The sequence below is a fragment of the Ricinus communis genome, chromosome 10, assembly GCF_019578655.1.
Source record: "Ricinus communis isolate WT05 ecotype wild-type chromosome 10, ASM1957865v1, whole genome shotgun sequence".
NCBI classification, from domain to species: domain Eukaryota; kingdom Viridiplantae; phylum Streptophyta; class Magnoliopsida; order Malpighiales; family Euphorbiaceae; genus Ricinus; species Ricinus communis.
Genome location: NC_063265.1, coordinates 18176845 through 18248338, shown reverse-complemented (window position 1 = coordinate 18248338; position 71494 = coordinate 18176845). Strand labels below are relative to the sequence as shown.

At 30.6% G+C, this 71494-nt stretch overlaps 7 protein-coding genes across 9 annotated transcripts; 5 read left to right on the top strand and 2 right to left on the bottom strand.

Moving 5' to 3' along the window:
• Nucleotides 1-10218: 10218 nt before the first annotated feature.
• On the top strand, nucleotides 10219-11999 carry LOC8263222 (activator of 90 kDa heat shock protein ATPase homolog 1). The gene is made up of 3 exons (XM_002530316.4): nucleotides 10219-11459; nucleotides 11633-11712; nucleotides 11806-11999. Exons 1-3 carry the CDS (start codon nucleotides 10575-10577, stop codon nucleotides 11897-11899), a joined length of 1059 nt encoding a protein of 352 aa, XP_002530362.1. The 5' UTR covers nucleotides 10219-10574; the 3' UTR covers nucleotides 11900-11999.
• Nucleotides 12000-22160: 10161 nt separating this feature from the next.
• LOC8263223 lies at nucleotides 22161-31562 on the top strand. Its single transcript, XM_048370246.1, has 8 exons — nucleotides 22161-22904; nucleotides 23545-23913; nucleotides 23993-24252; nucleotides 26784-26925; nucleotides 27087-27458; nucleotides 27585-27716; nucleotides 28609-28737; nucleotides 28934-31562. Exons 1-8 carry the CDS (start codon nucleotides 22779-22781, stop codon nucleotides 31235-31237), a joined length of 3834 nt encoding a protein of 1277 aa, XP_048226203.1. The 5' UTR covers nucleotides 22161-22778; the 3' UTR covers nucleotides 31238-31562.
• Nucleotides 31563-32499: 937 nt separating this feature from the next.
• Nucleotides 32500-34882, bottom strand: LOC8263224. 3 transcript variants are annotated; one of them, XM_048370248.1, is made up of 4 exons: nucleotides 34721-34882; nucleotides 33068-33831; nucleotides 32723-32859; nucleotides 32500-32615 (listed from the first exon to the last, which is right to left on the bottom strand). In XM_048370248.1, exons 2-4 carry the CDS (start codon nucleotides 33690-33692, stop codon nucleotides 32601-32603), a joined length of 777 nt encoding a protein of 258 aa, XP_048226205.1. In that variant the 5' UTR covers nucleotides 33693-33831; nucleotides 34721-34882; the 3' UTR covers nucleotides 32500-32600. The 3 variants fall into 3 exon arrangements, with proteins under 3 accessions (XP_048226205.1, XP_048226206.1, XP_048226204.1); XM_048370249.1 differs by having other exon boundaries at nucleotides 32500-32612; XM_048370247.1 differs by having other exon boundaries at nucleotides 32500-32859.
• Nucleotides 34883-35839: 957 nt separating this feature from the next.
• Nucleotides 35840-38621, bottom strand: LOC8287216 (metal tolerance protein 4). Its single transcript, XM_048379898.1, has 7 exons — nucleotides 38069-38621; nucleotides 37483-37652; nucleotides 37177-37375; nucleotides 36879-37057; nucleotides 36587-36737; nucleotides 36360-36493; nucleotides 35840-36255 (listed from the first exon to the last, which is right to left on the bottom strand). Exons 1-7 carry the CDS (start codon nucleotides 38304-38306, stop codon nucleotides 36076-36078), a joined length of 1251 nt encoding a protein of 416 aa, XP_048235855.1. The 5' UTR covers nucleotides 38307-38621; the 3' UTR covers nucleotides 35840-36075.
• Nucleotides 38622-44605: 5984 nt separating this feature from the next.
• Nucleotides 44606-45605, top strand: LOC8287217 (calcium load-activated calcium channel). The gene has a single exon (XM_002530320.3). The coding sequence runs from the start codon at nucleotides 44731-44733 to the stop codon at nucleotides 45307-45309; it is 579 nt and encodes a 192-aa protein (XP_002530366.1). The 5' UTR covers nucleotides 44606-44730; the 3' UTR covers nucleotides 45310-45605.
• A 4189-nt stretch (nucleotides 45606-49794) lies between these two features.
• Nucleotides 49795-61829, top strand: LOC8287218 (putative DNA (cytosine-5)-methyltransferase CMT1). The gene is made up of 22 exons (XM_002530321.4): nucleotides 49795-50157; nucleotides 51085-51646; nucleotides 51737-51774; nucleotides 51900-52002; nucleotides 52449-52556; nucleotides 52639-52758; nucleotides 52865-52964; nucleotides 53104-53333; nucleotides 53474-53539; nucleotides 53621-53890; nucleotides 55301-55359; nucleotides 55448-55514; nucleotides 55639-55968; nucleotides 56049-56117; nucleotides 56215-56301; nucleotides 56406-56493; nucleotides 57734-57852; nucleotides 57957-58061; nucleotides 58139-58182; nucleotides 58272-58341; nucleotides 59471-59574; nucleotides 61349-61829. Exons 2-22 carry the CDS (start codon nucleotides 51434-51436, stop codon nucleotides 61494-61496), a joined length of 2538 nt encoding a protein of 845 aa, XP_002530367.2. The 5' UTR covers nucleotides 49795-50157; nucleotides 51085-51433; the 3' UTR covers nucleotides 61497-61829.
• Nucleotides 61830-65217: 3388 nt separating this feature from the next.
• On the top strand, nucleotides 65218-66294 carry LOC8287219. Its single transcript, XM_002530322.3, has one exon. It carries the CDS (start codon nucleotides 65295-65297, stop codon nucleotides 66030-66032), a length of 738 nt encoding a protein of 245 aa, XP_002530368.1. The 5' UTR covers nucleotides 65218-65294; the 3' UTR covers nucleotides 66033-66294.
• The last annotated feature ends 5200 nt before the right edge of the window (nucleotides 66295-71494 follow it).

Here is a 71494-nt window from a genome sequence, read left to right as displayed (position 1 = left end):
TTCTTCATGTAAAATCTGTTTTATTTAGATCGATAAAATCATACATTTTATGAAACCATGTGCGATGGCTAGAAGCCGTAGTCAATCCTATTTCCAATAAAAGCAGTTGACAATTGAATCTAATTTTTTCCATTATTTTTGTATCCGTAATAGTGCGAAAAAAGGTCCAAATCCAAATTGTTCAAGAATAGTGATCTTCGGCCAAATTTGCCTTAGCCAAATTTAGCCTCTTCGATGAGGGTAATGGGAGGGATATAACTCAACAGTAAAGTGTCACCTTGACGTGGTGGAAGTCATTAATTCGAGCCTGATTATCCCTAAATCCAATATGAGTTTTTCTATTTTAACTTGTTCCCTCGTCGTCGTGATCGATTGAGAATGGATAAGAGGCTCGTGGGATTGACGTAAGGGGTTAGAGATGGCTATATTTCTTAGAGCGAACTCTAAAAGAATATGAAGCACATGGATACAAGTTATGCCCTAAATGAAAGACAATTCCAAATCAGCTTTGTTTACGAACAAGGAAGCTAAGTAAGAATCTTATATGAAGTTTGATCCGCCGGGGAAACCGCGCCAATGCAATGCAAGCCGGATGGGAAGTGGTGTTTCAAAGTGGCGCATTGTCCAGTAAAGCTAGTAGAAGATATATATAGTATAAATAGCTATAATTATGAGATAGCTATAGTTATGCCCGCATATGTTTAATAAGCCTTCTTATATATTTTTTTTAATGTTATGCACTTCAACCTTCTTATATATTTTTTTTAATGTTATGCACTTCAATCGTATTATATAAACTCGATTAAAGAAAAGATATAAAAAAATCTCTCTTTTATGCGAATTTTTTTAAACTAAACAATGAAATCTGTGAAAAAGCCAAGTGCTAAAAAATCAAAAAAATCAACTCTATATTGTTTCAGATTATTTTTTCTTTCTCTAATCTAAAGATTTAATCCCGAATTCATTTATTTTATTGGTATCCAAGCGTATTAGAATATGAAACAAACATAAGAAGGCTTATTAAACATATGCGGGGATAACTATAGCTATCTAATAATTATAGCTATCTATACTATATATTTGTCTCTCCTTTTACTACAATTGAATTTTGGACAGCGTATATCATATGCTCTATCAAAATTTATATTTTATTTTCATTGAATAGAAATGTACATGTAATACTCGAAATTTTTCTTTTAATAATAATAGTAATAATTAATAATGAGTTTTTATTTAAATTAATTTTATGATTTAATTCAGATGATTTAAATAGAATTTTAATGCTATACAAAATAAGGGAATATTTTCTATATCTAATTAGTATGGTTTTTAAGAAATTAATTAAGTAAATTCTTTGAAAAATAAATTATATTTTTGGTCATTTAATTTTTCTCAATATGGAAATATGAATTAAGTATTATATTTGATAATTATGGAAGAGTTAGTAAAGAATATTTTTATAAAATAATTTTTGGAGAAATGGCAAATTCTAATTAGCAAATGGTGCTAATTTTAATTGAAAAGTAGTTAGCAAATTGATTAATTAAGTCAATTAAGGGATATGATTAAATTGATAATTAATTTTGAAATAAGGGTTGAAAGTATAACTTTATTAGTAATATGAGGTTTTAATGAAAATTTGTATGGTTGGTATTTTGTAATTAAATATGTCAGTAAGGGTATTTTAGTAATTTCACAATTAAAAGCAAGGGTAAATAAGTAATTCTATATTTTCAATTATTTTAATTTGGCCCAAATTAAATAGTTAGGGGCTTAATTGAAAAGCTAAAAAAAATTTTAAGGGTTAATTGAAAATTTTACAGGGTGAAATTGTTAGTAATTAAAAAATTGAAGGACTAAATGTTAAAGAAAAAAGTTGAGGGACCAAAAGTCGATATAGAGAAGAAAAGCGAAGAAGACGAGAGAAAGAGAGGAGAGAGAACGCCTAGGAAAAGAGAGCCAGGAGAGGCACGGCTGCCTTAAGGCTATCCACCAAATGGCAGGAGGCACCAAAAGCTACCGAGCTGAAGGCGAAGAGAGGTGACGGAGAGCTCAATTTGTATTGGTATATGTATGAGTCGGAAAATAATGGTGGTGGTAGCCTGACTCCCGTTAAGTAAATTGTTGAAAATTTGAAGTGTTTTCTGGCAGGTCCTGCACCCATTATACGGGGGGTTTGACATCCGTGTTTAAGGGATGTTCTGCCAAATTTTCGGTAGAATTTACCCGAGTCAAAATTTTTAGACAGTCAGTCCTAGGAGTCTAGGCCCAGGGTTAATTGTCAAATGTTTCATCACATTGATTAAATTATTTTCCATGATTAGATAATCGTGTCTTGGCTCGCCCAAAAGTATCGAGGAGGCAGTTAGGTGATCGTCAGAATAGTAAGTTAAAATCATATATCTGTTTACATGTGCCATATGCCAAGATTTTACAAAATAGTTCTGATTACATGATTTAATAATTTAATTATTATATAATCACTATTTATATATGTTTCATCTTCTGTATTATAATTTTATTGATTACGTTTGTACCTCTCTGGAATGAGAGGACTAGACTAGAACATCTTTCACCACGATGGGTTACATTAGATACCCGACAATAGGAATCAGGGAAATAAAAAGGTAAACTTAGGCCTTGCCCTGGTCAAGCATTGCTCTCTGGGCTGAGTAGAGTGAGTTTGCCAGAGTAAAGATCCTTGAACTTAGTGACCACTGACTTAAGGACCGGGCCAGCTCTTTTATTGGAGTAAGAGAGTCGAAAAGCTAAGGACTGTTAGTGATAGGACCGGACTTAAGGACTCGGTTGAGCCATTTCTAAGCTAGTTTAGTTCATTGGAATAAGAGAGTCGAGATCAGAAGACAATGGAGCTGGTTCTACTCAGTACCTCCCTAGTATAAAATAAATTTTATTTTATTTTACAAAAGCATAGCATGACACATATTTTATTTTAATTAAATAAATATTTTATTGAAGTATTTATATTCATTTTGGGATATAAGATTTTAACTCACTCTCGAGAATCACAGTCTCAATTTCACTATTTTTTTAAGTGTGGTTAGTTTTCTGCAGTTCTTTTCTCTAGCAGCCCGACTCCTTTATCCTCAGGTTAGATGTAACTGAATTCATTGGTATGTTAATTTGATTCTCCGCAGTAGAAATTTTAGACTTATCAGTTTGTAATTTTATGTAAATTCAAGTCTTGCCTAATTATGATGGCAGACCAAATTAAATATTTGGTTAAGGTTAATTATGATTCAGTGCTTTGGATTGAGTCCAGATTTCAATTTGATTAGGTTAGAATAGTCGCTTCTACGAGATTCTAGATTCGGTGGCCCATTCCAATAATGCCTTGGGAACGCCTCGAATCGATATAGTGACAGTTCCTATAGAAATCATAGATGGATAAGATAGATATCCGCGTAAAATTTTATTTACTAGGATTTACATATACTCATAATTGTTGTTAAAATTGAAATTGAAAAGAATTTTTTATTGAAAAAAACCAATACGGATTGGTTACATATGAAGAATATGAAAAATATAAATATTATAAAATATAGAAAAATTATCGTGCTATGTATAATTTTATAATTTTATAATTTTTCTACATTATAAAAGAATCAACTAAATTGTAATGAATTAGAATTTTTTTTCTGGTTTGAAAAACCTCTTGTAACTGTTCTTCTTTACTCGAAATCTTGAAATTGTCCATTACGATATATAAAAAATAAATAGTTTGAGAATGCTTGTCACGACCACCCTGGTCTGACTCTACAGGAATGGATAGGCGAAGGCCACCAAACCCGTAGTAAGCCCGACACTCACCGACTTAAACAAATCTCATCTCAAATTAATATTATTAAAGCCACAATTTATCTTAAATTACATTCTACATAAATACTTGACTTACTTGAAAAACTAGGGCTAGACTAAAACTCGAAAATTTACAATTGATACATCTACCGGGAGTACCATACCAAACAAATCCTGCTTGAATAAGAATACTTACCCCGAATCGAATAATATAAGAAACCGTGAGTTAAAATCAAATAACTGGGGACTATTGCATTCTTCTCGGAAAACATAGATTATTCAAATCAGTATATCAAACCATGCACATAAATACCAATCATACCATAATCATACCCTATTACTTTCTTCACGTAAAATATTAATCATTCGAATCAATATATCAACCATGCACGTAAATACAAACCATATTATAATCATACCATAATAAATAAATAAATAAATAAATAAAAATATATTTCTACTTTAGGACGGACGAGTGGCTCAAGAGAACCCTAACCCCAAATTCTAAATACCCATTTTGGCTCTCTTAATCCAATAAGACTGGCGCCAGAGAGCAATGCTCGACTGTGGACCTTACCTCACCCGAACAATTGAATTCCAAATAAGCCTAAGTGCCCAGAGAGCAATGCAGCCATGCTCGACTGTGGCAAACCCATAAATATCTTATTACATGTCCATGATCATTACCGGCACCATTCACAATCCATCAAAGCATGTTCTACAAGCCACGTTTCCCAATTCGCAATCATCACATATAATAAATATCATTATCCGATGAACTCAACCAACACATATCGGAAATAAAGATTAAAGATTTAAGGTAAAACAACGCGTAATCTTGTGAGGGAAAAATAATAACGTTTATCTTATTATAACATACTAATAATAATATTTATATTATTTCAAAATATTAATAATCGAAATAATAATCATTAAGATTAAATAGATATTTATCGACCCATGCAAAATGACCGTCTGTGCTGCGAGCTAGCAGCTCGCCTCTTTCCCTTAGCCACAGAACAAACGGACAATCTAGTCACGGAAAACAATTTATCAAAACGCTGAAACAATCGATCTTTAATCCTAGTCTAGCCTCCTATAAGAATCTCGACTCAGAACTACGAAATTCAGTGAACCTCCCTACAACACGAACATTACCCCAGTAACGGGTCCAGACGCCAAAAACACTCTAAATATCCAACAATTTAAACAACTGGAGTCCCGGGTCCCCAAACTTCACTATTTTCGACCGGCCTGACTATGGCAAGACAACCGACAATTATTTTTGACTCACAAATATCATCAAATACTCAATATAACCCAATAGATGAAATTTAAAATCAAAGGATTTCTAAAATCAACCGCCAGAAAATTACCAGATGTTGCTCGCCGGCCACGAGTCCGATCGACGATCACACCATCGGACCACACGACGCACCGATCCCCGCTCGATTTTTCGATCCGACACCCGATCATCCGGAGAATTTGCGGACGATCTCAACCGGCCGACGGTAAACGAAGCCCGATCGCCACAAAACCAAGTTGCCATTTCAAAGCTCGAGATGAGGAGAGTCGGGATACGTCTCCGTCCGTCCTCCGCGGCCGGAATGGGAAAAACCGGGCTGCCACCATACCGCCATAACTCTCCTCCCGTACCACCAAAACCGGCCCGCATATACATGCACAAAAGGAAGCTCTCTGCGAGGAGCTTATCGCCGAGATCGTCGGAAGGCCGGAGGCGGAAAGGTGACAGCTGGCCGCCACACGATTCGCATACCGCGTCGTTCATTCATTCCGCCAAGGCGTCATTATTGCGCTGACGCCCGATCGCCAATCGGCCCACCCCCGCCTTCAAAGCTCCTCCCGGATGCTGTAGCTCGCCGCGATGCGATGCACGCCCTCTTCGACTCTCTCCTCTCTTCTTCTTTGGGTTTTCTTTCCTTTCAATATCGAGTATTAGGCCCCCGAACTTTTCCTTATTACAATTTGGTCCCTCAACTTTCTTAATTACTTACAACCCCGAACTTTCTTTTTGCCTTTCAATTAAGCCCTTAACTAATTAATTTGGGCCAAATCCGAATTATTGAAAATACACAATTACAAAAATACCCCTGACCGACATATTTATTTACAAAAAATACCAAGCTCACAAATTTCCATTAAAACCCCATAAAAATAACATTATACTTTCAATCCTTATTCCAAAATAAATTTCCAATTTAGTCCTAACACACAATTAAATTAAATAATCAATTTCCAACTTAAAATTTAATACTACTAATCAATTATAATACCAATTTTCCCAAAATTCTTTTATAAACATCCTTTACAATTCTACCATAATTTTCCAATATATAATTTTACTTATATAAATTTGCATTTGGAAAAAAATTTGAATAACCAAAATATAATCATTTCTCAAATAGTTTACTTAATTACTCCTTAAAAATCAAACTAATTGGATATGGAAAATAACTCATTTATTTATCTAACATGAACATTCAAAATTTGTATTTAAATCATTCCAATTAAACCGAATAAAAATAAAGCTAAAATTAACTTAAATAAAAACTCATTATTAAATATATAAAAAAAATTCCGGGTGTTACAATGCTGTAAAAAATGAAATGTCACAATATTTTTTTTTTATATATGTCGAAGTGGTAGAAAAGAAAAAATGTCGTTTATATATCTATTCAGCTTGTCAACTTTTTTTGAAACGGTACAGAGAAAGATTTTTATATTAAATTAGAATATAATAAATATAAATCTGAGCTACAAATCAATTCCTCTTTTATTTATATTATTTAAGAGGTCAATATTACATAAATTAACATTTCAATATAATTGATAGTACTATTTTTAAGGATTAAAAGTTATTACATAATTAAAAAATTATCTTATTATTAAATATAATATTTAAAATATTATTTTGTAGAATTAAAATTATTATCTAATTATAAAATTAATTTATTAATATAATTAATATGCTACTTTTTATGATAGAATCAGTATCATTATCTGATAGAAAACTATTTATTAGTTAATGTAATATTAGAATATAATTAATATGCTAGTTTTTTAGTATTAGAGTCAGTGTTTAGTTAGGAATGTAAATTATAAATTAATAATAAAAAAACTATAAAATTATACATAAATTTGAATTTCATATATCAAAGTTAAGTATATATTCAAAATAAATATTTTATATACAAAAATAAAGCATGCATGTCAAAAAATTTAGAGCTCGGATATTAATATATATATATATATATATATATATATATATATATATATAGATCATAGATTATAATTATTTTGATTATAAATAATAATATAAATTAAATTTATAAATAGATTTAATAATCTTTTATTTTATGATTATTGATATATTTAGAAATAATAATAAATCAAATATTATAATTTTTTATATTTATTCTAAAAGTAGGATTTATTAATATACTAATATAAAATTCATTCTAAAAGTATCTATTAATTGATATCTAGCATTATATAAATTCACACTATAAATTTAATTAAAAATATTATTTTTAGAATTAAAAATTATTATATAATTATTAATTAATAAAAATATTAAAAATATTATATAAAATATTATATGTAGAATCCAAATTATTGTCTAATTGGAAAAATAATTTTAACTAATATAATATTAAAAAATTTATAGTCATCGTGCCTGTTCAAAGGTCTGTTCAGCTCCAATTGAATTTGGCAGGCCTGGTTAGACCTGAACCTAATTTCTAAGTTCATAAAATATTAGGGCTAACGTTGAACTGCATCGTGTTAAGATTTAGGATTTATTTTTTTAAGGAAATATGAGAGAAATCGGTTGTAAAATATTATAAATACACTTTTTTCTTTTACAACTTAAAATTTGAAAGTTTTTATTTATATATATATATATATATATATAAAGAAAATTGTATTATAATTATTTTAAATTTATTTTTCTTAATAAAATCAATGACAATATCAATATTCATTCTATCTACTTTCTTATTGATAAACATAAATTATTAAATTGGCATTTTCAAATATCATTTTTATATAATTTTAACTATATTTTAACATATTTATATATTGTGGTATGTTTTTAAAACAGACTTTTTCGTTGTTAGCTATCACAATAGCTGCTAGAAGAAAACATATCCATCTTTCAATTGATGTATATAAAATATAAAACATATAAAATAAAAATGGTAGATTTATCTTACTCGGTTGATTTGGTAATGAAGTAAGCCGATTTTGATATCTTTTATGTATAGTTTTAATATTTTTTTATATTTTTTCAAAAAATATATGTAAATAAAAAATTTGTAAAAATAAAATTAAAAAAATCATAAAAATAAATTAAAAGTTGTGCAGGATGAAATTGTCTCTGAAATCTGGTAAATTATATCCTGGGCATCATAGTCATGTGTCTAAAATGCATGAGTTTCATTGATATTACACGTGTATAATTTCTTTTTTCTATTTGATTATTTTATTGCTTTATCTATAGTTTTGTAAGCATATGCAACATCATTGAGTACCAAATCATAAATATAAGATATGTATGATTTGTAAGTAATTTTTTTGTTATTTTATTTTATTTGTAACACTTGCAATTAAAATTATTTTATTTTTATTTTATTTTGTAGTATTCAAAAAATAATTGAAAATAATATTTAATTTTCCAAAGAAAAATATTACATTAATGGTTAAATTTTTCTATTTGTTTAATTCTAATCTCTCTAAAAATTTACATAATGATTGAGTTTTTGTATTTATTTAATTCTTATAATAATAATAATAATAATAATAATAATAATAATTTTAGCATCATAAATATTAATATAAAAATAAAGAATTTTTTTTTTTGCATAAGATTTTTTAACAAGATTCTTGTATACAAATTTTAACATTTTATGAGTAGATTTTTCGAATGCCTTTCTAAAGATAATTTTATTTTTTTATAAAAAATCGTATTTATTTTTATATGATAATATTGTATTTGCACTATCATACATATTCATATTTGATAAGTTATTAAGTTCATCAAACATAAATTGTAGGTTCATTAGTCATATAGTATAGGTTTATTAAAAATTTATTGTTAAATATAGTTATAAGCAATAAGATCATTAAATGTTATTTATAGATTCATCAAATATAAAGTATAAACTAATAATTTGTAAACTGTAAATTCCTATGTTAACATATGAATTTGTTTTTTAAATTATAAATTTCTAAACTATAATTTATGAATTTCAAGTGTACGTGTGATGAACTTATAATTTATAAGTTATGAACTTTTAGTTTTTCTTTTTCATATTTGACCAGTCATCGGTTCATTAAATATAAATTGTAGATTCATTGGTAGTATATAAGTTTATTGGTAGTACATAAGTTTATTGAAAATTTACTGCTAAATATAGTTATAAGCAACAAAAATCATTAAGTATTTACTTTTAAGTTAATCAAATATAATATATAAACTCATTATTTATGAACTATAAATTCATAAGTTAATATATGAATTTATTTTTAAATTTTAAATTTTTAAACTATAATTTATAAATATCAAATGTACTTGTTATAAGCCTATAATTTATAAATTATGAATTTTTTCTTTTTAATTTATAGACCTGTATTTTTTTATGAATTTATGGACTATTATATTTGAACATTAAATATACATGTAATAAATTTATAGTTTATGAACTTGTTAATCTATAAACATATAGTTTTATAATTGATGTTTATAGTTTTTACTGATAAATTTATATTAAATTTGTATTCTTAATTTATGATTATATTTTATAATTTATAATTATTAATATAAAATTGTTAAGTTCAATGTTTCATTATGATTATTAAATTTTAAAAATTAAAATATTATTGTATAATAATAAAAATAATTTAAATTTAAATTTTGTAAAATAAACATCACATAACTTAAAATAAAAATAGATAGTAAAATATAATTGTATTTCATAAAAAAATTGAATCATTAATAAAATTTGACACATATAAAATTTTATTTTAATATTATTAATATTTTATTATAAAATCACTAGCATATTACTAAAAAAGGCTTAGTGTTGCAATAAAAAATATAAAAAATACACTGAAATATAAATTAAAATTAAAATATAATAAAATTTATTAATAAAAAAATAAGAAAATAAAGAGATGAACATGGTAAAAATAAAAGTAATATTTATAAAATGTAACCCAATTCACACATGTATTGGAGTTTGGACATAATGTATTATGGTCTAACAATTCCTAAAATAGGTTGTACGTAACATGGGCCGGAACAGCCCAGCTAAATTATCTACCCTAAAGTCTGAAATGAATTTCCTGTGTCTTAGTTAGGACCTTTCGCATCAAAGAATTTGACTCGGCTAAGCATAAGCTCGACTGACTCTCTTGGTTACGGGACAAAACCCTAATAAACACAGCTGAATTCTAGATCCTTCCAAGAATCACCACCACCCCCAATTGTTGGATTTGGACCTCTGCAAATTGTTGAAATTATAATTTAAAAAGCCAAAAAAAAAAAAAAAATCATAATTCTAGACCCTTCTTCTAACTTTAAGCAGAACCCTCCAGACTCGAGCTTCTTCTCTTTTTCTTGACTACATTTCCCTTCCCTTTCTCTCCCACTCCAACTACATTCTCCACATAATCTCAAAGCTCCAATATCTCCCGTTCAGGAGTTCACTGTTTTTTAGTTTCCAATATTAACAATGGCAAAATATGGAGAAGGAGACAAGCGTTGGATCGTAGAAGAAAGACCAGATGGAGCAAATGTACACAATTGGCACTGGGCAGAAACCAACTGTTTAGAATGGTCGAGAAACCTGCTTTCCAAACTTCTTTCGAATCTTGTAGTTCTTGATGGTGAAGGTAATCTCTTTATCAAAATCAAGAAAGTTGAAAAAGTGGAAGGCGAAGCCTATGTTAATGTTCGCAAAGGGAAAATCATTCCTGGGTATGAATTAAGTGTTTCGCTTTCTTGGGAAGGTGAGGCCAAAGATTCTGATGGGAAATCTTTACTTAAAGCTGAAGGATCTGTGGAGATTCCTTATATTTCGGATGAGAATGCTGACGAAGATCCTGAAATTAGGGTTCTTGTTAAAGATGAGGGCCCAATTGGGAAAAGATTGAAGGATGCAATGGTGGCCAAAGGGAAAAAGATTATTGAGGAAAAAGTTAGGGTTTATGTTCAAAGTATGGCCAAGGGTGGGCCTGCTAGAGATGAATTGGAAAATAAGAAAGTTGTGCCTAAAGGGCAATCTGCCGTCGCAGCAGTGAAGGAGGAGGCAATCAGTGGTGCTTCAGTGGTGGAGAAGAAGGAGAAGGAGGTGAAGAATGAAAGCAAGAAAGGGTTTAAGACGATAAGTTTGTCGGAGAAGTTTAGTTGTAGAGCTATTGATATGTTTGAGATATTAATGGATGAGAATAGATGGAAAGGCTTTACGCAGAGTAACGCGAGGATTAGTAAAGAGGTTGGTGGTGAGTTTAGCATTTTTGATGGGTCTGTCACTGGGACTAATGTTGAGCTGCAGGAGGGTAAGCTGATTGTGCAGAAATGGAGATTTGGGAGCTGGCCTGATGGGGTTGTTTCTACGGTAAGTTGTTTTTTATTTCCATCCTTTTGATGATGCATTGGATAGTTTTAAAAAAATGTGAGAGTTAATGAACTAATTATGACTATTGCTTGGATAAGCTTATGCAATGTGTATGGTTCTATTTACAATTTTTAAGAGTGCTTAACTGAATGGATTTGAAATGATTGTTGCAGGTAAGGCTTACTCTTGATGAGCCTGAACCTGGGCTTACGGTGGTTAAGCTGTTGCACACTGACATCCCTGAGGAAGACAGGTTTGTTTCTACTTCAAAATAATCTACATTTCGTAACTAATGTTGTTTGTGGCACTGTATATTGACTACTTTTGTGTTCGTATGCTGCTGTAGATATGGGAATGCAACCGTGGTGGAGAACACTGAGAGGGGATGGCGGGATCTTATTCTCCATAAGATACGAGCAGTTTTTGGTTTTGGGATATGAGTTATTTCCATACTTTCTACGAATTGTAGAATTTTATCAGATTGTCTTTATCTCACTAATGAAATTTGAATTAATGAATTCTGGGATTATGTTGCTGTTTCGTTTAAGTCCATGTGTTGCAGTCTCTTTTAAGCTGATTGTCATGGCACTCATGTCTTTTATCTAAATGACCAAAATCTTTGTCGAATATGAAAGTTTGATAAAATGACAGAAAATTTGTGTCCTATCAAGATATGAAAACCCCTTTATGTTCAATTTGCCTGCACTTCATTTGTCCTATTTCATTTTAATGTCATTTTAATATTTGGGTTCCTATAGTTGCAGATATGGCCTTTATAACTATGATGTCTATTATATTAGGATAATACATATGATTAATTCTGTTATGTATCAACTCTCTGATCATGTAGCGAGTTTATTGTTATACTGCAAGGGCTTATTGTCAATGTACAGATTTTAATGATTTATGATTGCTGGAAGAATTCTTTAAACTATGCTTAGTTAGAGATTTGACTTAAAATGGCTTGTTGAATGTCTTGCTGCTTTTATCAGAAGTTGAGGTTTGCTAGGGCTATGGAAAGTACTGATGCACTTTTGCAAGGTTTTCTTTTTGAGGGTTCAACTACATGTTTAGATTCTTGCATAAGTTTTGGGTAGATGAGTCTCCGATGATGGATGTTGGCAACCTGGTTTTGCTCGTCTCGTGGATCACCAAGTGTACACCCCTTTTGTGCTGGAGCAAAATTGTTGCCATAACAACGCTGTTGGCATTTTATTATGAAATGCACACATTGCATTCAAAAGATAAAGGTAATTGCGTCCAAGATAAGATGCAAGACCGACTTTCAGATGGTAATTTGTGTGTTTGAGAAGAGAATGGAACCTAACTTTTAAGGAACTTATAGGCATTTCTGGTTCCAATGGCACCAATTAACAATTAGCTAGAAGAGAAACTTGTTGAATGAAGAGTATCCGTTCAGAAGATTTCCTAAGGAATTAACAATTGATAGGCTTTTAGGAGAACCTTTTTACTAAGTTTTAATATTCTAGCATGAGATCGGGAAGGGATTAAATGTGTTTGACAATCATTGTAATTTTATATGAAAAAGCAATTTTAGGAGCTTGCTAATTAATACATATCTATTTGCAGTGATTGAGCAGAAAATAGTCCATATCAGATTTTTACTGAATTGGGATAATTGCAATTTTGGGAGGCTTGCCATTTTAAATAATAAAGTTGCACCTGCTTTATGCAGCTGATATCAATCAAATTTCTGAATACTGGCTGAAGAAAAATGAATAACCACTGCATACCCCCTTGAAACAGTAGTGTAGATAAAGCAAGGGGTTCTTGCCTGGCAGTGATTTAGCCAGGTAGGATATTGCAATTCTAAGTTCATCTAATTGAAATACTTGTTCGAGTTACTCCAGTTGGAATTTCTGCAATCCTACTACTGGAATCAAACTAGAGTGAGAGCTTGGGTGAGGGAGAGGAAAGTCTGTCAGTAGGTTTCAGATGTCTTTCAGCACAGTAACCTCAACCGAAGGCGTCTGATGTTGTCCTCACTATCTGCAAAATATTGGCATCAACTTTTTGTGTGGAAGCACTTGAATCTTTTCGTATGCCTGGTAATACAAGCAAGGGCTATATTGAAATCTCATGGGAAAGGATATTTGTTTTATCCATCCTGTGGATGGAGTAACTTGTGTATTGAGAGTCTGAAAGCAATAATGGTTCTAAAAAAGTAGCTCCGGTTGCTGATTTGGTATTTCCTGAGAAGGCAGCAGATGAAAGATGCATGAGAAGTTGAGAACACAGTGGATCTTTGAATTAAAATACAAAATTGTTATTTTCCTGAACGTTTGGGTTTGAATGCTGGCAACTCTTTTTAATTCTTATCCTGAATCTTATGCTTATGGCAGCTTCCATCTAAGGTTGCAGCAGCAGCATCTATCTCTGATGCACGTAGCTAATGGCTGGTGGACAAGATTGTTTTACTAGATGGCTCTCTTCTTATGTTCTGGTTGGTACTATCATCTCTTTCAGCTGCAGTTTTTGTACACCCGGCCTCCATGATTTCTATATATTCTTATATTAGGGCCACATAGAGAAGAATTTATATAGTGGATCAACAATTGTAGTTGGAATGAGCTCAATTAAAGAAAAGACACAATAAATTATACCATGAATGAATATTTTAGTTGGATTTGTATATTCTTTCTCTTCACATTTTAGCATCATCATGAACATGACTGGTTTTCTTTATCTTAGCAGTTTTATTTTTTTTTTTAAAAAGAAAAAAAAAAAAAAAGGATTTCCTGCTTAACATCTATGTAAGAAATTTTATATGTTTGGTTGTTATATAGTATTATCCTTAGAATATTCCTGCTTAACAAGAAAAGAAAATTTAGTTTGTAGTTTGGGGTTGACTTCCTCCCGAAACAGAGGTTGTATTTAAGTTACTGAATATAAATAAAATAAAGATAGAACTTAAGTTACTAAAAACTGGAAAAGAAAAAGATTAATAGCCTGCACATTTTACTCATCTTCTATTATTCCCATTTTAATTAATTCAATTTTTGATAGAGGAATTTCTGTCATTTGTTATTAACATGATAGGTCATGTTTAAATAATCTTAATTATTGAATTTGCGATGTAAAAATTAGTTAAATAATTTGAAATTTAAACTCATAAGTCATAATTAAATTGAAAATGAAAAGATCTTAATCCGTGCCATTCTTATGCTTGTACTGGACTCAACCAGGGGGCCTATGCTAAAGATTATGTGGTACAAAGACATCTGCATTTGTCAATCTTCTTGCTGATGACTAACTGATGATGGTTCTGATGCCGATTCAGCTTTAGACTTTAGTTGCCGATTCTGGGAAATTTCTCCAGAAGATAGCAGATGAAAAGCTGCACGTTCCTTCTTTTTCCTGAACCCTTCAAGGATTTGTCACACTTTCCCTCCATGAGATTGCAGTAAGTTTATATAATTCACACAAGAAATACTGATATTTTGCATATGTAACATAGAAAATAACATGATCATGGGTCCATAAGATCTTGATATGGCTGCACTGAAAGCAACCATCTGTGAACTATTTTTTTGTTTTTCTCAAAAGAGGACTGTGCCAGGATGTTCATGTATCCTGAGAAAATGAGATGGAACATACATGAGACATGATGTGGCCATATTATATGTTGAAGATCCAAGTCTGGAATCTGTTATGGGACACATAATAAACTGGTGGGAGCCTGAGGAATTAGGAAGATGTGGTTATGACATTCAGCATATGCTGAGGCAAAAGAGACAAGGTTTTTGTCTAGCAGCCAGAGATTAAACTACTGCTCAGAATCCAGTTTGGTAGAGCCGTGTGCATATTTTAAATAGACAAAAATATATACATATTTTTTTATTTCTCAGCTTTTTTCAATTTTTTTTTTGTCAAAAATTATTAAAATTCTCTTGGTTTTACGCATAATGACAAAAAATCGTTTCCAAAGCATCTTTTATGCATTTAGTTTTTAAATCACTTCATTCTACGTCTAATTTCATCTAATATTATATATATATATTGAAGCTGAAATAAAGAGAATAGTGTAACCTTAGCTTGTCATTTAGCATTACTAAAATACGAAATATTATAAAATTCTACTTTAAACTTAATTATTTATTTTATATATTTATATTTATATTTTATTTACTAATTTGAGTTGATTAATGAATTTTGTATTTTTTCCTATAGTTTAATTATTTTTATTCTTGCTTCATTCAAATTTAAAATTTACATTCATTTATAGCTTTTATTTTTTCTTTTTTAATAATTTTTTATTTATTAATTATAGAAAAAGTTTAAACATTATATATCCTAAAGAAGAATTTTTTTATTTTAATAAGAAAATATTAAAGATATTTAAGTTTTTTTAAACCGCATCAATTTTTTTTTTCTCTATGTTTTTATACTTCAATATTATTTTTTATTTTTATTTTATTTTATATTACTAAAACTTAATTAGTAATAAATAATTAATTGTATTTGTTCATACTTATTTTATATTGTCAATAAAATTAGAACTTAAGTATGATTTTTTTTTTTTACATTTCATAGATTCTCAAATTATTTATTTTAGTTTTCAATATTCAAGTTAATAATATATGAATTGGGTAAATAAAACCGGATTGGTTAAAACAGACTGAAATCGGGTCGAAATCATATGAAACGGTTTAAGATCAATTTTTCTTCAGTTAGAATTGAACTGTTCCAATTTTAACTCGTAAAATAAAATAATTTATTTCAATTAATTTTTTATTTTCTAAAAATTAGTTGGAACAACTATGAATTGGAACATACCAGCTCATTGCCATTGCCACAACGTCTACTTTATATATGTTAGAATAATTATTATATTTATATTTTTGACATATAAATAAATATCAATATAAAATACTTAACATATATGCTCTATTAATTATATAATTTATGTTAAAAATATAATAATTTAAACAAAAATGATTAATATAATTATTATATAAAATACAATAAATTTAAGCATAAAATATGAATGTAATATTAATTTATAAATAAAATATATAAAAATTCACTATAAAATATTTAATTAAATTCCACGAACGAAGGTTTTAAACTAGTTTTATTATACAGCTAAGACATCAATATTTCAAAATCTTTTATTTAAAAGAAGAAATAAAGAATAGGAGTTATATTGAACAATTAAAGAAGAAATATTTCTTAATTATATGAAAAGGGCATTTGGAATTGGATAATGATGGCCTTAAAGACTTTTATACAAAGACTGTTATTTAAATAATAGATATCTCTTAGATAATAAATCTCAATCATTTATTATAAATTTAATGGTTCAGATTACTTAAAAAATCTGATTTATGAGGCTATTTAACATTCCAATCGTGACAGTTTTTATTATTATTTTGAATTGAAAAATTTGGACCGACTTTCGACAAAATGACAACACAAACCTCCCTACAAACAAGAGAAACATGGCAACATCATCACCATATGGGACAAAATTTTATATACATAAAAAATTATCTTTTTTCTTTATGGGCCTTCACATTTCTTACCGGCCCACCCACTGTGGATGAACACATTGGAATGCAGAGAGAGAATTGAGATATAAGAGAAGAGATGAGACACTGCCTCTACGTACATATGCAAAAACTATTTAGACAGTTGGGATCAGATTATTAGTTTAATCACCAATTAATCAAATCTATTTCGGTTTTGAGTGCCACTAATGTATTGTAATATAGAATTTGCATTGTAATTAAAAATTTATTTAGTGCTATGCAGAGGTTGCTCCGTCAATACAATTAATAAATTATTAGAAATAAATTTATTTATATATGTATTTTTTATATTTAATATTTATTTTTATTTTTCATATTTAGATGTATTTATTAATCTTCATTAATGGAATATTTATATTGTTTCTTAAAGAAAACAAACAAGAATTAAAAAGATATTAATGTGATTGAATGTAAAAAATAATAACAATATAATTTTCTTTAATAAAAGTTTTATGAAATATTGAGGCGAGTATAGGTACAATATTTTTTTTTATTTTTACTTTTAATTATCCTAATCTCGAAATATCTATCGAATATCTTATTTAACAATAAATTATTAAATAAGAAAAAATAAGTACTTTTTCTTAAACCGTAATAATGAAAGAAAATAATATTTCAAAAGGAAATTTTTTGTTATGACCACTCATTTCTTGGTTGGTTCTATACATAGACAAACACATAAAAATACATGAAATTTGGTGTTTTCTTTTATTAAATTAAAGGTAATCATTTTATTTTTTAATCAATGGAACTTGAAACTCCACTCTTTTATGTAGCCTCACTTTTACCACCAATTTAAGTTATTTATCCACACAATCTCAATCTTGTAATAAGTTGTAAGTTACGTAACAAAAAATAATGTATTTTATTAGTTTCATTGTAAAATTAAAAACTCTTTTAAAATTATTATAAATTCTAGGGTCGAGCTCTGGGATTCGACAACGGACTTAAAAAAAACCTCACTTAATGTAAAACTGATAACTTAAACTTAACACCTACTTTTTAAGAGCAGAAATTCTTACCAATTAATGTTAGGTTTAAAGTGCAATATTTTACTTTCTTACTTGCTCTTCAAGGTTTAAATACTAACAAAGAAAAAAAGAAGTGCAGATCGCCTTGGTTAATATTTAGCAGCCTCATTAGTTTTTATGGATTGGTATAAGAAATTCAGTTATGGTATCTTAAAAAAAAATAATAACAAAATGCAGAGTTAAAAGTGTTAAGAAAAATTTATAATTGTATGACTACAAAATGTCGTATGAGGACAAAATATAAAATAAAATAATAAAATATTAAAATTTTGTTATTAAATTTTAAAAAAATTATACTGTTTAATAAATGATATAAAATAAAATAAAAACCCAATATGGTCGAGATAAAATGTAAAAGTGAAAGTAGATGTCTATTTATCGTGAAAAAAACACAATATTATATGGAAGCACTCAAGTTCCATAGTAAGTATTGGCACTTTTTGTAAGAATTAATTATTTACATAAAAAATTATATTATGGATGAAGACATGTATCTGTTAATTTGGTATTATTAAGAAAAAAAAAATGACTAAAACGGCAGAACAGGAGAAAACGACACACGCCTGAACATAGGCGGGAGGATTTGCAGGACGAGGTGTTTTGGGTCGCTGGTTATGGGAGTAGATGGTACAACTGTAACCGAACTTCTTGCAATGAAGGAGGGCCTTTTTGTCTTTTTTTTTTTTGTTATAGAAGAAGAAAGAACGAAAACATTCTGTCGTCACTGTTTTGCTTATTCAAGGGCCAAAATGTCCTCATCCTTTCAAGAAATTATTATTATTATTATTATTTTTTTAATAAAAGAAACAGGTTTAAAATCCTTGGCGTGCCTTTTACTTTCACTTTGTCCGATCCAAGGAAATAAGTTAGAATAAATAAATATAGGCAAAAATGTAAAATTATCTTTAAATTTATTAGAAAACTCCAATTAATTTTTTTTATCTAATTAAACTTATTAATTTTTATAAAAGATCAAATTAATCCCTAATGCTACCAGTATATAAAATGTCGTTAAGTATAAAGAGGCTCATTATTTTAAAAGCAGAAATAGTAACCGCTCTGAAATTTTAAAGTCGCGTCTATACCACATGAGAAAGAGAAAGTAATTTGTTTTTCTTTATTTAACTTATAATTGTTTTTCTTTATTTAACTTATATTATAGCTCGTACAGTCGTAAAACTTCCTTTCAGAATTGATTTCTCTTTATTAAGTGTGCATCTTTGTGGTTTTATTGTAAAAACATATTGGAGGTGGTGATAAGTAATCTACTTAACAACTTGTATTCACTCTCTACTTACAGATGAGTGTAATGAAGAAAATGAAAATGTTACTGCCATTTCAAGTGAGAAAAGAAATTATTATTTATTTTATAAATTAGGATTTATAAATACTAATTATGTAAAAATAAAATATAAGAAATAGTTTTCTCTCCCTAATGTGATATAGACGTGACTTTAAAATTTCAGAGCGGTTATTATTTCCGCTCTTAAAATAATGAGTCCCTTACAGTTGACGATATTTTAAACGTTGTTAGCATTAGAGATTAATTGGACTTTTTTTGTAAAAGTTAATGAATTTAATTGAATAAGAAAATGAAAATTTAATTAGATATTTTATAAAAATTAATAAATTTAATTAAAAAAATAAAACTTAATTGGACTTTCCTAATAAATTTAAAAGAATTTTTGTGCCTTTTGCCATAAATATATACGAGCAAAAATGTTATCCCTATGTTATTTATTCTAATAAATTAGATATTGCTCTGACAATTAAAAAAAAATGAAATAGATAATAAAATCAAAAGTAATATTTTAGTTTTATCGAAATACACACTTTTTTTAAAAACATTTAACATACATTAATTTATTAATATAAATTTTTTATAAATTTAATTATATAAAATTTAAAATTTTCTTTAAATCAGCCGCACACAGTTTTTGATTCCAATTCACATATAACAGCACATTTGAAATTAAACAATTTAATTTTAATTTCTAAACTAATTTCAAAACTGTCAAACAATATCTTAATAGCAATGAGAATTTCATAGAATTTCCGAATTTAATCACTGGCCAACATAGAAATAAGCAGCTAAATTTTAATACAATAATTATTTAATATATATATATAACAATGTATGACCATAGGAACTAATTTTTTTTTTCAGTGTTCTATTTGTATATAATTAATTATCTTATTAATTGAATAATTATTTTATTTTTTATTAGTCATATATCTACTTTCATTCACTTTTTATTTTATATTTTATTTCATACATTTTCTACTTTAAATAATATATTAAAATATCTCTTAGAATTAATGGTAATATTTTATTATTATTCTAAAATTTAGTAATATAATTTCATTATTATTAAAATAACCCACCTTATGAGTGAACAGTAATATAGTTTATAGTTATGATATTTGTGGATCTAACACCAAAAATAAGTGAAAATAATAACAGCAATTTTATGAAATGATATGCTAAAGAACAATATATGAAAGATCTTTAGTTAAGAATTCTTTTAGAGAAAAGTCAGTCCATTTTACTTTAAAGAGAGGCACCAAAGCAGCTAATAGCCATAGGTTTAGCTTTGCTCCAACTTGTCAAGCAAATTAGATGGGTTAATAAATAATTTAAACTATTAAAAGGTTTAGTAGAAGGGAGGAAATATAGTAATATTGTAATTTCAAAAAAAATAATAATATTATTCTATCACCATATCATAAAATTTATATTGAATTTTTATTGTTTTAATATTTATTTATCCATAATTAGAAATTCTTATTCTCTTTAGGAAATCATAAGAAAGGAAATAGAATAATCATCCAATTTGAAGTGACTTACGCATAATCTTATCAATAGTTTATTCCTATTACCATATAATTGATATTTGTACATTTTATTTTATAATTTGATATAAAACAATCTTGAAACTATTTTCCTTTTTTCACTCTAATGCTTGCACAAAACAAAAAGAAAGGTTTTTCTTTATATAAATAGAAAAGCAGGGGAAATTTTTTACTTTTACGGTCAATTTTTTTTTTTTATAACTTCTTTCAAATTTTTTTATGGTTCTTTTCAAATAATTTTATTTGTATGGTTTACTATTAGATAACTTTTTTGGTTTTATTTTAATTATATTCTTATATATTTTAAACGCATTTGATATATTTTTTTGAAACACACATTTTAGTCATCAAAATATACTAATTGGTTTAAAAAAAATATTATTCAATTTACGAATATTAAATATAAAAATATAAAATAAAAATAATAAATCTATTTCATTTTATTGATTTTATAATAATACAATTTAAAATAATATTTCTTTGATATTATATAGATATATTTTTAGTATTGGTTTGGACAAAATTTTAAAAAAGTATTATAATGATACAAAATAAAGTTTTGATATCTTTTAGGTATTTTTTAGTATTTTTTTGACGAAATTATAAAAAATATAAAATATAAAATAAAAACTAAAATAATAATAATATAAATTAAAAATGATACTTTTCTATATATTTTTTAAATATATTTGTAGTATCTTTTTTATGAAGAAATTCTTTAAAAAATAAATAAACAATTTTTTTGAAAATAACTGAAAAAAAAATGAACATAAAATACTTTTTTTTAATAAAAATGCATCTTAAAAATTCTTCAAAAGAAACTTCATTTGTACCACATTCAATATTTTAAATTAAAATTTAGGGTAATTATTTTATAATTTAATATAAACGGTCTTGAAATACTTTTCCCTTTATGCTCTAAAACTTGGAAAAAAAAGAATTTTATTTTCAAAATATTTAGTATTTTGAATTAATTTTTTTTATATAAATCTCATCGATACATATTTTTTAAATAACAACTCAAAATAATTTGATTCTAAATAACGAAATAAATGAAAGGCGAGATCTACCTTTATATTTTTTTCTATTTTGTTATTAAAACTCATGACCCTTGCTTTTTCTTACCATTATTGATTTTATTACTCATTATGTAAATATTTCCTTATAAAAAATAATCTGTAATTAGTTAATAAAAAATACTATCTATATATATATATGTATAATAGTATTTTATTCAAGAATACATGCAGAGGAATGCAAACAGTAGTTTTCTCTCAAAAATTTTAACAGTCTGTGACCAAAAGGGCAAAGCTCTCACCACAACACAACACAATACAAACATTTTGCCATTAGCCATTGCCATTAGCAATTAGGATCTATCCATTAGGGGGCAAAGGAAAAAAAGAAAAAAAGAAAAAAGGAAAACCCTCAAAAATCCTTTCTTTCTCCTCTTCCCTTTTCTTTGTCTCTTATAAATAAAACTACACCACCAAATCTCATCTGTCATCAACTTTTTTCATCTCCTCTCCATAGAATTCGATCTCCTTTTTTTTTTTTTTTTTAATCTTCTAGTTCAATCCAAATCGATCCTGATAAATCACAATAAACCCATAATTCCTGGATCCTTTCTATTATTATAATTATTGCTATCATTAATTAAATTGACTTACCTGTTGATTTAGTGTCTGATTCGATTGTATTTCATTGACTCGATTGTTTTTGGATCCGTTTCTGTTAATTAGGTTCAAATGAAAGGGTAGAAATGGAATGATTTTGTTATGGATATATTTGATGGATGATGAATCTGTGCTGCTAGTGTAATTTTTTTTTTTTGTTTTGAAAAAAATTTAAATAATTAAACTGAGCAATAATAAGAATAAGAGATGCCTGGAATAGCGCAGAGAAATGAACAATTAAGAAATGCAACATCAAATGGTGTTTATTCAGTTTCTACCAATGGATTCTGGTCAAAACACCGCGATGATGTTAGCTACAATCAGCTTCAGAAGGTACTTGATTCCTTATTTTCCCTATTAATTTGAATTGGGTTTCAATTGGATTACTGATTTTTATCTAATGGGTTTCTACTATGATAGATTAGATCTTGTTGCTTAAGTTATTCAGTGATGTGAGTTTTTGTTTTTTTGATAATTGGGTTATCTTGTTGCTTAACTAGATCCACTGTGACTCTGTATTTGTTTCTTCAATGTATTTACATGTGAAGTTTACTTTGTGATTGAGACTGGAATTCTGTGGCAGTGGCAATTGAGTCTTACTTTTTGGTTCTTCTTTTGGATTTTTTTTTCCAAATAATGGGTAACTGTTTTTCTTTTTTGGGCCACAGACTTTGAGTTGAGGCAATGGCATTTCGGTGGTTTGTCCTGTTTCTTAGAGGACAAGTATTAGCTGTTGATTATTAGGGTTTTGTCATTATAATTAGAACCTCATTGATTTATAGTTGCAAAGAGAATTGTTGGCATAGGATGGTCTTTCAATGCCATTAGACACTAAGCTAATTGTGTCTGTTTGCACAAGCACTTTGGTGCAATTATGTTGTTACAAAGTAGAGAATGTGTTTAACTTATTTTCCCTGTCTTTTGAATGTAATTGTGATCATTCAGTGACAGACTTTTTATTATGCAATTGTAGTTCTGGACTGACCTGTCACCACAAGCTCGACATAAGCTACTGCGAATTGACAAGCAAACGCTGTTTGAGCAAGCTCGTAAGAACATGTATTGTTCTAGATGTAACGGACTACTGCTTGAAGGTTTCTTGCAGATTGTCATGTATGGAAAGTCCTTGCAGCAAGAGGGGGGAGGTGGCCATCTATCTTGCAATCGACCAGGAGCTCTAAAAAATCAAAATGATGGAGAATCAAATATGATAAATGGGTCCCAAGATGAAATTCAGGATCCATCTGTCCATCCCTGGGGTGGTCTTACCACAACACGTGATGGCTCGTTGACGCTTTTGAATTGCTACTTGTTTTCAAAGTCCCTTAAGGTTCTCCACAATGTGAGTGCTGATTAAAACTGAATGTTCTATTACTTTGTTCTTTTCTATTTGTAGAATCTGATTGTCTGCTTCCAATCAGGTCTTTGATAGCGCACGAGCAAGGGAACGGGAAAGGGAATTACTCTATCCTGATGCCTGTGGTGGGGGAGGTCGGGGTTGGATAAGCCAAGGAATGGCAAGTTATGGTAGAGGACATGGAACTAGAGAAACGTGTGCCCTGCACACTGCCAGACTGTCATGCGATACGTTAGTGGATTTCTGGTCAGCACTTGGAGAAGAGACTCGACAGTCTCTTTTAAGAATGAAGGAAGAGGATTTCATTGAGAGGCTCATGTACAGGTGTGTCTGTGTGTTTAGCCAATTGCTTATTGTTTATATACATCATTCAGTCAGCAGAATAGAAAGTGAGAACTAAAGGATAGTTGAGCTTAAAGCTAATTGTTGACATCAGAAGTGGTCATCTTGGTGGAACTGGTAAAGAAGATAACAAAAAGTAATTTGACTACCTGATAGTGTAAATTCTTTAGCCTGCACCTGCAGAAGGTTTAGAAGTTTCGTATATGTGCTGTCTTCTTTTGAACGTTGCAGATGCTTTCTATTGTGTAATCCTTGGAATGTAAATAGTTATTGATTACTTAAACTTCCCAGCTTAGCAGTCTCCCTTGTAGATATAATCAATAGAGTTGAAACATCAGGATGGTGTGCTTTTAAGAAGCGAGTGAGAAGATGCTTCACATTGGATTAAAGGATGGGGAATTATGTCAAGTTATTATGTCTTGTTTTTTGGTGATATCTTTCTTTTCAGACAAATGGATAATGTTATCAACATCTGAGTGAAAGATTGGCGATTTCTCTTAGGAGAAGAAACTATAGGAAGGATTTTCTTATTGTCTGGTAATTTTAAATGCCTGTTGATCAAGCAGTTTGTTTTCTATATTCATCTTCAGAGAATTTGCTCTTCTTAGTCAGTTTGTTTGCAAATTATAATCTTTTTGGAGTTTGATGTTCCAATTTAGACACTAAAGGGTTGGGTTTGTCGCGTTCGACCATATCCAAAAGCTATGCAGATATCAAACTCACAATTTAGTTTTTGACAGATATCTTAACCAGTACTTAAGGTGGAGAGTACCTGATGTAACACTTGGAATTTGTTTGATCTGCTGATATGTTCCTGAAGAATTAAGAAGCAGAACTAGAAGGCTGGATTAACTAAGAAATTAGGGATCCTAAAGGATAGGGGTCAAACACTTTTCTTTCAAGACATGGTATAACAGATGTTGGAGGAGACTGAAGGAGTAGACTGCAAACTTTCTTTATTGGGGATAGTTGTGAAATTAAGCATTGCAATTGACTTGATTAATCATAAAGTAGATGTCTCCATCTCTTTGAAGAAAAAAATTTAATGCGCCATTCTTCCCAATCATGCATAATTTAGCAAAAGTTAGTCTCATTATGTGTCTGCTTTATGAAAGCTAAAATCAAAATTCACACACATAAACTGTTGGCTCACAAAAAAGTTTCGTATGTTATATTCCCTCAACCTTATATGTGCATATGGTTTATTGATGGTTATCTCCATGTATATAAATTAGTCTGTTATCCAAATTTGTTGGGTATCTTGGGTGCAATTAAAAGGAAAAGAGGAAAAGAGAAATGTAAATGACTTCAGAAGCATGATGAACTTAAAGAGTTACTTTCACCTTTAAGAATTGATGGTACAGAACCAAAATCCATTCTATTATTTTGAAATAAAGAAATTGGAAGGGCTTCTCTCCTTGGACAGGTGCCAAAATATGCAGTGAAAAATGTCTTATCACTCTGATTTTTCATTTGGTAATTAGTTCAGTAATCTCTGAAGGTATGTGAAATGTGGAGGACTTTTTAAAAAGTTGACTGTAAGGAGAAACCTTTGGGCAAAAAGTTCCATTTGTTGATTCGGTATGTGGAGAATATTGAAGGCATGTAGGTTGCTCTTAAGAAACTGAGGAAGAAAAAATCTGAATCAAGTTGGCTACCTTTATCAATTGGCGCTGTCCTTATTGTTATGAAACTTTTTTCTGTTATAATTGTTGACGTGAACTCCTTATAAAATGGGACAATACGGTTATTATTGGCATATGATGTAGCATATATCAATTGGATATAAAGACATTAGAGAAATTTAGAGAGAGGACAGGTGATAATATGATATAAAAAGGTTTAGCTATATGTGTAGATGGATGTATAAACAATATTATTGCCTTTGAGGTAGGGGTTTCAAAAAGATGTTAGTGGATAGATGCGGAATGTAGAGACATTAGGATAGAAAATTAAGATAGGACATGCTTAGTCTTGCAAAACAATTAACATTTTATGGTTCAATATTGGGAATATTTTTCCTGGTTGTGGTGCACTGAAATTTAGTTTATGGAATATTTGTGAGACTCTTAGGTTTTAGTGTTATTCATTTAATATTTTGTATTCCATGAAAGCATTCTTTTCCGGAAGATCTTGTAGAAATCTCTTGAAAATGTAAAAAAAAAAAAGGTATTACTGTGAAGAACAAATTTTCATTCTTTTTTTTTCTATAACGCTGTTCTCTGATTGATTTTTGTGGTTTCTTCTGCTAAAGTCCAGTTTAATTTACCATTCTATAAATAAATGCAAGTTAGATCTTTATTGTTCCTTGACCTTTCATGTAGCAAGTAGCTAGACCTTTCTTTTTCATCTCTTAAAAATTCACTTCTAAATGTTTCATCATTGATCAAGTAATTAGCTATAGCTTGTTCTCTACTTCTAATTATGTGCTGATTGTTTTCATGCTGCATGATTCCTGTCATGTTTTTGTTCTTATTCCTTTTCCTTCAATAAAATGTGTCCTCATGCCACAGGTTTGACAGCAAGAGATTTTGCAGAGATTGCAGACGGAATGTTATTCGTGAGTTCAAGGAGCTAAAGGAGCTGAAGCGCATGCGGCGAGAACCTCGCTGCACCAGTTGGTTTTGTGTTGCAGATACAGCTTTTCAATACGAGGTTTCTCTTTCATTCTCTAATCTTTATGATTTTGTGGTTTTAGGGAGTGAATCACCAAGAAATGTCTTATCACATTATATTTTTTTCGTTCCCTCACATATTATTTAGCTTTTGTTGAAATGTAACTGGTGTGACATGGATTTTATTTACTATTCTCATAGGTGTCTGATGAGGCAATCCAGGCTGATTGGCACCAAACTTTTGCTGATACTATCGGGTCTTATCATCACTTTGAGTGGGCAGTTGGAACAGGAGAAGGCAAAGCCGACATTCTAGAATTTGAAAATGTAGGCATGAGTGGAAGTGCTGAAGTCAATGGCCTAGATCTTGGTGGTGTAAGTGCATGTTTTATTACCTTGAGGGCATGGAAACTAGATGGTCGCTGCACTGAGCTTTCTGTAAAAGCCCATGCGTTAAGGGGTCAACAATGTGTGCATTGTAGGCTAGTAGTTGGAGATGGTTTTGTTAGAATCACTAGAGGGGAAAGCATCAGAAGGTTTTTTGAACATGCCGAGGAGGCAGAGGAAGAAGAGGTAGTTGAGGTTTATTTGTAATTACCTTTTTCTTCCATCCAAGTGGTTTAAACTCCTAAGTATTTTCTCAGATAATTCATTTTATATTATATTTAAGTGCTATCTTTATACTGCTTGCACTTCTAGGATGATGATTCCATGGACAAGGATGGAAATGAACTCGATGGAGAATGCTCCCGTCCCCAAAAGCATGCGAAGAGTCCTGAACTTGCTCGAGAATTTCTTCTAGATGCTGCAACTGTTATTTTTAAGGAACAGGCATGTTTATAGTCTTGCAATATTCTTGTTCTTTCTGATTGGTTCTTAAAAATAATGTTTATCATTTCCACTTTGGAGCTTTTGAATACCTATGTGTTTATGCCGGCTTCTATCATTGAAAATTATATGGTAGGTTGCATGAGGGGAAATAGATATCATTTAAAATGTTCATGGTGGGAGTTTTATTGCTAGTTCAATAGCCTTGATTCGGTTCCTATTCCAGAAGTATCAGTAAATTGGCATTCAGCTTATAACTGATGCATTTTAAGTTGCAAAGAAAGAAATGTGCTGGAAATTTAATAGGGACTGCAGAGTTAATGAACAAAGCATACTGAAAGTACTTGTCGATAATCAGGAGGCTAGGGCAAAATCAAGTGATCCTTCACGTATGACACAGATGGAACAACTTGAGCAAAGCAATTAATTCGTTTTGCAATCTATAAGTCTATAAAACTAAATTAGGAAAGCAAAAAGGAAAAAGAAAAGAAAAATGTTTATTTTCTAACAACAAGGTTAGGTATGTAATAGGGCCAAAATGGTGCCCAAGCTTAATTTTCTGCTATTAAGTGAAACTGTAAGCTCGCTCTTTTATCAAGTTAACTAGTCAGGAGTACCTTCGTTACCTGCAGTTTCATTTATGTATGTTTTCTGGGCTTAATCGATATAAGTAATTGGCTGTTCAACATATCTGATTATTGGATACACAGTTGCAGCTATTGTAATTATCCTAATAATAAATCATTGTGTATTAAAATCTTCACTAAATCTAGATGTTCTATAAACTGTGAAGATTAATTGGCACCATGTTATGTTGCTTTGTACACAAGACAATGCAGTTGCTTGTCTCTATTCTTAAATTTTCAAAGCTTATTCTGTCTGATGCACTTTTCAGGTTGAAAAGGCTTTCAGAGAAGGAACTGCACGCCAAAATGCACACAGTATCTTTGTTTGTCTTGCATTAAAACTTCTCGAAGAGCGTGTCCATGTTGCATGCAAAGAAATTATCACATTGGAAAAGCAGGTATGGCTAGTGATTTGGGATAAATTCAATTCGAAGTCACAAATCAAATTTAGGGGAGCTAACCATTTGTGTTAGCTCAATTGGTACACCTGCAGGTAATTGCAAGTGGGGGTTATGGGTTAAGAGCCAGACCCTTCTCCTGAAAAAAGCATTTATCTTAGGAGAAATATGTGACAGTGCGATTGTTCCCCCGCAGATGAAACTTCTTGAAGAAGAGGAAAAGGAAAAGCGTGACGAGGAAGAACGCAAAGAGAGAAGAAGAACAAAAGAAAGAGAAAAAAAGCTTCGAAGGAAGGAGAGGTTAAAAGGGAAGGAAAAGGATAAAGAAAAGAAATGCCCTGAATCAAATGATCTTTTCGAAGTCTCAAAAGATGAAACATCAGCAAGTGTTGATGAGGGACCTAATAATGCCATCAGCTGTAGGGATTCAGTAAGTGAAACTTGTGATATTTCTTTATCCAGGCCTGGATCTCCTGATATTCAGGAACAAGTATTCTCAAACGGATATGGCTCACCCATAATGCAAAATAACTTCAATGACAATTTTGATGGAGAGGTTACTGATGTGAAAGATGAGACTGGTTCTTTTACAATTGAACAATCAAAATTCTCTCGCCGGAGATTGAAATTTCGGAAAGAAGTTCAACTCGATCCCTCTGTGAAGTGGCCTGATAGACATAGATTTGCAATTGTTTCAGAAAATGGGGCTATGGCCAACAGATCCGAGTCGAGACATTACAGTGATAATTCTGAGACTCCTCCAAAGGGTGTTAATGGATCACATAAGCAATCAAGGATCAATGGACCAAAGTCCAATGGTCGAAATTGTGGCCTAAAATATAATGAGAAATTTCATTGTCTCAACAACAGGATGAATGACAGATATGACTTCCATTCTTGCAGCTGTCACCAAAACAATGAATACAGAGTGAAGGTTGAACCACATGTTTCTGCAGTTAGAATTGGCCGAGATAGCAAACCTGTTGGTAAGTCAGAATCTGCACTGGATATGTCCAAGCAATTTTATCGTGGTAACAAGTATGGGCAGACAGATTATGCCCGTGAAGGTTGTGGAAGACCCAAAAACAAAAGCATTTCAGCAAACAATTCTTCTATCAGAGATATGCTTCATTCTAAGAAAGTTTGGGAGCCTTTGGAGTCACACAAAAAGTATCCTCGGAGCAACTCAGACGGCGATGTCACCTTGAGGTCATCTAACTTCAAGGTTGAGAGTGTTGATTCTGAAAGAAACCTCTTCGAGTCATCTGGCGATAGATGTTCTGGCGAAGTTACTGGAAATTCAAATGAAATTGATAATGAGAATAATACGGAGGAATCAGGAAACTCTAGCCTCAATAAAGACTGCCAGAATGGACATAATGTGGAGGTGGACCCTTGCTACTCAACAGAAGCTCCTTGCAATGGTGCCAGTTCATGTCCTGCTAAGTACTCTGGCTTGGGTGGGACTTCTGATCCCATCTTGGGCAGCACTTCAAATTCTGATAACTGCTCATCATGTCTTAGTGAGGGAGATAGCAATACAGCCTCTTCTAGCCATGGGAATCTGGAGTCGTCGTCCACATCAGATTCAGAAGATACCAGTCAGCAATCAGAAGGAAGAGACACTTCACTGTGTCAAAATGGTTTCTCCAATTCCCATGAAGTGGCCATGGAAAACAAACCAAGCATAAATGGAGGGGAAGCATATGGAAGCCGGAGGCTATTTGGGCTTCCGCCAGAATGTCCGAGATTGAATGCTCTGGGAAATATGCCAACAAAAGCTGCCCAAAATACTGATAATGGAATACCAGCTGTTGCTATAGGTTCGCAACAGCAAAGCATGTTTCCGACCATGCAAAACCAGAATTTACAATTTCCTGTGTTCCATTCTCCTTCACTGAATTATTACCATCAAAATCCAGTTGCTTGGCCAGCTGCACCCCCTAATGGATTAATGCCCTTTCCTCACCCTAACCACTACCTATATGCCAGCCCTCTTAGCTATGGTTTGAATGGAAACTCACGTCTATGTATGCAGTATAGTCCAGTGCATCATTTGGCAACTCCCGTGTTTAATCCTGGTCCTGTGCCAGTTTACCAGGCAGTTGGCAAAGCCAATGGCTTGAACTCAGAGGAGAGAATAAAGACATGTATAGTGCAGGAAGCCTTAACTGATGATATGGCAGAAAAGAAGGCTTCAGCTGGGTCACATTTAACAGAAGGGCCTCCAAGTGGAGAAGGTGGGAAAATGGATAATTCTGCAAAGTTGCACGTCAGCGACTCCAGCTTTTCTCTGTTTCACTTTGGTGGGCCTGTAGCTCTTTCAACGGGATGTAAACCAGAATCTGTGTCGAAAAAAGACGGACTAGTTGGAGATCTTTCTTCAAAAGTTTCAGCGGATCAGATTGAAAATAATTCTGCGTGCAATAAGAAAGAGACTACTGTGGAAGAATACAACTTGTTTGCAGCAAGCAATGGCTTAAGGTTTTCGTTCTTCTAATATATTAGTGAGAAGGTGTGAGGTGACTGGCAGTGCAGTCTGGCGGTCCCTATCTTCTTATTTGCTATTGGAAGCTCGAGTACTTTGAAGCCGGTACACACAATAATCTTCCTCTCAGACATTGCAGTTCTAGCTATAGTTTCTTCTTTTTCTTTTTTTCTTTTTTCTTTTTTTACATTTTCGTCCCAGTTTGATTGATAATCAATTTGTTTCAAAAAATTTTTCAGTGTAGAGAGAAAGGTTGAAAGAGTGGTATAATGCTCAGAGTTTTTTCTGTATGAGATCAGCTTTTTTCTTTTTATTAATGAAGCATTTGTTGGTATGAGATCTTTGCTTTTATCTCCTGTGTACAATTGCAACTGAAAATCATTTGTTTTGGGAGACTTTTTAAGGCGTCTTCAAAAGACCTCTTTAGTTCATTTCTCCAATTGTCATTCCTATGCTATTAATCAGACATAAGTTATATACTGTTTGTGCTGAGAGTGACCAGTTCTCAACCTGCCTTGGCTGATGCCACATGCAACTTGTCTCCTCAGATTTGTGAGTGTTTGATAAATGAGGGCATTTGGTCTTGGAAGATTGTGTTGGTATCGAATTCCAAAGAAGTTGAACAGTTAATATTTTCTTATTAAAGGGTGCTGATATGGCTGCTAAGATTTCAGGGCAAATTTGATTCCATGTCTACAAACTAATGGAAATGAATGATGATTGTGCTGATTGCAAAACATGATATAACTAAGATTTAACTTGTTATCCCATCATTCAATAACCTGTAACTGGTTGTAACCAAATTTTTCTTTAAAAAAGAACAAAGAAGAAAAAACTATAATTGTTACCAAGTTTTCCTCACATGGTTCCTTGAGGACCCAAAAAATTAAATGATTTTATACATTAGATTTTTCATTAAATTAGTTTTTGAACTTCCTCCACATTCATGGAGCTTGACCAAACAGTTTAAGTTCAATTTCTTCTTCTTGCAATGCTACAAGTTCAGTTTCAGTTTGTCAGAACTTGAACTTCCACTTTGACAGCACCTGCTAGAGAAGGCAAATCTTGACTTTGACTCGTAGACTAGTAAAAGTTAACCATCCTCTGGAGCTTTGTCAATTACCTTACCATAAATATTGCTAGGATGAAATGTTAAACCTGATGAGCAACATTCTTTTTAACACTTGCAGTGCTTTTGCTTTGTCACTTCTAATAATCAGAGTTCCCATATTATCTGATCTACATAATGAGCAACCATCAGTTGCATAGCATGGTAATTAGAACTAATCTCTCCAAGATTAAATAATATGTAGACTTGAACAATACAGTTCAACCGAACATTCAACATTTTACAAATTTGATTCACATTTAGTGTTCACCAAGCTCTCTGCTGCACAGAAACGTTTAATAAAAAATAAAATAAAAAAATCAGTTTCTTGCCCCAGAAAATCGTAAAACAGCAAGATACAATCCTGGCTCATCTACATATTCAGTCACCTGAAAAGAATTATTAGCTGCAACATTCTGCAAGGTCATCTTATCAGGCAACTCAGAAACTATAACATCTTGGTATTGTTTCCGTTGTTTCTCTAACACTTCCCTTCCCTGCAGATGGCTAACGATCACTCTCGCACCTACAGAATTAATCGGCAGACGTCAAAATATCACATGTTTCCTCATTGCTGTTTGAAATAACCACACAATCTGATGCCAATTGCCATAGAAGGCTTCCACACCAGCATCTCACCAGTAAATGATACAATGTTTAAACAACAAACAACAATGTGGCTTTTGACGCAAGCTCAAACTCAGAAACTAAAAGACTCAAAATTCAAGTTTTACCTTGTGAGCAACGCTGCGCGAGTGTCCCAAAGACCTGGTCAAGTTTAAAGGGCAAGACTGGCAGAAAATAGAGAAATACAACATCCAAAGGAGCCCACTTTTCTGGCACATGGATCAGCTCCCCTTGCCAACATTTAACTTTGTCATATTTTTCTTTGATCATAGCTAATAGAAAAAGTGAATCATGGACAACAAACAAATGACTTTTGGGTGATGTATCAACCAGCTGATCCACAAATTCTTCTGAGCCAATTGAGACCAAAATCCTTGAAGTCTCTTCAATCTCTCCTGCAGAAATTATCTGGCCAACTTTTTGTTTATGCTCTTTGGAATTTAAGTCCTCAAAATCAAGAAATGACCAGTCTTTTTCAATAAAATCTTCAAAGTGGATTACAGATACAGGTCCCTCATCATTTGAAGGAACTGTAGCGCCAATTGACGACTGGTGAGTGTGCAAGGAATAACGTGAATTGGATGGGAACAAGTGAGAAAAAGAAGAAATGAAATGAACACGATGACCAACACAACTAGTGGAAGTATATTGAGCTTGTAACCGATGACGAGGTGAAAAATGGAAGGAAGGAAACTGAAAAACAAGAGATAAAGGCAATAGAATAGAATTCATGGAAGAAATTATTGTACTTCCAACTGTCTGTGTTCCTGGTTCAAGGCAGCTTTGGTGTTTTGATGATGGTAAAAGTAAGCAGGGAAAGTTGGTACTTATGAAATTCTCAGAAAAAGTTTATTCAGGAATCATCTTTATCCTGTCAAAACAAAATAATAATGTCCATAATTAGTTGCCAAGCAGACAAAAGAACAGAATATGACAAAGACAACACTTAATGGCAAGCATGACTGCTGCAGAAAGTCTCTGCTCCTTTGAGGTCACTAGAAACACAATCATAGTTCTGCAGCATAAATAAGGCTTACTTAAAATTCAGCTCCAACAGTAAACTAACAAATGCATATCCTAATAAATAGGTATCTGCTTCTAATTTTCATAGCTTGTGTGAGAAACTACTGAGCTACAACTGTCAAAGATAAATCAAGTGAAAGTTCTCAGACAAAACATACTTCAGTGGCTGCCAAGCAAAGTTAACGAGATTTCATTTTACTAAAATTTGCTATTCAGACATTTAATAATCAAGCTATATTGTCAAATAGTATCTTAAGCCAATATCTGCATTGAAATATCGACATGAGAAGTATTAAAAAATGATCAAGCATATAACTTCAGGGCTTATTATTGGCATAGAATCTACTAAAAACTGATTGAGGTAATTCACACCAAAGGTTCAACATTGGCATTAAAACCCTAAACCTTAAACCCTGTGGAGGCAGAGTCACTAATAATAAGGACATGCTTAAATCTTTTAACAACTAAAGATAATAAGAACTATTTACTTGTCTATTACTAGGAAATGTCCATAGAAAAAGAAAGAGAGAGTAAACTAAAACTAGGTATCTTGATTTTCCACCAACTTGATAACAGTTTTCCAGTTTCGTCAAGAACCCAGTAGAATAACAACTACAAAGACCAATTATAACAGTTTCTCATAAACCAACAGAAAATTAGAAAGAGAGAGGATAACAGATAGAACAGAAAGTAAGAATCTAACAAGAACAATGATTGTGGCAAAAGGGTCCAATAACCTTAACAATTGCAAGAATCTTTATTCAGGCCAAACATCAGCAAAGCAAGAACAAGTACATAAAGAGGCAAACCGAGAAAACAGAGATAAAAGAAGCTAGCCTCTGCAATGACTTCCTGTAAAGTGTTTGCAGTTAAATACCACAGAAGAACAAAATTGTTGTGATGACAACTTATAGTTGCAGCCTGGGTTTTGGGCTTTTGGCCCGGTTGCAGTATGTTCTTTGTTTCTGTAAATATGTTATAACTTAAAATAAAATTAAAGGGATAAATGGAAAAAGAATCTCTAGTTTTATCATTTGATAATTTTTAATTTGATAATTTTTTCATACAAATAAAAATATATGTAGCTAAAGATTATAATAAAAAGAAGTATTTTATTATTAAGAAATATCGATGGACAGATATTTAACTATTTATTTTACCACACTTTATTATATGAGTTTTTAAATTAAACATATATTTTTTAATTATGAGATTTTTTTATTATAATTTACAATTAAATATAATATTTTAAAAAAAATACACTAAAAAGTTATAAAATAATAAAATCAGATGATTTTTTTATATTTATTCCAAAATTAAATTACATTTAAGAATATAAGAAGAATAAAAAGTTTAGGATAGGGAGGTTAATGCAATCCATAGTTTGATTCTATTAAAATTAGAAAATTTTACTAAATATTAGTAGATAAAATGCAGTTAAGCTAAATATTAGTAGATAAAATTTACGTAATAGTAACTTTATGACTTTAGTTAGCTAAAAAGAACTATTACCATCTCATTTATGATTCTTAATGTTTATATTGCTTTTAATTTTTTTATAGCAATGTTTTAGAATTTAACTTTCGAAAGAAGCAAAAATAAATCATTTTTTTCTCAAAAAAAAAATTGAAAAAGAAAAATTAAGAATGATAATAAAAACTTAAAAAGTGTATGTATATATTAAATTTTAAAAAAAAAATCTACTGACAAACTTGTTGTTCAAATCTCTTAATTCAATTCTTATTTCTCTTAATTGGGACAATCAGATTATTTTTTCTCATATAACTTGCATTCTATTATACTGCAACAACAAAAAATAAAAATTTTTATCTAAACTTAGCGTATGTGTTTATCTATACACCAAACCAATAGATGATTGATACATATTTATTAGTATTAAATAATAGATTATACGTCAATCATCCAATATCAAAATATAAATTACTCATAGATACGTGTTACTCTAAAATTAATTGCGGTTTTGATACCAAGCCTAGTTAAGAATCTCCCAAAACGTTGCTTCTGCAAAAGATCAAGATTACGGTTTTTTGACACATGACAAGAAAATACAGCACACAGGAAACTTCAGAAATCAATCAAGGTTATTGGGGAGTCTATTAAGAACAGAATGCTCAGGCTTGTGGTTGCACTCGTAATCAAGGTGAACGAATGCCCTCTCTACTTCAGGGAGTTCTTCAATCTTTATTTGCAATGATTCTCCAATTGCGTGTGCTTCCCTGAGTGGCAAGTCTTCTGGCAGTTCAATATCAACCTGTCAGCAAAAATACCCCCCTCAATCAGTAACATTACTCTTCACAGAGAAGAAAAATGGAGAAATTCGGTTATGATGGACAGAAAGGTGATTTGGGTGGTAACCTCAACAAAATAAAGAACACCAAACGTATAGGCACGAACTGTGTCTACTCTTTTGATTTGAAGGTGGTGCCTGAGGACAAGGTACGTGAGTTTTTGCAGGACCTCAGGAGGAGCTGACTGTCCGACCAATGAAACTACAAGAAGAAGCAAGCAACTGTATAATATTAAACTAGAATGCATAATGTAGTGCAGAATGTTATAGACTAAACTTGGCAATGAATTTTCACCTGCATTTTCCAGTACTGTGCCTGACCAATTAGAAATTGTATAAACTGCAAGGAGAAGAGCACCAGCTGGATCTATCCACCAATAGAATTTATCACCGAGAACAGCAGCTACCAAGCCAATTACATTGGTTACCACGTCGAAAAAATGATCCTGAAAATGATGATCATAATGCAAACAAGTGAAACAAATATGACTGCGAGCCTGTCACAACCTGAAGGTTGGTCTTATATTCTGAAATTTGTAAATACTGCATCAAATAGCATGAGGGGGAATTTGCATGTAGCATCAAACCTTTGCATATGCACGGACAATATCATTCCCTGAACTTCTACAGTAAAGCCATAAGATAAGTTTTACTACGGTGGCTGTTAGCATGATTGTATACAACCAAATCAATTGCTCTGAATTCATCTTTTCAGAAGGATTGTTCTGAATCAGTTGTTCTACTGCCTGGACCAGCACTTGGAAACCTGTATAGTGTATGTGCTATTAGTAATTTCCCGTATATCTTAAAATGAAATCCAGCAAATTTTTTTCCTTGGCAACAGGAGCTTGAAACTGAACTGAGAGTAGAATATAAGCTTCATACCAAGAGTAGCCATGATAGCAGCAAAGATGATGATGCCTACTGGTTGGACCCTCAGTTTTCCAATGGGATACTTGTAGATATTTATGCTTTTCATTGACAAGTGTGTGAACCATAGAATACCACCAGCCATGAGATCCAACAAAGAATCTAGTGTTGATGCTGCAATTGCTAAAGACCCACTCCTTACAGTCGCATATATCTGCAGCATCAGGTGACAAAAACCTCAATTCTATATTTGAGAAGATGACCTCAACCAAATTATTTTCAGTTTTGTAGATTATCATCAGAAGAGAACAATTAGTTGACCTTAAAAGCAAGCAAAAGGATATTTGCCCAATTAGAAATTTTCATTGCTCTTTCATGCTGGACCTCTTCTTCATTTTCTTGCTCTTCATTGATGACATGTGATTCTGGAGAGTCAACTTCCTCAAAAGATTTCAGGGTTGCAAACTGTTTCTGATAGTATTCCTTCTCTCCTAATAACAAGAAAGAGATGGATTGAACCAATAGAACAATAATTATGACTTCTCCTCAAAGCACAAAATTTCTAGTTTACAAATACTATTATACAAAGTTAGATTTAGAGAAATATTGATAGTTATTGTAATATACAAAAATGAAGTTGTTTAACTGATTTTATTAAATAGTCATCCCCAATATAAAACTACATATAGATTGAACACTGAAAATAAGCCATATAGTAGAAATTGGCATTCTTTAAGTAGTCAATCTTGTGGAAAACCAATTATCTATTGGAATCAATACCCTTTTTCAATTTGCTTAATCTGGAAATTTGGAGGATTCAATATATAGTTAACTCACATTGCTTTAAAGAACAACAAATACCTGATCTATCATTGGAGATTATATAAGACAGGAAAAGAGAGATTACCTTGAATCAAGCCCCTGGTCTTAGAAATGTCAAGCTTGAAAGGACACTCAGGATCGAGCCCAGCTCTAACCTTGTCAGGCAAATTGGAAATGAAATCACATTTTAAATAAGTGACAGAGTTATGTCTTCTTCTTCTCTTTCCATCATTCTGCTGGAGGTTGCCACTTTTAGATTCATTTGACAACAATGGCGTATTCACATCAGCACCACCACCACCACCACCACCACCACCTTCCATATCAATAATCCTTTCCAAAAATCAAAACCCAAAATCTGACAAATGAAACCCTTTTCATATATGCCTCTATTTTATAGCTAGCTACGTCAAAGCAATGATTCTTGATTCATAATGCTAGCCTAGTTCTCTCTCTCTCTCTCTCTCTCTCTCTCTCTCTCTCTTCATTATTTGCACCATTTTTAAGATTAAAAAAAAAAAACTAAAAGTACGAAAAAGTTCAACCGTTTCCTTTTTGATTTTTTAAAACCAATTGGATTTGTCAACAGTTGTCCTATGAATGGCACTTCCCCCTGCAAAGCCTACCGAACACTTTGACCTTGTCCTGTTCCAAGTTTTGTAAGAACATAAGACAAATTTTACCCATTTACGTATAAGTATCTATACAGAAGATGATGTTCATTGTTATGGTAGGTGTGCCAATCCCATGATAAGGCTTGTTTAGTATCTTTTCTACTCGTCTCAAGTGTCAAGAGCATCTCTTATTAGATGACAAAAATCTTACAATCTCTCTACTATGCTGTTTATTTTCAAAGATTATAATTTTTATAATAAAAATATTTAAATATAAAAATTAAATATCTTATTTTATTTTTATTTTATAAAATATTAATGATATCAATTTTTCTATTTTCTTTTAATTTTTAACAATAGAGAAAATAAAAATTATAATTATTAATTAATTAGATATATAGAAATTTATAATATATTTATTAAGTATAAAGTAGACAGTAAAATTTAGTTCTCCGTATATAGAAAGTCAAATCAATTATCCGCTTTATATCCAAATCATAAAAATTGCATAAAAATATTACTTTATAATATAATTTTTTAAAATGAAATATTTAATATATATATATATAAAGAGGATATTTAAAATATTTTTAAATATAAATTTTATTAATTTTATTATGGAAAATTTTTTTATGATGAATGTATAAAAATGACTATTTGCTCGTGTCTCTCGTTCGATCTCCGTAAATTAAAAAAAAAAATTCTTTTAACTCGGAATTCAAAAGCCCAGATTTTACATCTCTTAATACAAACTTAGCACCAACCATGTTAGCTATAAACATCATTTTGTTAATACCAAAAGCTAATTTGACTTTAATTAATTAGTGATTGTTCAATATAATAAAATAAAATTATATTATTATTAATAATTAATATTAATAATAATTAATACAAACTTAGCACCAACCATGTTAGCTATAATAATTAATAATTAATATTAGAAAATTATGACAACATGCTATAAGCCCAATTTCTGGTGGCAAACCCCACGAATCAAAACATGCCATCTACCAGAATCTGTCTTTTGAACTTAATTGCAGTGCTATAAGATTAACAAATATTAATATTTTTTAGTAATAAGGTGTTTCCTCAATAGTTTGTCTTTCCTTTTTTAACATATGATTTTATTTTTCTTAAGTTGAATGGTTAATTAATTAATTCAAAGTTGATTAAGTTTTGGTAGTCAATGTATCACGTACTTGAGTTAGATTAATTTTGTCTGCTTGCTCATAAGCAAGACCAGATATTTATAGTCAGCTGTTTGTTCATTAATTGATTAAAAGATAGAACACGCATGACGTTTGTGATATTGCCTTTATTATATATATTTTCTTTTAAATCATATTACGAGGATATTTTAACTAATTAAAATAAAAATAAAATAATTCTAATAATTTAGCTTATTATTTAATTAATGGACCTTCCTGGATGTTGCCTGCCTAATATTGAATCAAATTACGATGTTTTTTATTATTATTTTTATTTTGGGTTGTGGGATTAAGTTTGGGTACATTATTTTGCTACAGGACTACTTGTTTGCTAATTATTTGTAGCATATTTAATTGATGTTATGGGATCATTATATCATTATCATTTTTCTTCTCTCAGAACATGCTCTTGCCAAGAGAGCTTTGAGCTGTACTGTAATGTAGCCTCTGCTTTTTCCATCATACATTCCATTTTAAAGTATCAGCGCCAGAATAAAAATAGCTGATGATTAGGATACTGTGGACGGATGAATTAGAATAGAAAATAAATCATAAATTCTCTTTTTTTATTTATTTATCAAGTTTTGTGGTAATTTTTATATTTTAAATTTTATTATGCTAAAATATATTAAAAATATTGAAAAATAAATAATAATAATAATAATAAATAAAGAGTATTATAAACTAAAGAACAAAAATAAAAAAATAAAGAAAAAAGAGAGAGTGATTTTTCTATATCGTTCCATTGATTGTAACGCCTATTTATAGGTACAAAGGATTATAGAGATAGAGCTTTATTTACATAAGCAAATATATCTATAGACATATTGATAGAGATTCAATATAAATGACACATATAAAAATTTTTAAATGGAAAATATTTGGTTCCTAACTAGAAACCAATTGTAGTTGTGAAAATTTATTATAGCTAATTGGCCTAATGTGCATAATAGTTGCTGCATGTAAAATTGTATATCCTCAAGTAATTATTGGAAGATTTGTTTTTATAAGCAGCGGTCTAGCTATTAATTGAAAACGTTTAATAAAATATTATGCTAGACCATTTTGACTTGACGTTTAACATTTCGTGACATGCAATAATTATTAAATATCTTAAATATAAATTCACTAGCATTATCAAGACATATTGTCTTAATAGCATATTTTGGAAACTATGCTCTTAATTGAATTATTTGAGCAAGTAATTTAGCAAATGCTAGATTTCATGTTGATAATAAACATATATGATGCATCTATTAATACTATACAATATTTAAATGGTGCACATAATGGATGAATTGGTCCACAATTATTACCTTATATATGTTATAGAAATCTAGGTGATTCATTTTGAATTTAACTCACTGAATGTCTAATAATCAACTTTCCTTTGAAAGCAAGTTAAATATGAGAATTTATTAGATTGAAGAATTTTATAATTCTTTAATGGATGACCATAAGAGTTTTCAATAATTTTTTGCATTATTATTGATCGAGGATGAACTAATCAATAATGCTAAATAAAAAAAATTAGATTAGTAAATTTATGGTTTACAGCCATATTTGTTTTAATAGTACACATATATGTGTAATATAAGCCAGGAGAAAAAATATGTAATTTTTTAAATACACATTTCTTTTTCATTATGAGGGTTGTAATATAGAGATATTTAATATCTTTTTATGTTTGTAGTTTCAATTAATATCCATTTCGGTGAATATCTTTAAAGCTCAATAAATTTCTATAAGACTTTAGGAGAATAATGTATTTTCAATTAAAAAAAAGTTATGTACCTAAATATAGTAAGATATTTGCTCTTTTGGAGTCTTCAATTATTCTTTTACTACCATATATTGTATTGACATAAGTTTTTCCCATTATTAAGTAAGAAAAATATTTATTATCTCTTAATATGGTGTGTGTGGTAGCACTGTCTGTAAGACATAAATCTATATTATTTATTTTTAATTCTACTAATGATTGAGTAGGATCCATAATATTTTACATTTCTAAAAAAAATAACATGTTAAAATTATTATCAAATTTTTTAAAGACTAATATATTTAGGTCTTTAAAAACATAAAATATTAATTCCTTAATAAATTAAGATACTAAATTTTAAGATACTTAGTTTTTCAAGAATTTATGATCAAATTTTTTTAAAAATTTATACCATTAGTTATTTATTTAATTAGTTATTCAAAAACTAAAATTAATACTAGTTCTCTATGAACTAAAATTTATAATATAAGTTTTTTAAAAATTATATATAACACTAATTCTTCAGAAACTATAAAATTATAATTGCATTAACTAATTTTAAATAATATATAAGATAAAAATAAAATAAAATTATAATTCTACGAAGCATGCAAATAAAATTATAATTATAATATAAACTAATACTTACTTTGTAGAAGTTCAAAAACAACAAAATTAAAACAGAAAGAAAAGCAGGAAAAGGAAAAAGAAAAACAAATAAAAAAAAATTATTGGACAAGACTACAGCTTGTTTATGTTTAGCAAGAAATTTTGCCGAATGAGCAGTAGGTTTTGAGAAAAATATCTAATGTACGTTTTATTTTTATCTTTTTCTTTTTAAATATAAAATGGAAAAAAAATTATCTTAAATATTAAATCTTGTGTTAAGCAATCATATTGATAAGGTGTTATTAAATAAATAATAATAAAAATATTAAAAAGTATTATAAACTAAAGAATAAAAAAATAAAAAAAATAATTTTTTATATTATTCAATTAATTGTAACATCTATTTAATAGGTGTAAAGGATTATAAAGTTAGAATTTTATTTACATAAGAAAATTTATCTACAGACATAATGATAGACATTCAATATAACCGATTCTTTAATATTATTATAATAGAAAATATATTTTTTACTTTTCTTAAATTTATAGTTTTAGTTAATTTTTTTTGAGTTTTTTTAATAAAATAACCAAAAATAATAGAAAATAATTGAAAAACAATCAGAAAATAACTAAAAGACAACCATACCATAAATCTAAAAAAGAAAATAAACAGTATTTTTTGAATAAAAATTATACAATAAAAAAAATATTTTTAAAAAGTTCCTATTAGAATATGCTTTAATTAAACATATTTTATTTAGACTTTACAAAGGGTAGTTCTATCCAAGAGATGGGAAAAGACCTGCAGTTATTTGAATTTTGAACAGTAGCTAGCGCTGTTAAAAGGTTAATTTTGTGCTTCTTCTTTTTTACTTTTTCTTCAATTTTACAGTGGCTCTTTGGTCAGTTATTGGCTGAAAATGGAGTGATCCACAGCTTAATCAGGCTATTTGCATTTATCATGATGGTTCTACTAAAAAAATATGTTTGAGACACAAAATTGAAATGACGTGGAAAGTCTATATATCTATTGAATAATAAATTAGGCTATCCTTCTTATATTCATTTTGCTTCCTCATTTAATATATTATTATTATTATTATTCTAATTGCTTTTTCTATTGTAACAAAAAATATTTTGACTTTCTAATAATACCCCCAAAGTCATTTGGTCTTGTTGATGCCTTTTATAGAAAAAGCATTGAAATCAAGAAAATTAATGTGATGTTGTTACTAAATTATTATAAGAGCATCCCATAATGTTTTCTATATTCCTTTTTATCAAATTATAATGTAATTGATTTTTATTTAATTTATAAAAAATTATTTTTATATATCACATATTTAAGTAATGATAATTTTTTTTAAGTAAAAAAAGTAATTAAAAATTCTTAAAATTAATTTTATATTTCAATTTTTTTTATAAATATTATAATGTCTCAAATGTGATAGTTTGAGCCAAATATGAAGGGCAAATTAACTTGGGAAATTTACACATCTATAGGACGGTGATTTTCTTTATGAATTTTTAAAGATTTTTTTATATTTTTCTAAAATTTTTATTTATACAATTTTTCTTAACTGTATTATAATATATTTTAATATTTAATTGATATTTTTAATATATTCTCTTTATAGTTAATTTTATTTTAATTATATTTTTATATATTTTAATATCTATTTGCTATATTTTTAGTATATTATGGTATATCTTTTGAGACACTGATCTTCATATCATCAAAATACACTAGTTACTATAAGAAACATATAATATTATTTCAATTTATAAGATATCAAATATAATAAAATAATAAATAATAAATATACATCATTTAGCTAATTTCACAGTAATATAAATTAAAATTATATTATATTGATATTTTATAGCTATACTTTTAGTATGTTTTTGAATAAAATTAAAAAATATAAATTCATAATAATATAAATTAAAAAATAATTCAGAATATTTTAGATATATTCTTAGTTTTGTTTTTGATAAAATTATAAAATGATAAGATAATATAAAATAAAAATTAAATTAATAGAATATAAATTAAAAATACTATCTTTTTTAGTATATTATAGTTATATTCTTAGTATTTTTTCTTTTGATATTTTATAGGTATATATTAAATATTTTTTGATAAAATTTTAGAAAAATAAAAAATAAAGAAATATTAAATAAAAATAAAATTATAATAATATAAATTTTTTAAAAAATTTATATAGATATTTTATAGATATACCTTTACTATTTAATTTTTTGGTAAAATTAAAAAAAAATAGCATAAAATTTCTTAAAAATATATAAAAAGATTTGAAAAGAAAAAAGAATTAAAAAATAATATATTTTTCCAAAATGTGGTGGAGCGTGAAAATTCTTCAACTAACTTATGTGACAAGTTCAGGGGCCTGATTCCTTCAGTTATTTATGTTTTTTGTGTGTATTTTTTTCTCTTCGTTGTAAGCTACCAATTACCAAACTTGTCCTCTCTGAACAGAGTAGCAACTTCACTACACCCAGAAGCAAACACCGGTTTTCTCATACTCTCTCAATGGCGACACCACAATTCCTCTCATCCTTTAAATACGCCGACAGTCTTACGGTAGTCGGAATTTCAATGTGCACCGCAGTCGTCTGTGAAGCCATTTCATGGATCTTAATTTACCGTACAAACTCTTACAGATCCCTAAAATCATCCATCGACAAAGCTTCCAAAAAACTCGAAACTATGAAAACCGATACCACAAAAATCATCACAAAAAAGTCCAAAACCAAAAAAATCGACCGTGTCGAGACCTCCCTGAAAGAATCAAGTCGCGATCTCTCTCTCTTCAAGTTCAAATCCGGCGCCGTTGTGGCTTTAGTTCTTTTCATCGTTTTTGGACTTCTGAATTCTCTTTTTGAAGGTAAAGTCGTTGCCAAATTACCGTTTACTCCTATTGCGATCGTTAGGAAAATGAGTCATAGAGGATTGCAAGGTGATGATGCTACTGATTGCTCGATGGCGTTTCTGTATTTTCTTTGTTCGATTAGTATCCGTACAAATCTCCAGAAGTTTTTAGGGTTTTCGCCTCCTCGTGGTGCTGCTGGTGCCGGATTGTTCCCTATGCCTGATCCCAAAACAAATTAATTAGGTTCGAGTTTTTCTAACTAATTTTTTTGCTGTTTACTTATTAGGTGATAATTACGTCTGATTTTAGGATAAAATCGGAATTGAGTATATGGGTAATGATTTAATAACGGATCTCTAGAACCAGCTGTTGTTGTTTTCGTGATTGTTGTTTTTTCGTAAGTGTAATTTGGGCGACATTTCTATCTTTGTTTCTGATTTAGATTTTATTTATTTATTTATTTATTTTATTGACATTATGATAGCTAAATTATTCATTATGATTTATGAGATCCTTTTATAGACAATTTAAGTTACTTTTGATTAGTTCTTAGGGTAACTAAATTCCTAATTATATGCTAACAATCAAGATGAACTCAAATGTTTATAAACAGTTTAGGTTATGATTTAATTCTTTCTTCATGGCTAAAATACATGCTGCATTTTGGAGCTCTGTGATTCTTATAGAGATCACTACCTAAGTTTAGAGGTTTTACGAGAAAAATAATAGCATCAGGGTGCTTTACACGGAAAGTCTCACTTGATAGTTACTTTGCATGCATCCTCATATGGTCCAAATGAGTGATTGCATGGACAGTCGCACAACTTTCTATATTAGTGGTTGAACCTTGATACTATTTTGCAATAAGTAGGACTGAATAGGATGATTATCATGATTAATAGTTTAGGCATTTCTGCTGATGTATAAAATGAGACTCCAGTTTTAGCATATTTATCTATTATTCTTACGTATCTTATGTATCATTTTTTTGCAAAGTTCAACTGTAGTATTGATAAGCTAATTTATGAAAGGATATAGCTACATGGACTTCAGCTTAGAAGAAGCATCTGGTGCGTATAAGTTTTTGATCTAAAAAGCAATATTCTAGAAGATGTTATCTTAACCCAAAATCTGTGTGGATTGAGATCCTCTCATGTTTAATTTGAACATGATGGGTCATGTTTGTAATCTCCACCTTTAATTCTACATCCAATGTTTGAGATTTTATTAAAAATTTGGATTTAAAATTTGGAAAGTAGGTATTTATTTGTTGGATAACAAATCTCAATCATTGATTTTGAATTCAGTGGTCAAGGTTATACAAACATGGCCTATCATGTTCAAGTTGAATACGGGAGGATCTTAATCCAATCTGTGCACAGGGCATGTGCATGATTTTGCATGATACAAAAGATTGGCATAACCTAATTTGGATTAATCATCCTAGTAACATTTGTGAAAATGAAGTAAGAGGATTCAAACTTGTTTTTTAACCAGTTTTAGTTAGAATTTGCTGTTCAATATATATGCTGATCTCAATTTTTATATAGGTTGTGCTGCATTTGTTCAGAATTAGGACACCATTATATGTTGGGTATCAAATTGTGCTATGTTATTATGTAGTTGCATAGAAATAGATAGACATTTGCATTATTCATGGCATGCCATTTAACATGGTAGCCAAATAAGATGAAGGTGTGGTTATTGTTGCTTTTCAACTTCCATTTTTTTTTGCTTTGTAGTCTGAAAGTAGATTACTCGATACCTTTCTTATCATTGCTTCACTGTGTGTTTTACTATCAATACTCATGTCTCGGTAGTCATCAAAAATTATAACATGCACATGATCTACCACATCATCCAAAAGACGGAACCAAAAATGAGGTTGCCTCACCCTATTAGTAGTTACTTCTTTTAACTTCTTATTTAATTGTGTTTGTACATGTGATTTTATAACTTCCAAATAGGTGAAGTGTCATCATTTTATTAGTTTGGACTTTGGATGATACTGTGATAATGTCCATATCATATTTTCTCATATAGGGAAGTTGTTTTGTACTAGTCAAGCACGTGTATGTTTGTTCGGTATAGTCGCATCTTGATTAGAATACTTTTTGGTACTCTGAAATAGTGGTTTTATTTCGTTGTGGCTTGATATACCACTACTTATTCTCTTGCCCCATGTAGGTTGCTTGTTGCATGGTAATATCCTTAATTGGTAAAGTCAATTAGGTATGCCATTGAGTTTTCCATAAGCTTAACCACTAGAGTTGCTTTTATGGTGCACGATCTTTATTCTGCCTTGGAGACAGAGTCAATTGAGTAGGCTGCCTTAACTTCCTTAGCTTTTTCAACCTTCTCACTACTTGATACATCTCCCTCCTCCCTCATATCCTTGTTGACAATGCTAAGCTAGTAACCTTGACCAACTTGTCAGCCGTCACTATAAGATGGGTTGTTCCTTTCATCAGTCAATGATATTATTGGGTTGTCAAGAGTCATGATTCCATCCTTCAAACTCTCAAATTATCTTAGCCATCTTGACTTTTTTTTGTTGCTTTTGATCAAGAAGATTCGTCTGCTCTTATGCCCTTGTTTCTTGTCCTACCTGAATTTTGACTTTGGTCATTTTAACACCTTAACTTTCATTTTATTTTAATATACATCTGAACTTGTATTTTTTATAATATTTAAACACATGTTCACGTGTATTATGCGTATGTAACTAAGTGTTATGCGAATTTAAGTGCTATATTATGGGAAGTTGGTGGAGGCCACCTCTAAAATCCATATGATTCATCTGCTGGAATCCATGACTTGCCTGGGGGGCTATGATTCTGAGATGTTGGGCTATGGTCTGATTCTGATGAAGACATTAGAGCTTTGAGTGGGGGCTCCCCATGCCACATTGGAAAAATGATTGTGTGCTTGATGTGCTTATAAGGGTCTTCCCTACTAACATTTAAAAGTTGATTTTTGGGTCATGTGGATAGACCTAATCCCGCCTCTAGTTATTGAATCAATAATTCAAACAATTATAGGTATAGTTAGGTGTTAAAGTGATTAAATGATTAAAGCTCAAGTGAATGATCTAGAAAAAGAAAGAAATTTATGATTGGTTAAGATGTGAAATGATATATTGTTATGTGAGCTTGTATTTATTTAACTTTTTGAAATGTTAATTTTTGCACATTTTCTTACTACTTGTTTTATTGCAAGCTAGAACTTGTTTTGCTTCTTTAAGAAAACTTCTTACCTTTGTGGACACATGTAACTCTAGTCATTGGAGGTCTTGATTTGTCTATGAATGTTAAAATTTTAGCATTTATTTGGATTTTCATCTTTCATTTGCCGTTTGTTTTTCCAAATTTACTATCAAATTTATAAATGTTGATCTACTCATGCAAATAAGATGAAATATGATTTGATTATTTATCTTGATTGAAAAATCCTATTAAAGTGAAAAAAAGGATAAAAGAGTAGTTTGCAAAGTGTTGACGGTAAAAAAAGCGTCAACGGCAACGAAAAAGAGAATAAAATAGAGATGTTTGTGGGAAAATGCTCTCTCTTTACTCTATATAAATTTTATAATTAATTAAAAGATTTCATCTATACATATCATTATATCTTTTTATGATCTTTTAATTCATATATCCTCTGATCAAAAAATGAAAAAGTCTGAATTAAGATGCGTACAAAAGTGAAAAGTAGTCAAATTATTGCTTTGAAAATTGAAATATACTCTTCTTTGTTATGAATCCTGCCATCCTAGAAGACCATTTTCAGACTAAAATAATACATAAATTATGTAGACCGTTGGATAAATTAGTGCTATCCAATCTAATCATCGCCGCGATTCATGCATTATTTTCATGTAAGATTATTTGTGTCTACTCTGTATACATGAAAATGCTATTTCACATGCTACACGACACACCTTGCTAAATTCTATATACAATCAGAGATCCGATATATATATATATATATATATATATATATATATATAGGTTTATTAGTTTTAGATTTCATTAAAAAGAAATTTTCAATGTTAAGTGTGATTTTTAAGATAAATGTCTAATTTAAACGATTTACATGTCCCTTTTTGTTCTAATAATCTTAATAATGAGATTAAATTATATATAGAATCTCTATGATTTGAAACAATATTATGTTTAGTTTTAGTTTCTCCATTAATTTAAGAGTTTGGATTATACTTCGGCTATAAGCGCCATATGTAAAATATTGAGTTTTTTATTAAACACATTTCACAAAGGAATTTTCTTTCAAAATTTTGGTATTTTAATAAAACCAATTAGTTTTAATGTTTTTTTTGCTTGTGTTTATGGGCAAATCAATAAATTAAGAGATACTCATATCCAATTTTTTTGTAAAGCTTATGCTACAATGAATCAATTTTTAGAATTTAGTATTATGTTGAAGCCTGCAATATCATGAATTCTTTTAGAAAAAAATTAAAATAAAATGCATTATTAAATTCTTGAAACTTCAGTTTTATTTTATTAAACTATTTATTTTTTTATTTTTTTATTAAGTTTTTATATTTCTACTTTTTATTTTTGTTAAGGGTTATTGAATCTTTAATAAGAATAAAATAAAGTGAATATAATCTAATGAAATATGTGTAACAAATTTTTAAACCAACTATAAATTAAAATATAAGGATTCAATAAAATAAAATTTTAGAAGTTCAATTGAAAAGTTCAGGGCTTAACAATGAATTTTATCTAAGAAAAAGTTTGGAAAGAAATATGAGGTTTTATGAAGGTGCTAAATTATTTGGCGCATTTTATCAAACACCTTTTTAGCAGACTCCACAACCCACAGCAACCATTGAATTAATCCCACATGACCACTCCTACGAATTTTTTGTATCAATAAACTTCAATGACATACCTCTAGGTTTACCACTGTTGAAGTTTTCTGCTTCATTGATACTCTATTTCTTGTACTTCCAATTATCAGCTCATTATTAATGGTGGTGGCCACTGTAATCCTCTAAAACAAACGTCTTATGCTCTTTCCTCGGTCTTTGGAGATCTCAGTAATATGTCTCTCCAATTTTGAAGGTAACCCATATTTATCCTCCTTCAATTCAATACTCTATTTTCTTTCTTCATTTGTGTTGAACACTTAAATCACTTAATTTATTTACTCTTTTATCCTAATTAAAATTCTGTACTGCTGTGTAATTGTGCTAACATACTAGAGAAAAGTTTACTGGGGGCATTTTCTTAATCTTGGTCATATCGTTTTTTTTTAATGTGGCCCAAGACATGACTAAGTTTGAGACCCACACATTGTTGTTTAAGAAGAGAGTAGTGATCAGAAGTTTAATGGTTTCCTGAAGGCTTTTAAAATTCTTCAATATTGCACCCAGGTGCTTAATTCAAATTGATTAAGGTCTTCCCATGATATATATTTTTTTTAAAAGAAGCTACAGTATAAGGAGAACATAATAATAAACTAATTAGAATTTTTTTAATTTGCATAAAAATTAATTAATATGAATATCAACACTTATAATTAATTTCTATTTATTTAATTCTCAGATTGTAAATTACTATAAAAATTAGATCTTAAAGAAAGAAGTTAAAATTAATTAAATACAATATATTTTCATATCACTGTTAATTGATTGACATGGCAGAAAAAGTACATGTCAGACAAGCAAAAGATGTGGCACAAAATATAAACATATCAATAAATGATTGTGCCACATTAACAGAAATCATACAACATCAGTAAAATTCTATAATATTGTAATGTACTATATTTTGTTAATAGAATAAATAGTATTATATATTTAAAAATAAAAAATAATTAATTCTTTTTCTAAAATCAGAATTATAATTAGTATATGTGAGTTGTTAAAATCAGAAAAAAAAAGAATTATTATCGAGTTTTAGTTTTTTATTTTATAAACTTAACTCATAGTTTACAACTTGGTACCTCTACATCTCGCCTCTGCACTGAAACTACCAATGATTTTGCAGGATGCAACAAAAGGATTGCAAACGTGTCACAAGACAAGTTGTCCGTCACTCTTATAACATAACCATCAGTTCTTAATCCATCATTAAACGCGGGAAACAGGAAAACACGAAAAAAGGAAAAAGAAATCGAGGTTCCCGCTCATTCCTAAATTCAAACGCAATAAAATCCTAAACTTTCCCGCTAATTCCAAAACTCCTCCTTTCTCCTTTCTTTTGACCGTTGTATTAAACGTCACCGTCTCTCTCTCTATAACTCTGGCTCTTCCTCTTTCATAATATTTTTTCGCTTCTCTCTAATACCCTTGAAGAAAAGGGCCGTCTCCTTCTCTGCTTCATTGTCAAAAGAAAAATGGGCAGATCCGCTAAAAGGCCGAACCGGGAACCCGAAGTAGAAGAAGAAGACGGCGCAACTTTGTCGGACCAAAAAGGTCCGATTACTTTGCTATCGGCAAGACCTAAAGAAACCAAAAAGGCAAAGCTCGATGCTGATCTGTCCTTTATAGGAAACCCTATTTCAGCCACTGAAGCACGGAAAAAATGGCCTCAACGCTACAAATCTCAGGTTTTTATTTATTTTTCTAAAATCATGTCCCCTAATTAATTTTGATTTTTGGGTTTTATGTAATTCAAATTTGTTGTTACTTTATTGTAGATTAGTAAAGTGAAAAATGGGTCTGAGCCGCAGAATGGGTGAGTATTGTTCTCTTTTTTTGTGTTTATTATTTGTGTATTTGTGTTTTCTAAGTTTGTTTTGCACTGGATACTGTTGCTAATTCATGCGAGTTCATTTTTTGTATGAAAATTGTGTTGTGAAGGGTATTGAGCAAAGATGACGATGTAACGCAGGCGAAATGTCATTATAAACAGGCTATGGTTGATGGTATCCTATATGATCTTGGCGATGATGCTTATGTCAAAGTACTGTTCTTTTATCTCTCTCTCCATCACTCTTGTTTGAGAAAGTTCCTTTTTTTTTTTTTTTTAAAGCAGCAGTATTCACCTAACGCAATTTTGCTTCCAAGTTTCAATCTTATATGCATTATAATTGTTATAATTTTATATAATTGCTTATATTGTGAGTCTGTATTTATCACCCATATCTTTTCAATCTTTATGTGCATTTTTGAGCCTTCATTTTGATAGTTTAAGCAGGACATTTTTTGTCTTCTTTATCAGTTAGGCACAGTTATGTCCCACTTATCAGGAGTCCTAGAACTAATAAAGGTTTAAGTGAATTGTAATTATGTTACTTGCAAACAACTTATCTACTAATGTCTGACTAAATTTCTATTTTCTTTGGTTAAAAGGTTTTGTTCTTTCTCTTTTAATTCCATAAATGTGCTAAAGTCTTTGAATGTTTTCAGGCTGAAGATGGAAAACCTGACTACATTGCTAGGATTGTGGAGATGTTTGAAAGTATTGACGGGGAGCCATTATTTACTGCTCAATGGTTTTATAGGGCTGAAGACACTGTGAGAAGACTTTATCATTTGTTGTTAACTTGCTTAATTATTTTCAGGTATAAGGGTGTGAATAATTGGTTTCATTCTCTAGGTTATCAAGGATTATGTTAAAACTGCAGAGAGCAGACGAGTGTTTCTTTCGGAGATCAGAGATGACAATCCTTTGGATTGCATCGTCTCTAAAGTAAAAATTGCCCTAGTTGAACCCAACGTATGGTTATCACACACTTGTTATACATTCTTTCTTTACCTTTTTTTTTGGGCTTGTTGCATACGTCCTGGTTATGGAATTCTAACTTGTTTGCTTTGAACCACAGTTGGATTTAGCAGAGAAGGAGAGAAATCTGCCACCTTGCGACCTGTATTATGATATGAAATACACATTACCATTTTTGACTTATGAAACAATAAAGACAGGTAATTGGATTTTCATATAAAATTATGTAGATCTCATAAAGGATTTGTACTTTTAGAAAAGCCAATTTTCTTGAGTATTATTGCTGTTCAAATTTGTTTGATCATATCAATTATAGTGTTGTTTGCTTGGCGACCATAGATGATTCTGGAAGGGACAGTGGTTCATCATCAACCATATCAAGTGAGAATGACTCAAACAACAGTATTGATGATGTTAAAGTCACCACTGCAAAACCATTGAAAGTTCTTTCAAAAGTTCATAGTTCTGAAAAATCAGAGTTGTATTTGTTGGACCTTTACTCTGGTTGTGGTGCCATGTCAACTGGCCTTTGCATGGGTGCTTCTTTGTCTGGTGTGAAACTAGTGACAGTAAGTGGATCAATGCTCACTTTTACTGAAAATAATTCACCTAATGATGCCTAATTCCTGTAATACGATAGTTTTTTCCCTCCAGTAATTCTTGTTATATCAGTTTTCTGACTGGAAAATGGTTGTGTTTGGTAATGCAGAAGTGGGCTGTCGACATAAATGCTTTTGCATGCAAAAGTTTGAAAACAAACCACCCTGAAACCGAGGTAATATGTGTATCCCTTAGTATTATATTCACTCGTTCAACTGTGGTAGTAAAATTAGTTTTATTTCTGAATTTGCATCAGGTCAGAAATGAGGCAGCAGAAGATTTTTTGTCTTTGTTGAAAGAATGGGAAAAGCTATGTAGGAAATTTTCATTATTTGGTTCAGAAAAGCATCCAGAACAGAGTTCTAACTCTGCAAGTGATGAGGAAGAGGAAGACGAAGAGGAAGAAGAAGAAGAAAAAGGCAAGGATAAAGATGATGACGATGATGAAATATTTGAAGTGGAAAAGCTACTAGCTGTTTGCTATGGTGATCCTAACAAAGTCAATAAACGTGGATTATACTTCAAGGTATCTTAAGTTTAAATGAAGAGAAGTAACTGCTAACATGTGATTAGTTCCATAATATAATTTAGGTTATGCTTAAGAGTATGAACATACTTGAGCTAAGATGCAATTGGTTTACTAGTTTAATATACAAGGTTGGGCATGGTTCCTTCCAATTCAGTTATTTAGAAAGAGGAGTTGAATCAAACTACAGTTCTTTCGAAATGGAAATGACTAACCATACCGAAAATGAATGACATGAATTAAAATCAACCATTTTTTATTTTGTGGTTCGGTACAATTTGATTAGCTGGTGCTGCTTTGTTTTTAACATACATGTGGCTTTAAATTTAAAATTTACTATCTTTTCAAAAATTCTTTTGGCAAATAATTGTAATTACAGTCTAATTAGAAACAAAATAAGCAAATATAGCAATTCTACTTTAAACATAAATAACAGTCCAACAAAATATCAACATAACAAAAATCAAATATTTATAACTCATTATAGTGTTTGTGAATCAAAGGTTGTGGTGTTCCTTTTTTCAAAAATGTGCAACTGCATATGGTTAATTCTGAAATCAAGGGAATGGCATAGGTAGAATTCTATACAGTTAGACGCATGGAAGGATAAATGAGATATAGAGAGGTGTAGGAGGAAAAACATGTATTCAACTCTATGCAAGGTAGGCTATGATGCGGGTAGAGCATGAATGGAGATTCAAGGTAAGGGATGGCAAAATAAGTGATCTGTTGGTGATAGAGTATGTGGACACTCCTGGTGGATGTGGAAAAAGTAAAGTCTCGATAGTGTTTGATGTAACTTGGAAATAAGTATATGATAGTAAAAGACTGCTGGTGATAAATGCGGGGAGATTGTGCCATGATAGAGTATAAACAAAGACCAGGACATTTTCATTCTCAAAATTCCCCCTTTCTCCCCCTCAAGTGTGGTTAGACCAGGCTGGGGTTTGCTTTTCTTGAGCCTAAGTTTAAAGCTAATATTGGTGCGTGGTTGTCATTTGCATGGACTCTTATACTATAGTAATGCTTAAGTTATTTTGCGCTGAGATTTAAATAATTAGTGGGAGCTGCTTAAATTTTAAGACCTCTTCATTTTAATTGCCCTGATTTCTGATATGAAAATCTGTATGCTTGTAACATTGAAGAAGGTTATTAATTGGGAAAAGAGTTTTTGAAAGGGTAGGGAGGCTAGATATAATTCTAGATGTTAAGCTATTGAATTCCTAATGCAAATAAACTCCATTGATTAAGATTTCAGTTAAATGGGAAATATGTTTAAGGGTATTCTGCTATGTGTTACTTTCCTTTTTGTATTGTTAGGTAACTAGATTGTTCAGTTTCATTTTCTTGGTTTTGAACTCCCTTCTATTCAAATCTTTTTCTTTGCTTATTATGTTTGAAATCATGTAGGTACGTTGGAAGGGTTATGGTCCTAGTGAGGACACTTGGGAACCTATTGAGGGCTTGAGGTACATTATTTCACTAAACTTGCCATCTAAAATTTTAGTTCGCTCTCTCGATAAACTGTTCTTCACTATTCCTTTTTCTGTGTATTAGTGACTGCAAGGATAAACTAAAGGAGTTTGTGACAAAAGGTTTTCGATCAAAGATCTTGCCTCTTCCTGTGAGTGCTTTGTTTCTTAATTTTTTAATATGTATTTTTTTCTCGATATCATTTTGTTGTCTTGTAATGGTTTGAATGATATTTCTTCCAATAGCTTATCAAGTTTGATTGCTTCTCTACATAGGGAGATGCTGATTTTATTTGTGGAGGCCCTCCATGTCAGGGAATCAGTGGTTTTAACCGTTTCAGAAACACAAAAGCTCCCTTGGATGATCCCAAGAACCATCAGATGGTGGTATACATGGATATTGTTGAGTATTTAAAACCAAAATATGTTCTCATGGAAAATGTAGTGGATATTTTGAGGTTTGCTGGTGGTTTCTTGGTTCGTTATGCCCTTGGCCGTCTCATTTCTATGAACTATCAAGCTCGGCTAGGCATGATGGCTGCTGGATCATACGGTCTGCCACAATTTCGAATGCGCGTCTTCATGTGGGGTTCTCAACCATCTGAGGCAAGTCCACTTCTGAATTATCTTTTAGTGCAACAAAATATGAAGTCTTATTGATAGTGATATTTGACTTTGCATGTCAGAGCTTGCCCCAGTATCCATTGCCAACACATGAAGTTGTAGTAAAAGGGGGCATTCCAAATGAATTTGAGGTTTGGATGATTTTAAACCAATTCTTGTGTGATACTGAAACGAAGTGCTATTTTGAAACTTTAATAACATTTAAACAATGGTTCACCTCAAATGCAGGAAATTACTGTTGCCTATAATAAACTTGATCCCTGTCAATTGGAAAAGGCCCTTTACCTTGGGGATGCAATATCGGATCTTCCACCAGTATGAGCCTTGCTGTCTTCTAATTTTGATTCCTTTCTCTATATGTTGAAAAACTTGTGAACATGGATATTACTAACATATATATATCCTCTTGGACATCTTAGGTCAACAATGATGAGAGTCAAGATGAAAGGAAGTATGGGACAACTCCTCAATCAGATTTTCAAAAATATATCCGATTGAAGAAAAGTGGTAAGCCTGTGTTTTTGTCTATTCTTCTAGTTGATTTCATTCTTTTGATATCATTTTTAACTTTAGTAATAAGATACATTTTATTTTCTTAGATCATTTTATCCATCTAAAGATTAAACTGTGTGAACTATTTGTTTGTTTTATCATAAATAGAATGCTTATATGTTTACTTCTGTTAAGAATGGGTATGGAAATTATCTTTCTTGGACAAAAGTAATATTATAATGCCGTTTGAGTACTACTGCTTTGTTTGTCCATAGCGAATATAGTTCAACATGGAAGAGGTTCAGGTTGACAATAATAAAATCGTTGAGGCTTATTTAAAATCTTTAGCTTTTTGGTTTTGGGTCATCAGACTATCAACATGATGATTCAAATTTTTATACTTGTCGAGGGAATCGTGTATACCTGTAATTGTATTCAAACTTCATTAACTTGTTAAATTAGTAAGTTTATGATTTACTTGCTTTTACTTTGTTTGTCATTCCATTAGTTTTACTGCTTCAATTCGTTTTTTGAATTTATTATTGGCTCTGCTGCTCCTATTTTGCTCTTTACTGTAGTTACTTTGTTCTGTTACACTTTCCTTTGTGGTATAAATACTCATTTTAAAACTTCCTCCTCCTATTCTGCTCTTTACTGTATTTGCTTTGTTCTGTTATACTTTCCTTTGTGGTATAAATACTCATTTTAAAACTTCCTCCATTCTACCACTCATTTATTTTAGAAGTCTGTGTTTTACAACTTCATATCAAGGCATTAAACATGTATTATGCATATTCTTAAAGTTTTTTAATGAAAAGGTTTCAAGTTTAAATCCTCGTTGTTTCTTTTTGTTAATTAAGTACAAAACCAATTTTTGCATGTCTGACTTCATTGTTCAGTGGGCTTTTGCATGGGGAATGGGGATGTGTAAGAAGTATTAGAACTGTTATTGAACATCTCACATATGAACTTTAACTGTTAGGTGGAGTGATGGCTTGGCATAGGCTTTACATTTTTCATATTATACCATATTAACTGATTTAGCTGGCCAAAAATTTCATTCTCCAGCTGTTTGGATCAAGAAGTATAACATTTATTTAAAGTATACATGTTGATGCTTCTGATGAGCATGACAATTAAATGTTAATGTCCTTTTCCTTTCCTGTGATTACGTGATAAAAATTGAATGCCTGCATTCCAGTACCCTTCTTGTTTTGCTGAATCATGCAGTTGATTAAATTATTTTGTTATATAGATGTAGTAGGTTTCGCCACTGATAAAAATGCATCACATCCTCAAATGTTGTATGATCACCGACCTCTAAAGTTGAACGATGATGATTATCAAAGGGTGTGCCGCGTTCCCAAGAAGAAGGTTTTGCTAATATTCTGTTCTTATTCTACTACATTAATAGATTTATAGATTCATCTTAGCATGTTTCGGTTTTGTTCTTTATGATGCCTGCATCTTTTTCCTAGGGTGCAAATTTTAGGGACTTTCCTGGCGTGTTAGTTGGTACTGACAACAAGGTAGAATGGGACCCGGCAGTTGAAAGAGTGCTGCTTCCATCTGGAAAACCATTGGTACTGTAACATGCTCTTTTGCTCTTAGATTTCTTTCTCCCAAACGTTAGGTCTTACTTGGGGATTATGTATGCCAGGTTCCTGATTATGCTATGTCGTTTGTTCGTGGGACGTCTTGCAAGTTAGTGCTTTCTAATTTCTGTATTTATGTTTCAACTTTGCGATTTTTTATTCTTGTTTTTAATATTCTTACACATCTACTTAACATAGGCCATTTGGTCGTTTGTGGTGGGATGAAACTGTTGCAACTGTTGTAACAAGGGCCGAACCTCATAATCAGGTATTTTGAGTACGCAATACACGATCAGATGTTAAATTAGCTTGATCAGTTGAATAATTTTCCGCAATTGAGCACATCTAGGATATTTTTCATTGTAGAAATATCAGTAGCTTCATAAATGTCACTGCCAGAAAACTCCATAGTATAAGTACTTGTTCATCACCAACAACTCCTTCTGTCTACTAAAACACTTGGAATTGAAATAATGAATGGGAGAAAAAGAAAGAAATGGAATTCCCATTAGGCTTACCACCGTAATGTAGTTAGTTGGTTCTCTTTCTTGTGAAGTAATCACACAGGACGCTTCTATTATATGATGCATATCAGCATAGTTGTTGAAGGTGAGCTTCAGGCTCAAGGCACAGTAGGCTCTAGCCTTTGCGCCTTGTAGCCTTAGAGGCGAGCAACTTCACTAAGCTATCTGCCTTAGTGAGGTTAGACCTAAATTTTGTTCTTCGTTTTTTAACTAAAATTGGCTATTGATGATAAGTTGGACATCGCTCATATTAGACCTTATTACTTTAAGAAATCAAAAGAACATTGAATGAGGGCTAATTATACCAGATTACAAATCCACTCTCAGAAGAGGACTAATACTCCCCTAGTTTTTAGATATGAGCAACGGATTGATTCTGAAGAAATGATAAATAAGGAAATTGAGGAATTAAATGAAGAAGAATTTGAAGAAATGGATGACTATATTGAGGTTAATTATGATGAGTAGTCGTCTTATGGAATATGCTTTAGGAATTATAGTTATTTAGCAAAATTATAAGTTTGTAATTATGGTTTTACGTCTCTTGAACAAGTTTCTTAGTTTTTATTATGAATTTGGAAATTAGCTAAGTAAATTTGTGTTTGTGCATGTAATTTTATTTCAGATTTTAAAAAATTGATATCTAGTTTATGATTTTATTTCTGTTACGTTACGAGTCTTATTAGCTTTTTGGTATGTTCTTATATTCTTTTGTTTTCTGCGTGTCACTTCATTAAGGCGCATGCTTGCGTGTTGTGCCTAGGCTCCAGGATTCCTTAGCACCTGCGCCTTGAATAACCACACATATCAGTTTCTGTTGCATGTAAATGTGTTTGCTGTGATTTGAGTTTAAAAGAAGTAATTTTGTGGCAGATTGTCATTCATCCGATGCAAGATCGAGTACTTTCTATTCGTGAGAATGCAAGATTACAAGGGTTTCCTGACTGCTACCAGCTGCATGGACCTGTCAAGGAGAGGTCAGTATTCCATCTATAGATTTTCATCCTTGTTTGTTTGTTTTATACATTAGGGGAATGAATCTATATTCTTTGCTTCTTGAGCTTGTTAACTTTCCTATATTTGGTGATTGCTGCCTAAGTTGCTTCTGATATTTGCCCTATGTGCAACCTACTACTGTTTCTTATCAGTATCCTCTAAATTGTTACAAAAACTTCAATCTATCCTACATTCTATAGCCTGTTGTTTCAAAATGAATCGATCATGTTTATTGGCCGTATCAATAGCATATCGTAACAGTGATTTTACTATAGATTTAAAAGGCAACGATAACATACTGTCAATTTTCATATAAATCTAGAGGATACTGGTAATTGCTGTTTCCACAATTTACATTTGCCTATTTTGCATTTTACATTATTATTTTTCTACATTGATACTTAATAATTTATAATTTTTTGATCATTTAAAATTTCTTACACAACATTATTAATAACATACAAACAATTAATATATAATACTGAATTAGCTTTAGGAAGATTTTTAAACCACCTAGAATATGTTTTTTATAATATATATAAATATATATACAATTTTCTTTGGTAATTAATAAATTATTGTGGAATGTATTGTATTAACTTAATAAGGTACTATTATAAATGGTATTTATATAACATTCTGTTGATTATTTTATTGTTATTAAAATAATATGTTAGTTTTTAGGGTCTGTAGTCTTTTACAAAATGCAAAACACAATTTAAAGTGCAATTAATTTGATAATTCAGAGAGTAAAGTATTGTTGAATTTCAATTCTTAGAAACTAAACTATAACATATTCATTTTTGTCTTTTTCTAAAGGCAAAAAAGTAGCATTGAGCTCTTAAACTTCTTTTATTTTTTTTATGTTTAACTTTCTTATATTTAAAATGGTGGAATTGACCTTTTTTTCCTTAATGATTTAGCGTTCCGGGCTCTCTTAATATCCTAATAAAAAAATATTTTTTGACTTAATGCTGTTAAGTATGTTATTTAAAAATGGTTATTTTAAAAATAATATGAACAGAAAAGTAAAAACAGAAATGGGTGTTAAGAGTTTATTTATTAATTTCAAAAAAAAGGTGTACATTTCTCTTGGAGAAGAACGGTTGAAAGTTAAAATAGTTTTGTAGCTATCCTCATCAAATTATAAATTAGAAATTATGTTACTAATGATGAAAAAGAAGCAATAGATACGCCAAGCAACCAGAAACACAACCACCTCCTCCCCCTCCACCACTACCACCACCAACATTTAGTTACAAATACATAATTTTTTGCTAGGTCACCTTTTGATGTTCTTAATTATCATCCTAATCGTCATTAGATTTATAATTTCTTGTTTGTTGATATTTTTTTCTTCATTATTTTGTTTTATTTTGAAAAGAGAATCAAGAGAGAAGATGTGAGAATATTTTTTTATTATTTATCTGTTAAAATTCTTGTTGTATTGTTTAAAATACAATTCACACAACTTGAAAAGCAAGTGCCAAATACGTAGGGGCACAAATTCATCTTATTACAAAGTGGGAGGGGCCTAAAGCCTAGTAAATGTAAAGTTCAGGGCCCAAATATGCCTTTAGGCTTTCTAAAGCTACGACTTAATCGCAGAGTCTCGAACAAAACTCTAGAACTATACAGTAGTTTTAGTTTATGCATTGGTCTAGTGGTAAAAGTGAGACTGTTTATCACTAAGCATTTTATTTCTCCCCATTTGTAGTCTTTTGTTATTCATTGTCAATTCCTTCCCATTTGCAGGTACACACAAGTTGGAAATGCTGTTGCTGTTCCTGTTGCTACTGCATTAGGATATAGTTTTGGAATAGCAAGTCAAGGATTTTCGGACAACAAGCCTTTAACTACCTTACCTTTTAAGTACCCCAATTGCCTTCAGAAATCATCTTGAGCACAAATGAAACAAAGTGATTCTGATTGTGCTGTAAGGATTTAGATCCTAGTTAGTTATGACGTAACTTGGTTAGATAATTCTTTCCAGTGTTGCCGCTGGACTATTTAACTTTCTAAAAGTTTCATTTACTTGCGGCAATTCAAGAACAGACTAGCTGAGTCGCCTCTCTAATTTGTAAGAGTTTCAAGAAAGCAATGTCTTGAAATACGTATATTCTTCTTTCAGGCGTCGAAAACCTGATTCTTCAATGGCAGCTATTTTGATGCGAGGTTGTAAATGTATTTGTTAGTTGAATTCAAGCCAAATTTCTGTCTGCCTTCCCCTAGTCAAGCAACAATCTTCTGCATAGCTCAATTTGAACTTGAAGCTGTACCGATTGCTTATTGTTTTAAAGCTGCTGCTTCTGCTGCATCAGTTTTAAATTTAATTTTAGCAGCCTATGCTTCTTTTGCTAGTTTTCTGTTGAAAAGCTTTGTTATAACTTGTATAAAACCCGTTCTTTGAGGGGTTTTTCTGTTGTGTGCTTGATTTTGAAACTAAGTTTCAGTTCTTAGAAGTGACTGGGGCTTGCTTGGTTCAGGACTCATTGCCCTTTTGCTTCCCCATTTTGAACAAATAAATCACGAGAACAATTTTTGACACGAGAAACCATCTGGCTTTTATTTAATCTGTAACTGAGAATTTATACTTGCAGCTTTAACAACTTAGCCTACTAATTAGTAAGTTTATTTATCTATTTGATTAATTCTTTAATTTTCTATAAAAATTGATAAATAAAATATTCAAATACTATCAAGGCGATTTCTTTTTTCGACTGAATCGAGGAGACTTATTCAAAACACTAGCTACTGATGCAAAATAATGGTTAATTGTTGGCCAGTATGTGTCTCAATTGGTACACAACCATATGGCATTTCCATCTTGCTCTACAAAATACTAATAAAAACTCATTGCTCGTAAGAAAAAAAGGAAAAGAAAGATTAAAAAAGCTGTGGTTCTTGGTGTGGTGACAGGAATGGAAGAGTCAAATTGCAGGAGAAGCCTGCTGGAACATATGTGCTCTATGTTGTGCTATTAAAACTCAGTTCTTGCTTATGTTGGATGGGAAGCAAATCCAAGCTTAATATCAAAGAGATTCACACTGAGGAGGAGACTGTCAAGAATTGAGATAACAGTTGAAAAAAAATATAAGTCGAGCGAGAAATACAAATATATAAATGGGCTGTTTATACCAAATTTGAATTTCTCTGGGTACCCATGTTTATTATTTGGGCTAAAATTCAATTTTGAGAATCCATAATTTTGAAACCCAACCCCAAATTTGCTTGCAGACAGTTACCAGAGGCTACTATAAACACAACAAAGGTGGCAGAAGCAAAGCCCCAGTCAACCAACATCAACTCAGCTAAACTTAAACAGCAGCTTAGGAAATGGCTTAGCAATCTTGGCAGTCTTTAATTTTAGCAATCTGCTATTTATTTTTATGTTCAAATTCAATTCCTATAGTATTTTAACTGAAAATCTCTTACCCCTTAGTATTAACATATTTCATTGTTATTATCAGATTCTCAGTATTTTTCAGATCCTATTTTCCATCCCAATAGCAATCTTCAATTTTAGTTTTCAGTTCCTTTTGTTTACCCAATTAGCATCCAACTAGAATTTAGAAAAACTGCAACAATATATTTTAAACCCATAATTATCTAAACCCCCTCATAATTCACAATTTCTTTTTTATTGTAAGTTAAAAGGATAATTTTCTTTTTTTTTTTTTTTTTGCAAAAGAACCACAGGAAAGGATCCCTAATTCTAGCCCTTAACAATTTTAAATTAAGATATGATGCCTTAGTTTAGCACTAAGGTGATAGCACTTTACTAAATTTAAAAAGAACTTGATATTATAATTAAGTATAAATTTATCAATAACATATCAAAAATAATAAAATATTAAAGCGAAAGTAATAAAATCAAAATATATAAAAAGTTATAAAAATCAAAAGTTTGAATTTAGGTGAGATACCAGGTATCCTCAGCCTTAGTTGCATGAACCACTGTGACTCCTATTAACTCATATGGGTAACATACAAGGGCATACTGGTGGGGCTATTAGTGTTATAAGAGATAAATAAAATAATGTAAATGTTTTGGATGGATCTAACAGAGTTATAAGAAAACTCCAAGCAAAGATGTGTATATGCATGGCTTAAACTTGAAGCTACCTTTTCCATTAATGTCGTTGGATTGGGGTGCATCCATAAGCTTGTTTTCTTACCATACAGACAAAAATTCTTGTTACAAGCTTTCCACTCACCCTTCAGACTGACTTACACTTGGTTTGCCTCAAACCAAGACGTGTCTGTTCCTGAGAGAAGAAGAGAAACAGTGATTGAAGGGTTTTGATTCTTTCTTATCAGTTCAGTGTAGATCTTCGTAAATGGAAATATGTTAAAAATATTATATAATACACTGCCAATGGAGCGTTTGATGATTATAATAGTAAAAAGGAAAAAAGGAAAAAAGAAGAAGAAAAAAAAAAGAACAGGAAAAAGGAAAATAGGCTGTGTGTTCAGGCATTTGAGTAGTACAGACTACAGAAGCAAATGTGTTGGTGACAGTGGGTCTGAAGTTGACCTATAAACCCAAGATTCAGACAAAAGAACTCAGTTCTTATATCTACCTACTATTTCTCGATGCTCGAGCTTCTACAACTTTTTAGATTTTCTTTTTTCTTTTTCTTTTTTCTTTTTTCTGGATATGTGACGGACCACCAATTTGGCTGCTGCAGCTCAGATATCTGTTAGGGTTAAGATGGGAACTAGTAGACCCTTCCATAATTCATGTTAATGGTTAAAATGTATTCGTTATTATAGTTACATAAAGTAAACTCCATGTCATTAATATATGTTATGATTTTTTTCTTATTTTAAAAACCCTAGTACCATGACAAAGAACCAAAATATTAATATTTTAGAACATTCATACTTTATATAATGAAAGGGCTGAGTTTACTGAACATCGAAATATATTATAATTAAGAGGTTTGATTTAAATGAAGATGCATAATATTTTATATCTGTATGCTAATAAACTTTATAATCAGTGACTATATTCTTCATGCTGCTAATTCACCCACGTGCATAAATACACATACGAACAAATTTTGGTCCCAAAAAGAGCAGATTTATTATGAAGAAAACAAAAAGGTCTAAAGAAAAAGAGAAGCACGCCACAGACAAAATTGCTTTACTCTCCATCAAGTTGAATAAATGTTTTTGTATCTTTTCTTCCCAAACTCAATACTCAAACCCAGATTCAACTAGGGTTAGGGTTAGGGTTAGGGTTAAGAGCCTTAAGGTAAAAATGAACCATTTGTAAGGCTATAACATATATTTATATATGCATTTACGCTTAGTTTGTAACCCTACTTCGGCATTGCACATCTTTACTCAACTCTTCGATCCCACGCGTCTCTTTCAAACTTCAACAACTGCATGCAGTTTGTACAAGTCTCACTTCCCCTTCCCCCACGTTGTATTCTAACCCTAACTCCTCAAAATCCAACATCACCTTTTTCTTTTTTATTTCAATGCATTAAATTCACAAACAATTTTACTAAGATGTTTTTATTTTTCAAGTCTTTTAGTCATCAAGATCAAACCTTAATTTTACCCTCTAATTCTTACCTCATTATTCTCTATAAATACTCTTCTGCTTTCACTCTTTGGAACCCACCTCCCCCATCTATATCATCTCTCTTGATTTTGTTTAGATTCTTTTCTTTTTTCTGTTCTAAACATGCAAAGCAAAACCAACTCTTGTGAGAGCTCAAACACTGGTTCAATCCGCAGAGCAACTAGTATCGGCTCTCTGCTGACGTTGAACCAGCCTGATGTTTACATTTGCACTCGCTGCTCAAGAGGCTTCCCTTCCTCTCAGTCTTTGGGTGGCCACCAGAATGCCCATCGACGTGAGAGAAATGCTGAGAGGAGAGTGATGCAGGAAGAGAGAAAATCCATTTTAGAGAAAATAAAAAGGACCGAGATGAATATCTTGTCATCAACTCGGCCTTGGGGAGCTTCTCCACCACCAAAACCAACACCTACTGATCATCAATACCTTAAACCTCATTTTGCTATTAGCCTTGATAAGCTAGGGCATGACCATAATGGCCCTTTAGCTGGATTGAAACCTTTCTTGGATTTCCAAGTCCAGGTGGGGATGGGGATTATTGGATTGCCTCCTGCATCTGCTTCCATGGCGGCTGCGAACAGTGATCATCATGAGGTTCCTAGTCATGACGAAATTGATCTAGAAATTGAGGGCGACGAATTGCCATATGTGGCTGTTCCTACTGGAGATGATAATAATCAGAATAACCCAACAACTGAGTTGATGCCATGGGAGCTGATACAGTTTCCAGATAGCGACAGCTCTACTGGTCAGGTTGAAGAAGAGGCAGGTTCCATGAAGGGAAAGAAAAAGAGTAATAAAGTCACCATAAAAAAGGACTTGGACTTGAACTTGAAGCTCTAAAAGTCAAAATTATATGTTCTTTATTAGTTATAAAAAAGACATATGATTATATATAACTGCATGAATATGGAACTGCTATTTAGCTTTAAATATGCATATAATAAGTTAATAGTGCTAATTAATAAAGTACTGCTCTTGTAGTTCTATCTAGGACTATATACATGTAGTCAGTACTCATCAGAAATCGAGTACTATATAAGAACTAATGAAATGTATGTATGACTAGTATCGTTTGTCTTATTTGAAACTACTCTTTCTTGCCTCTTGGTTGTTATGTGTATGTTTCTTACAACTCATCAACTTTGTTTGGGAAATCCCATCAAAGAGCATCTTGTTTCAAGAATCAGAGAACATGGCTTCAATTTGCTTTCGTTGCTAAAGCATCCAAAACCGTAACAAGTGATGTAAGTACTCAGATTCAGATTATTGAAAAAAATTATCAGCTCTGAGCCTTTAAAGTTACACGGTTTTATTTTTTTTAATAAATTTAAAACAATTTCAGAGATCAAGCCTCATGAATTTATCAACTACTTTCTACTCGTTTCGGTGTGATTAAATCATTCATATGCTCTATATTGAAATGCTATCCTAAGAACTTATAAAGAGGTGCTTCTTATCTATCTTGCTCTCATCAAACTGCTCCTTCGGACCATACTGTCACAATTTATATGCTTAATCTCCATAACTAATTTGAATTTAGGCTTATGGTTGATTTTCATCCACTGTATATAAGGTCTTCTTGCACTTGTTTTTTTTTGATTCTTGCTTCATTAATAAAAATCTTGAATTATACAAAAGAAAGAAAAAAAAAAGACCCAACTGTGTTTATACTGAAAAACAAATTCAATTAGGCTCCATTCTTTTAAAATTTCAGGAATTTTAAGTTTTGAGAACTGTAAGTTTTATGCTTTTTAATTCTTAGGATTTTAAATTTATCCTTTAAAATTATTTTAAATAGGATGATTTTATTTAAACAATATTAACCATTTAATCTAAAAATAATGTTCTAAATTGATTTAAGAATCTAGATATTTATATATCTAATAAAAAGATCTCCAACATTTTTTTTAAATTAAATGACTGAACTCCTGCAAGCATAATTTTAAAATTTTATTAAAGTATAAAGGATTTTAACTTTTATTTTAAATTATTTTCTCATGTTTAGTTTCTTAAAAGTTTAAAGTCTTATATAAAATTATTTAAAGAGCGACAAACTTAAGACTCTAACTTTTATTTCTCTATTTTGAAAAATAAACCCTTAAATTAAATTCAACCATTAATTTGTATAAAAGTTTTAATATGCCTAGCTTTATTTATTATTTCAATCAGTTACAAGATGTATATCTTTCTGGTATATGCCTTTTTAATATGTTAGTTTATATATCATGGAAATGTTACAGTGAAATGTCTATAATTCAAGTGATAAGATAAATATATCACAACATAGATATAAAAATGATGAAAACAAATCTATATGATAATTACAGAGATATAAAATGTATATCTTAACACTCATCGTAAATTATTGGATATCTTTCAAGTGAAATTTGTTTTAATGAAACTGAAAGAGAAATAGATAAAGACTTCGATAAAAAAATCACTAACTCGATTATTTGCGGAAAGAAATTTTATAATAATATTACCAGTTGTAATATACGCATGCATAAAATGACAATCTAATTCTATATATTTAATACGTGCATGAGACATTCGATTAGTACTTAAATAGACAGCTCTATATCGTCACACTAAAATTTAGTTATGGTATTATAATAGCTAAAAATTTAAACTCACCGAGTGGAGATTTATGATTTAGCGTGAGTGATAGTGGTAATTAATTGCTCATAAAAAATATTATCATTCCGATCTCCACCCCAATCACTCTCGGCTTTAACATTGCAAATCAAAATTAGTTCGGCTAGAAAAAAAAAAAAAGACCTTTTCTAATATTCTGTCATTTTCTCCAATGAATTTAACTCTAATTTTTTGATGCACTTCTGAGTTTTTTGTGATCAGCAAGATTATTTGGATATAAGGAGTTAGCTTTGATGATACCGGGCTACGCCCGATCTCATATCTAAGTGAAATCTGAGGAAATAAACCATTAAAGCTTAATGAGTGAGTGATCATAGGTAGTGTGCAAATCATGTGAAGCTCTATTCAGAATTTACAGATCATAATTAGTTGATGATGCAAGGAGAGGCTGGTGGTGATGCCTCCAAAATTTATAACTATTACTTACTTTTTTATTTTTTTAAAATCTTTTTTCAGTGTTCTTCTTACCCAAATTTATTTTTTCTTTATTTAGCAAGTGGTCTAAGGAAAATTAATCTTCAATGAAAATCCAATTAGATTTTTTGATGAGAACGTTGCGTTCATGCAAGATATGGGGCCCACTATATGCCAGCAAGAAATTACAGCCTGATTAGGTTTAGGGAAGACTTTTCTTGTTTGTTTTTATGCCCAGTAAATAAATAAACGACAAATTTCTCATACTGTGGCTCTAAATTTTATTAAAAGATATTAGATAATCCCATATGATTAATAGAAGAAAATTGTGGGTTTATATGTTATTTTCTTATATAAATTCTACTTTAATTACGCCAGTGGTACTCTCATTGTTCTTGAAACAAAAAGAAAGTTCAGTGAATTATTTTATTTTCCTTTTACCCCACCATCCAGAATCCTACAACTCAGCATTTTCTTGTCTTTTCTTTAATTTTAGCTATGTTTTGGTTGTAAAATGAAGTGTTATTTCTGATTTTTACTTAAAAAGCTTGCTATTGGATTGGCTTAACGTTTTAATCTCACTTAAGCATCTCAATGTGAAAAAAATCTTAAAAATTGAATTTCTAAATATCTCGGAGTAAAATTTATGTATATAGAAGAAAAAATATAATATTTTCTAATTAAATGTCTCGAGTTGGAATATTTAACCGTACAATTATTGAAAATATTATGTCGTTTATAGTATTTTTATTCAAATGAAAATTAAATTTATATTTGATGTGGTGTAAGGATACTATTGAATCAATTTCTTTTTTTTTTTTTTAAAAAAAAGAAAAATAAAAAGCTATCCTAATTGTATAACCCTAATCCATAAGCTTTAATATATTTGAAAAGAACCCCTTTTGTCACTCTAAATTATAATATTAACTTGTCAGTTATAGAGAATTAACTAAATGGCCTTTCAGTAGCATTCCCCAAAATGCAAAATCTCACATCTTTCTTTTTGGATTTGACAGAGAATTCTCCTTGTTTTCAACGTCACTACCATATATTCACTTCTACTTTTTCTTTTATATGTGTGTATATATATCATGTCTTCTCCATAATTTTCTTGCTAAAAGATTTCCCTGAAAATCATCATTTGATTACCAACATGAATAGAGCCTCATCACCTTCAAGCTCTAATGAAACTACAGCTACTTCTGGTCCTAGCAATGGTTATATTTGCACTGTTTGTTTCAAAGTATTCCCTAGTGGTCAAGCCCTAGGTGGTCACCAAAATGCCCATCTCTTCGAAAGATCATTGAGGCAAGCAACACCTAACATTTTAGGTGCTGTTTTGAATCATCCTCTTCCTAGAGAAGATGTCCAGGTCCTGGCTTCAGCCTTAGCCAGATCTAACTCCGGCCATCACCGCCATCATCCTCCACCAAATCCTGTGCAGCAGCCAGCTAGAAGGCTCAATGTGCAAGAAGATGGATTCAGAACTGCTAGGAGAGGAGGAAATGCCGATGATCATCATCACCTACTTGAAGGTAGGGTCAGATGCGGAACATATCATTATCATCCTTATGAGAGGCGATCACCAGTTGAAGGGGGTGGCAGCGACGGCGAAGATTCTCATCGGAGGAAGCTGACTAAGAATTTATTAAGTGAATGGAAACCAGTGAATGATGTCAAGGAAAGAGAAACGATGGGTGATCCTGATGTTGATGTTGAGCTTGAGCTTGAGCTTACTCTGAAGAGAAAGGAGTATCTGGACTTGAATTTGAAGCTAGGGTTTTGAGTTCAATTATATTATATTGTCTATCTTTGTTGAGTGTTAATTTCATTTGGGGATAGGCATATATATTATGTTATTGTTGCTTTTTAGTTGTAATTTGGGTTTAAGAAAATGGGTTTGCAAATCCTTATGTTGGGCAAGAAATTACAAAAGGATGTGAGGATTAAATTTGGGTAATATATATGGTATAGAATGTCAAATTTTTCAAAGTATAATAGAAGTTCATGACTGTTGATAATTAAGTCTTTTTGGTGGATATGTCAGGGGGTAGCCTAAACCTGGGAACAAAATGTTCAATTGGTTATGAAATATGATTTTTAGTTTATGAAAGAATACTTTTCTTAAAATTTTATTTTAAAAATGGACTTAAATTAAATGTGTAGCATAAGTTAGTGATGCTTTAGAAAAAAATGATAATTAATTGCTCTAATCTATGATCAATGAAGTATAATTTGCTTGACAAATCTAATCCTGTTAAACATATATGAACTCACAATCAATCTGGTTAAATTCAATCATTTAAGATATCTAGTGCTACTGCTACCTACACCACAGATATCATTCAACAAGATTTCAACAATCCATGAAGCATTTCTGCTAGGACTTGGACACCATTGGATCAGGAAAGGCATTGCTGGAAACCACAAAATTGAATGATTGATAGATATGTGCATTTCAATCTTAAAAAAGAATAATTATAAAGCACATCTATACTTTGTAAATGATGTTAATTAATATATTATGATAATCTAAATCAATTAAGTGTTCATTCAATAAATCAATAATTATTGAGTTTGCATGTGGAAGAAGTTATTATAATATCCGAAAATTTTAAAATTTTTGAAACATCATATCAAATTTATTATGGTGTACAACGAATTTTATATTTTCAGACGACTCAATTTATAGCTTAATAATTAATGATTTAGACAAATTTGAATTCTTTTAATTCAATAACTATTGAGTTGTATATGAAAAAACTCATTATTATATGCGACAAATTAGTTAGATCTAAATTATTACTGGCTACTTGAATTTTAGATTTTTAGACAACTCAATAGATACATACCTAGTTTAACCATTCATGATCTTGGATAATGTGACATCTTCGAACTCAACAATTACGGTGTTGCACGTGGAAAAACTCAGTACAATATACGACAAATTTGAAATTTGAAATTTTCAAATTTATTACAGTATGCGACAAATTTCACATTTTAAACAACTCAAAATCTAGTTTTAATGATTAATAATCCTGACAAATTTGAGATTTTTAAACTCAATCATTACTGAGAATATACGACAAATTTGAGATTTGAAAATTTTAAATTTATTACAGTATGCGACAAATTTCACATTTTAAACAACTCAAAATCTAGTTTTAATGATTAATAATCCCGAAAAATATGAGATTTTTAAACTCAATTATTACTGAGTTGTACCTGAAAGA

What these genes read in the sequence shown, in the direction of transcription:
- LOC8287218 (XM_002530321.4), top strand. Translation starts at nt 51,434, where the DNA reads ATGGGCAGATCCGCTAAAAGGCCGAACCGGGAACCCGAAGTAGAAGAA. An exon ending in CAAACCACCCTGAAACCGAG is followed by an intron (nt 53,540 to 53,620) that starts GTAATATGTGTA and finishes AATTTGCATCAG; the next exon opens with GTCAGAAATGAGGCAGCAGA. An exon ending in GGGCCGAACCTCATAATCAG is followed by an intron (nt 58,342 to 59,470) that starts GTATTTTGAGTA and finishes ATTTTGTGGCAG; the next exon opens with ATTGTCATTCATCCGATGCA.
- LOC8287217 (XM_002530320.3), top strand. Translation starts at nt 44,731, where the DNA reads ATGGCGACACCACAATTCCTCTCATCCTTTAAATACGCCGACAGTCTT.
- LOC8263224 (XM_048370247.1), bottom strand. Translation starts at nt 33,692, where the DNA reads ATGAATTCTATTCTATTGCCTTTATCTCTTGTTTTTCAGTTTCCTTCC. An exon ending in CGCGCAGCGTTGCTCACAAG is followed by an intron (nt 32,860 to 33,067) that starts GTAAAACTTGAA and finishes TTAATTCTGTAG; the next exon opens with GTGCGAGAGTGATCGTTAGC.
- LOC8263223 (XM_048370246.1), top strand. Translation starts at nt 22,779, where the DNA reads ATGCCTGGAATAGCGCAGAGAAATGAACAATTAAGAAATGCAACATCA. An exon ending in ATTGAGAGGCTCATGTACAG is followed by an intron (nt 24,253 to 26,783) that starts GTGTGTCTGTGT and finishes CTCATGCCACAG; the next exon opens with GTTTGACAGCAAGAGATTTT. An exon ending in CTGTTATTTTTAAGGAACAG is followed by an intron (nt 27,717 to 28,608) that starts GCATGTTTATAG and finishes TGCACTTTTCAG; the next exon opens with GTTGAAAAGGCTTTCAGAGA.
- LOC8287216 (XM_048379898.1), bottom strand. Translation starts at nt 38,306, where the DNA reads ATGGAAGGTGGTGGTGGTGGTGGTGGTGGTGGTGCTGATGTGAATACG. An exon ending in GACCAGGGGCTTGATTCAAG is followed by an intron (nt 37,653 to 38,068) that starts GTAATCTCTCTT and finishes TCTTGTTATTAG; the next exon opens with GAGAGAAGGAATACTATCAG. An exon ending in TTGTCCGTGCATATGCAAAG is followed by an intron (nt 36,738 to 36,878) that starts GTTTGATGCTAC and finishes CATCATTTTCAG; the next exon opens with GATCATTTTTTCGACGTGGT.
- LOC8263222 (XM_002530316.4), top strand. Translation starts at nt 10,575, where the DNA reads ATGGCAAAATATGGAGAAGGAGACAAGCGTTGGATCGTAGAAGAAAGA. An exon ending in CTGATGGGGTTGTTTCTACG is followed by an intron (nt 11,460 to 11,632) that starts GTAAGTTGTTTT and finishes TGATTGTTGCAG; the next exon opens with GTAAGGCTTACTCTTGATGA. An exon ending in GACATCCCTGAGGAAGACAG is followed by an intron (nt 11,713 to 11,805) that starts GTTTGTTTCTAC and finishes ATGCTGCTGTAG; the next exon opens with ATATGGGAATGCAACCGTGG.
- LOC8287219 (XM_002530322.3), top strand. Translation starts at nt 65,295, where the DNA reads ATGCAAAGCAAAACCAACTCTTGTGAGAGCTCAAACACTGGTTCAATC.